Source organism: Trichosurus vulpecula, chromosome 5, assembly GCF_011100635.1.
Source record: "Trichosurus vulpecula isolate mTriVul1 chromosome 5, mTriVul1.pri, whole genome shotgun sequence".
Lineage (NCBI taxonomy): Eukaryota > Metazoa > Chordata > Mammalia > Diprotodontia > Phalangeridae > Trichosurus > Trichosurus vulpecula.
Window position 1 is genome coordinate 4,049,691 of NC_050577.1, and position 72,089 is coordinate 4,121,779.

Genomic DNA, 72,089 nt, shown 5'->3' on the forward strand with positions numbered 1-72,089 from the left:
AGGCAGAATTAGCCAAATGGAAAAGGTGGTCCAACAGACCACTGAAGAAAATACTACCTTAAAAATTAGATTGGGGCAAGTGGAAGCTAGTGACTTGATGAGAAATCAAGATATTATAAAGGAGAACCAAAGAATTGAAAAAATGGAAGACAATGTGAAATATCTCATTGGAAAAAGCACTGACCTGGAAAATAGATCCAGGAGAGATAATTTAAACATTTTTGGACTACCTGAAAGCCATGATCAAAAAAAAAAAAAGCCTAGATTTCATCTGTAAAGAAATAATCAAGGAGAACTGCCCTCATATTCTAGAGCCACAGGGCAAAATAGAAATTGAAAGAATCCATCGATCGCCTCCTCAAATAGATCCCAAAAAGAAATCTTCTAGCAATATTATTGCCAAATTCCAGAGCTCCCAGATCAACGAGAAAATACTGCAAGCATCCAGAAAGAAACAGTTTGAGTATTATGGAAATACAATCAGTATAATCCAAGATCTGGCAGCTTCTACATTAAGAGATCGAAGGACTTGGAATACAATATTCCGGAGGTCAATGGAGCTAGGATTAAAATCTAGAATCACCTACCCAACAAAACTGAGTATCATGCTCCAAGGCAAAATATGGATTTTCAATAAAATAGAGGACTTTCAAGTTTTCTCAGTGAAAAGATCCGTGTTGAATAGAAAATTTGACTTTCAAACACAAGAATCAAGAGAAGCATGAAAAGGTAATCAAGAAAGAAATTTGCAAGGGACTTATTAAAAGTTGAACTGTTTTGTTTACATTCCTACATGGAAAGAAGATGTGTCTGAATCATTAGCCCTCAGTATGAGGGTAGTTGAAGGGAATATGGATATCTATGTATCTATCTATCTACCTATATCTATATATTGTCTATATCTATATATATGTTTATGTATATATATATATATATGTGAATATGTACATATTTATATATGTATGTGTGTGTATTTATATAAATATATGTGTATATATATATATATATATATATATATATATATATATACACATACAGAGAGAGAGAGAGAGAGGAGAGAGAGAGGAGAGAGAGAGAGAGAGAGAGAGAGAGAGAGCACAGGGTGAGTTGAAGATGAACGAAAGATGCCTAAAATAAATAAAATCAAAGTAAGGGATGAGAGAGGAATATATTGAGAGAAGGAGATAGGGAGAGATAGAATGGGGTGGATTATCTCGCATAAAGGTGGCAAGAGGAAGCAGTTCTGGGGGAGGAGGGGAGAGGGCAGGTGAGGGAGGAATGAGTGAACTTTGCTCTCATCAGATTTGGCCTGAGGAAGGAATACTGTACATACTCAATTGGGTATCATACCCCACAGGAAAGAAGAGGGAAGAAGATAAAAAAAGATGGGGGATGAGAGAGGGGAGGGCAGATGGGAGTGGAGGCAATCAAATATAAACACTTTTGAAAGGGGACAGGGTCAAGGGAGAAAATTCAATAAAGGGGGATAGTTTGGGAAGGAGCAAAACATAGTGAGTCTTTCACGACATGAGTATTGTGGAAGGGTTATACATAATGATACACATGTGGCCTCTGTTGACTTGCTTGACTTCTTAGGGAGGGTGGGTGGGAAGGCAGGAGGGGGGAGAATTTAGAACTCAAAGATTTAAAAACAGATGTTCAAAAACAACAACAAAAAAGTTTTTGCATGCAACTAGAAAATAAGATACACAGGCAATGGGGCATAGAAATTTATCTTGCCCTACAAGAAAGGAAGGGAAAAGTGGATGGGAGGGGAATGGGGTGACAGGAGGGCTGGCTGGGGAACAGGGCAACCAGAATATACGCCTTCTTGGAGTGGAGGGGAGGTAGAAATGGGGAGAAAATTTGTAATTCAAACTCTTGTGAAAACCAATGCTGAAACTAAATATGTTAAATAAATTTAAAAAAATACATCAGGACACCATTTGTCATCTGATGTCAAGGTCTTGGTTTTCCGTTGGTCTTTTTGAGGTCAATGCCTCAGTAGTCACACTTCTCACTGGTCAGGTTGATTCTACATCTTTAGAGAAGTGCTATTTGGAGGCACTTTGTCAGTGTCTATGTGGTGTCCATGGGAAAAATTTAAGGGAAAAAATGTCTCCCTTCAGAGGAGTTATAGCAAGAATATGCAATACACTCTCCATGGGGCTAATTGTTAGCCTATCTCTGAAAAGGTGAAGTTTCTGGTAATGTCCACTCCTGACATGGATGTTAGACACAATGGTACAATAGTTTTGATGATAGAAAAGAACGCTTTTAAAAACCACTTCATGTAATGTACTCAAGGTTATATTAGGGAAGAATAAAATAATTACTTTCCAGCAGTGAAAGGATGGACAATATAACATTAATTGTCGAGGGCCTCATTAGCACAATTCTGTCTTTCTCCACTAGCATTCAGAGGCATGGATATATGAAGAGGTATGAAAGAGAAGAGCCAAGTAAATTAAGGGTTGGAGCTCACTTTGATGGGAGAGGTAATCATTTGAAGGGGAATAGGATTGCAAAAAAGAGGGTAGTATATTACTGAACTCTTCAACTATTGGCTCAAGACTGTGAGGAGAGGAAATTATGGCCTGGAAAGGAATGGTAGAATCAGAGGTCAAAGCAGAACAAACTTTTGTTGGAGGATGAAGAATATATTAAGGAAGACTGAAACAGAGGGGTGGGCATGGAAGGAGAGGAGGTTTCAAGAAGAGAAAAATTTAATAGATTTAGCATAATAACAGTGGGAGTCTTTTCCCCTGAAATCAGCTACCACCCCTATTAAGGGGTGATTAAAAAATTAAGATCTGGCTTATAGGAACCAAGTGGGTCATTGTACAAGAGTGTTTATGGTGCTATCAAAGAGAAGTGTTATTGATGGGAAAATACAGGGTTTTTTTTTTTTGCTTTCTGTACACTAACTACATGGTATATTTCCCACATTTTTCTGTACCCCTAAGTTTTAAGCACTTCAATTTAGTTATAACTATTTCAATGATTTTATTAAATTCTAAATGCATAAGTGACAAGGTAGTTATGAAAGAGAGGGCTGAGTCAGATTCTGAACTCCTTGAGAAAGCAGGTATAATTACATGGAGTCCAGGTGATGACTGTGGCTAGAATTTTTTCCTTGTAGTATAGACAGAAGAAAGGACAAAGGTATTCCAGAATTAACAGTGAAGAGAAATATTCTATCAATTAGAGTGATGTAAGAGCAGAACACACTCCTTCATGGAATACTCTATTACTCGTTATGTTTAAGTGATGCTAAATGATCATGAAGATGATAACAGAGCAGGTTATTTGCTTGATAGAGCTTGAGAGTTTGAGATTAGATAGGACTAAGTGTCAAATGGCTCTTTCAGCTCTGGTATTATTCATTTCTGTTATAGGTAGAGAAAGAGTGGGATAGTTAACGGGTGAAATACAAAATAAATAACCAAATACTATACGCTATGGAACACTCACATTTGGTGAATGGAAGGAATAGGAGGAGCCAGACTTGGAGAAAAGAATGATGAGAGTTGTAGGAAGACATGTAGGAATATGTGCAGTCACAAAAATGAAGAGAACAAAGGGTTGTCAGAAGGAATAGGGATGGCAGGATATCTGGGGCAAAGGTTTAATAAGGTCAGAGACAATGAGTTTTCAAAAAATATCTTTGTGATACAGGAAAAGATGGCTGATTAGGAGGAAAAAGTGAAGCCTTGACTTTCTTACCAAACTACACCAGCAAAGATCTGGAAAGAGTGCTACAGAGAACATTGAGAAATCCATGGAGAAATCAATGTCTGTTACTGTTACAGTCTAGATCACGAAATCAGCTAACAGGTAGATGATCAGAGTTATGACAATGACAACTGTAGGAGTGAAGAACAGGCTTTGGCCAACGGCTCTCTTGTTCTAAACCTGCAGAGCCTTCCAGCTAGCTGACAGGAGTTTGGCCTAACAAGAAACATGCTCCTAAAGCTTAGGCCAAGATAAATCTTGTGTTGTTTTGTCCAGGTCCAAAACAGGGTACAAAACTGGCTAAGCTCAGGCCAGAAGAGCAGTGATCGGACACAGCCATTGGTCAACCAATTTCAGGCACACAAATTCTCAATTTCCCTTGTCTAAACTTCCCCTGAAATCCTTGAAGGATATAGCACTCAGTACCTGGAGAGCTCAGTGGCAGGGTTCTCAGATAATACAAATCAGGACTATACAAGGTCACACTATTTTCTTCAGAAGTTCACAGAGCCTATCTCAAAGACAAAGTCCCAATTCAGGAAGAGAGTTTTGAAGAATAAGTAAGCAAAAAGTGATGTGGAGATGCTTTTCAAAGACTGGATCAAGTATAAGAAAAGCAGAATAAGAAAATAACTGCAAAATATGTACATAAAAAGTCCTAAATAAATACATAGCTTGGTCATAAGGTCATTAAAATCCTTGAAGGAGCTAAATGATATTTTAAAAATGCAAAAATTATATTAAATATGAAATAAGAACAGTAGAAAAAATTTGAAAAAAGGAATGATAGTCAAAAGTAAAAGTTTTTTTTTTTAAATTTAACTTATTTAATATATTTATTTTTCAGCATTGATTTTCACAAGAATTTGAATTACAAATTTTCTCCCCATTTCTACCCTCCCCCCCACTCCAAGATGGCATATATTCTGGTTGCCCCTTTCCCCAGTCAGCCATCTCATCTGCGCCCAACTCCCCTCGCGTCCCCATTTCCCTTATTCTCTTGTAGGGCAATATAAATTTCTATGCCCCATTGCCTGTGTATCTTATTTCCTAGTTGGCTGAAAAAACTTTTGTTGTTGTTGTTGTTTTTGAACGTCTGTTTTTAAAACTTTGAGTTCCAAATTCTCTCCCCTCTTCCCTCCCCACCCACCCTCCCTAAGAAGGCAAGCAATTCAACATAGGCAACATGCATATCATTATGTAAAACCCTTCCACAATACTCATGTTGTGAAAGATTAACTATGTTTTGCTCCTTCCTAACCTATCCCCTTTTATTGATTTTTCTCCCTTGAATCTGTCCTTTTTGAAAGTGTTTTTTTTTTGATTACCTCCTCCCCTTGTCTGCCCTCCTTTCTATCGTCCCCCCTTCTTAACCTCTTCCTCCTTCTTTCCTGTGGGGTAAGATACCCAATTGAGTGTGTATGGTATTCCCTCCTCAGGTCAAATGCAATGAGAGAAAGATTTACGCATTCCTCCTCACCTGCCCCCTCTTCCCTTTGTAGAGGACTGCTTTTTCTTGCCACTTTTATGTGATATAATTTACCCCATTATATCTCTCCCTTTCTCCCTCTCTCAATATACTCCTCTCTCATCCCTTAATTTGATTTTATTTTTTTTATATCATCCCTTCCTATTCAACTCACCCTGTGCCCTCTGTGTGTATATATGTGTATATATGCCTACATATATACATATATACGCACACGTATGTGTATATATATATATATATATATATATATATATGTGTGTGTATACACATATATATGCATATTCCTTTCAGCTACTATGATATTGAGGTCTCATGAATCATACACATCATCTTTCCATGTAGGAATGCAAACAAAACATTCCAACTTTAGTAAATCCCTTATGATTTCTCTTTCTTGTCTACCTTTTCATGCTTCTCTTGATTCTTGTGTTTGAAAGTCAAATTTTCTATTCAGTTCTGGTCTTTTCACTGACAAAGCTTGAAAGCCCTCTATTTTGTTGAAAATCCATATTTTGCCTTGGAGCATGATACTCAGTTTTGCTGGGTAGGTGATTCTTGGTTTTAAACCTAGCTCCATTGACCTCTGGAATATCATATTCCAAGCCCTTCAGTCCCTTAATGTGGAAGCTGCTATATCTTGGGATATTCTGATTGTGTTTCCACAATACTCAAATTGTTTCTTTCTGGTTGCTTGCAGTATTTTCTGCTTGACAAGTAAAAGATTTTAATGGAGAATTAACTTCATCGTAGAAGAGGAACAAAACTTTACCCAAGTAATAATAGAATACTAGAAGGTGCCAATCAGAAGGTAATGCATGAGATATCTTAAAAAATCAAAAGATTGGAATGAAATGGGAGACAATATATGGTATCTGTCTCTTATTAAAAAGAAGAAAATAATGTCTCTTCTAGGATCCAAGGTCAGGAATAAACTGAAAATTGTTGTAACTCTCCAATATTCACTTTCAAATGACCACAAAATAGTACAAAATAATTCCTGGAACAATAGAACCAGCAAATCGATAAGGTGAAACAATATTTGAGCCTAAGAAACTTGGAAGATCTGCAGGAAAGGTCTGTCTCACTCAAGTAAAAAGAGGGCATGGCACAATCCAAGACAGGAAGCATTGCAGCAAGCTCCATCTCAGCAAACCAGCAGTAGATCCTGAGCCTCAGTTCAAAGGAGCGGGTAAACATCAACAGCAGGACCACCCATACGCCTCATCATAGCCAAGGGAACAGGAAGACACCAATTCTGAAAACCACCACCTGCTTTCGCTTAGCTCCAGACAAACAGATAATGCCAACCCCAAAGGTTCCTTAGCAAACCGGAAGGCACCAGTGCTGGTCCCCCACCATATGTTTCAGGGTACCCCTGCAGGAAATATAGAAGTACCTCCCCAGCCTCAGCACATGCCAGACTGCAGCACTAGAACCCCAGATCAGCACCAGACCCCTACTGCCTCCAGCAGCACGAGCCACCTCCGTCACACCCCCTCAGTATAGCACTAAGCATAAGCGTCCCCTGTGGTCCTCAGAACAATATCAGAACAGCACCAAGTAAATAGCCAGGGCCTATAGCTCCTAGCACAAGAAATCTGAGACAGTGGCCCCTCCACTCCAGGGGCAGAGCTCAAATTTAAAAGAAAGGAAAAATATCAAAGAAATATAAGCAAAAAATTACAGCAACAAAAGTAATCTGACCACAGAAAGTTATTTTGGTGACAAAGAAGATCAAAACAAACTCAGAAGAGGACAACAATGTCAAAACACCTCTAGGCAAAGCCCTAAAGAGAAATGGGAAGTGGTCTCAAGACCAGAAAGAACTCATGGAAGAGCTAAAAAAAGAGATTAAAATCATATGAGAGGCAGAAGAAAAATTGGGAAAAGAAATGAGAGTGATGTAAGAGAATTATGAAAAAAAGTTAATAGCTTGGAAAAAGAAAACAACTGCTTAAAAGTAGAATTAGCCAAATGGAAAAGGAGATACAAAAATTCACTGAAGAAAACAACTCCTTAAAAAAGTACATTTGGCCAAATAGAAAAGAAAGTATAAAAGTTAAGTGAGGAAAACAACACCTTAGAAGTTAGAACTGGGCAAGTGGAAGCTAATGACTCTATGAAACATGAAGAATCAATCAAGCAAATTCAAGAGAAAGAAGAAAATAGAAGAAAAATGTAAAATATCTAATTTGGAAAACAACTGACCTGGAAAATAGATCCTGGAGAAATAATGTCAGAATCATTGGATGGTATACCTGAAAGGCATAATTGAAAGAAGGACCTATACAGGATTTTTCAAGATATTATCAAGGAAAACTGCCAGAGTATCTTGGAACCAAAGGGCAAAATAGGCATTGAAAGAATCCACTGATCACCTCAGGAAAGAGATCCCAAAATAAAAACTCCAAGGAATGCTATAGCCAAAATTTTAAACTATCAAGGCAAGGGGAAAATACTGCAAGTAGTATCTAAATAAAACCATCAGCACATTTTATCTGTAATGAGGATAAGCTAGAAGCCTTATGAATAAAATCAGGCTGAAACATGGATGTCCATTATCACTACTATTACTCAATATAGTACTAGAAGGGTTAATTATGGCAATAAGAGAAAAAAAAGAAATTAAAGGAATTAGAATAGACCAGGAGGAAATAAAACTATCACTCTTTGCAGATGATATGATGGTGAAGTTAGAGAACCCTAGAGAATCTTCTAAAAATTACTTGAAATAATTAACAACTTTAAAATGTGGCAGATTATAAAATAAACTCACATAAATCATCAGCGTTCTTTTATATGACCAACAAAACAGAACAGCAAGAGATAGAAAGAGAAATTCCATTTGAAATAACTATAAACAATATAAAATACTGGGGACTCTACCTGTGAGGACAAACCCAGGAACTATATGAGGACAATTGCAAAACACTTCTTACACAAACAAAGTAAGACTTAAACAGTTGGAAAAATATCAATTGCTTATGGAAGGCAGAGCCAATATAATAAAAATAACAATTATGCCTAAACTAATTCACTTATTCAGTGCCTTACCAATCAAACTAGCAAAAGTTATTTGATAGTTAGAAAAAAAATAACAAAATTCATCTGGAAGAGCAAAAGGTTAAGAATGTCAAGAGTTATGAGCCCTTTACATGAGGATCTGTCTATATTTCCCCCACTTTCCTGTTTTTCTTTTGATCTTAGTTACGTTTGTTTGATATGTACAAAAACTTGTTCCATGTTCTTCAAATTTTCTTGTAATATTTCTTTTAATATCTAGGTTATGTATCCATTTTGACCTCATCTTGGCAAATGCTGTAAGATATTGTTCTGTGCCCAATTACTGCCATACTGCTTGCCAGTTTTCCCAATAATTTTTTACAAAATAATGAAACCTTATTTCAAAATCTTGTTTTGACATTTGTCAAATACAAGGTTACCATATTTATTTGTTGCTATGGATTGTATGTTTACTCTATTCCATTGATCTACCTTTCTAATTCTTAGCCAGTACCAGACAGTTTTCATAATTACTACCTTATAATATAGTTTAAAATCTTGTATTGCTAAGCCTCCTTTTTACATTGTTTTATTGGATCCTTTGATATTCCTAACTTTTTATTCTTCCCAATGAATGTAATTATTTTTTAAATTCAGTATTTTTTTGTTTTGTAATTTAATTGAGATGGTATTGAATATACAAATTAGTTTAGGTAAAATCATGCTTTTTATTATATTGACCCTGCCCAACCCTGAACAATTAATATTTCTACAATTGTTTATATCTCTTTGAATTTTTATTGTATAAAATATTATTTATAAATTTTAAAAATAATTTTGTTAATATAGTTCTGGGTTTGTTTTGGCAGGTGGACTCCCAGGTATTTTATACTGTCTACAGTTATTTCAAATGGTTTATCTCTTAATATCTCTTCCTGAAGGGTTTTGTTGGTTATATGTAGCAATGCTGAGGTTTTTGTGGATTTACTTTATATCCTGCCACTTTCCTAAAATTCCTTCACCAAGTTTTTAGTTGAATCTTTGAGATTTTCCAAGTATATCATATCATCTGCTAAAAGAGTCAGTTTTATTACCTCGTTGCTCATTCTGATTCTTTCTATTTCTTTGCTCATCTTTTATTGTTATTAGTAAGATTTCCAATATGATATTGAATAATATTGGTGACAGTGGGTATCTTTGTCCATACCTGACCTTACTGGGAAGGCTTCTAGCTTTTCCCTATTAAAATAATGCTTGCTGAGGGTTTTAGATAAATGTTTTTTATCAATTTAAGGAAAAATCCATTTATACCCATACTTCAAATGTTTTTTAACATGTGTTGAACTTTATCAAAAGCTTTTTTCTGCATCTACTGATATAATCATATGACTTTTGTTACCATTATTATTAATATAATCAATTATGTCAATAATTTTCCATATGTTAAACTATCCCTGCAAAATTCAAACTTAATTAAGCAATCAGAAATGATTTTATGAGAAATATTTACATTCTAATATCTCTTACAAACTCTATCCTCAAAGGTCATAAACAGAAATAAACAAGAGAGGGTGCTCGATAGTAATGTTGTCATGTTTTGATTACATTAAAATAATAATAGAATGATAAAGAATGCTACTCACATCCTGAGAGATGGGAAATAAATTACAAATTCATAGACATATTTTAAAGGTATGTAGAATGTGGAAATTTATTTGATTATGCATATTTTACAAGGATTTTATTTCCATTTGTCACATGGTGTTTTGCACCCTTGAAAGTATCAACTAATTATAGACTGTCAAGATAAGTTATCTTTAATTACAAGGTAAGCTCTGGGCTTGGTTCTCATAAAATTGCTTTAATTCAAATTTAAGGAGTTGGTCAATGGCATAGGTAACTCATGCTGGGATGCACAAGCTGCTAATAGAATGACTCTATGTAGCCAAAGTAAAATGGATCCTAGGATCCACATATCACTGAGTCCCTGAGCCTAGGAGGCAGAAATTAAGGCTATATTAGGTTTGCCATATATTTGGGCCTAGCTGAAAGTCACAGAACATATAGAAGGATCAGAGATTATACATCTTTCCTGGGCATTGAGATTTCTGGTGCCATTTTTTCACTTTAAAAACTTTGTTTTCACGTAGAAATAAAAACACCATCAAATAATCGGCTTTGTGAGTTGTATCTACTTTTACAAATGAACTAGGGGAGCACTCCCATCTTACAGATGAAGATACTGAGGTCCCCAAAACTGAAGAAATGTGACAAACTAGTAACATTAATAAGTGGCATTTCTAGCACTAGAAATCAACTCTCCAGATTTTCAGTCTAGAATTTGACTAGAATTGACTGCAGAAGCATCTTTGCAAGCACACACACACACACACACACACACACACACACACACACACGGAGAAAATTCCATTTAAATACCCTGTTGAATGTATGAAGAGGTGTGATCATCATGGAAATAGATTGATTAACTCACTAACTGAATAACTCATAGAGAGGAAAATGCATAGATAATCACATATATCCTTTGAAGAAAATAAAGAAATAAAAATGTATACTTAGCCCCTTCTCATGATAGGCTATGAATAGAAAAGAAAAGGATCATTCTGTCCATGCCTCTGCATGGGATTAGTTTTCCTGGGCCCTTGAAAATAAACATTAAATTTTGGAATTTAAAAGGTTGAGTGTAGAAATAACTCCCTTCATCTTTTTATGGTTTCCGTAAGCTCTGCCCCCAATCTAGACAATGTATACCTTACCACGTCTCATAAGGATTTGTATGTCCTATTCTCTCCCTGAAAAGCTGCTGCCAGTGGCTCACAGAGTGTTTGCATCTTTGTTCAATATCGTGCTATTGTTTGTTTTCATGTTTTTAAAAATTGGCGTCGCAAACATTGGCAGCAAATCCATTTGTTTCTATGAAATACCAAACATATTTACACATTATTGAAAACTACCCCCATCACATTTATTAACTTCCAGAAAGAAAACCAGCTGTAAGCAGCCCCCATCTGGCACCGTGGTAGTCAAGTGAGTTTAAATAAATTGGCTCAAGTAAAAAAGAAGACGGTAATTTCTCTTCCTTGCTCAGTGAAATTCCATGTTCTCCTTGAGATTCAGGAACGTCTATTATCCCAGTGGGTAAAGCCACTCTCTGAGATGACAACTTGGCACCACCGGAGGCTATATTGCACACTTGTGATGTGTGGGGCTGCTGGAGAGTTATTCAATGAACCACTGCTTTCATTCTGCAGATGGTGCTCTGGTAGCCTAAAGAATATAAGACGCTTCCTAAGAAAGCTTACTTATTCACTGGGAGGATTTATACATGAGAAAGACTGCGGTCTAGATGTTACTAAGCTTCAATTACCTTGCACTAATTCACTTGAATTCACCATTTAGCGATTGGCAGGTAAATACAAGCTCTTTCTAGTCGGTAAAGATGGAACAACACCCTATTGCTATTCCCCTCTACTTTTAATAAAGAAGCAGCTAAAAAAAAAGAAGAAAAGAAAGGAAATACTAGAACATATATGCTGAGAATCTTATATTTAATATTATGGTCTTGAATGTGGAGTCCCAGATTCTTTCTTTATTATAATCTCTCATTGTGCTTTATGCAAGTTTAAGATGTTTGACAAATTTAAGGGATTATGCAGTGCTTACATTGCCCAGCATCATCAATAATTTCTAAGAGACTTAAATCTAACCATTATAACCAAGATCCTACCCAAGAAATGTTATCTATGTATCTTGCAAAACACCACCACCTGCCTAACCATTAAAATATGGTGAATTTATTAGAAAATGTCATAGGACCACCCTGTCTTTAGATTTTCATGTGACATTGAACTGAATTACATTTTAGATTCTAATAGCTTAAGCAATGGAATAGACATTGAAACAATGCCCGAACCAAGATAGAGACTCAATGAAAGAACAACTTGAGATTATATGCCAATTAGACTTCACCATACAAATTATAGGGTCTTAGTACACATCATGTTATGTAGGTAAATTTAGTTATTAACATGACAGTCTGATGTTAGGGAAATGGTCTATGCAGAGTGTTAATTGTGTGATTATTCATTATGATTTGCTTGGGGAAACAACTTGACAGAACTTAAAAAAAATAAGCAAAGAGGCAAGAAAGCCAAGTCCTCCTCCAGGGTTTGCCACTAACTTACTATGTGACCTAACATTCTTAATTGTGCTAATCTTAAATTTCTTCTTCTGCAGAATGAAGAGTTTGATCTACATATAAGATTCCTTTTACTTCTAACAATCTCTAATGAGATATGTCATCTTTAAAAAATGAATGAAAACTTATGTTTCATTAATAACTTCCATGAATAGCAAGTGATCTGCCCTGAGTAAGCTGCATCCAGAATGTGGTGGTCAATTATAATCTCCTTAGTTTAATGTCTTTGACAAGTAGACAATGTCATGGACAAGACAGTCCAGAGGAGGCCCAATAGGATATTGAAAGACCTTGAGACCATGTTATATGAAGACCAGTGGAAAGACCTGTGTGTTCTTGATGTGGAAAAACAATGCTTTGGGAAGGGGGAGCGTATGATAATTTTCTTCACATAATAAAAGGTTTCAAAAGCTATTGGGACAGGGTGGGATGGGTACAGGTGCAAACTAGACTTTTGATATATGGCTCCTGTGAACAGTATTAGGAGCAAGGATAGAAGCAGCAAAATGTTCAAATAGGGGTGGTAATGAGGATAATCTTCCTACAATGGTAGTTTCTTCCAAATGGAATAGGCGACCATAAGACAGAGTTTATGTCCCTAAAGTGGGATTCTAAAATAGAGTCTAAATGGCCACTTCTCAGTGAAGTTGCAGTCCATTTTAGTTATCAAGCCTTTTTTTGGACTTGGTAATCAACAAGTTTCCTTCTAACACAAATTCTTTGATTTTAGGAAACAGTAGTATTTTTATAGTATTTTTTATTTTTATTTTTATTTTTTATTTAATATATTTAGTTCCTAGGAGTTTTCTTTTTGGCATCTTTCTGAGGAGGTGATCTGTGGATTCTTTCAATTTCTATTTTGCCCTGTGGCTCTAGAATATCAGGGGAGTTCTCCTTGATAATTTCTTGAAAGATGATATCTAGGCTCTTTTTTTAATCATGGCTTTCAGGTAGTCCAATAATTTTTAAATTATCTCTACTGGATCTATTTTCCAGGTCAATGGTTTTTCCAGTCAGATATTTTACGTTGTCTTCCAATTTTTCATTCCTTTCTTTATGTTTTACAATATCTTGATTTCTCATAAAGTCACTAGCTTCCACTTGCTCCAATCTGATTTTCAAGGTAGTATTTTCTTCAGTGGTCTTTTGGACCTCCTTTTCCATTTGGCTAATTCTGCCTTTCAAGGCACTCTTCCCTTCATTGGCTTTTTGGAGCTCTTTTGCCATTTGAGTTAGTCTATTTTTTAAAGTGTTGATTTCTTCGATATTTTTTTCAGTATTTTTTTGGTTCTTGTTTAGCAAGGCATTGACTTGTTTTTTGTGGATTTCTCGCATCCTTCTCATTTCTCTTCCCAATTTTTCCTCTACTTCTCTAACTTGCTTTTCCAAATCCTGTTTGAGCTCTTTCATGGCCTGAGACCAGTTCATGTTTTTCTTGGAGGCTTTTGATGTAGGCTCTTGGACTTTGTAGACTTCTTGCTTTTTTTTTTGGTCTTCTTTGTCACCAAAGAAAGATTCCAAAGTCTGAGACTGTATCTGTGTGAGTTTTCGCTGCCTGGGCATGTTCTCAGCCAGCTTACTTGACCCTTGAGTTTTTCAGCAGGGTATGACTGCTTGCAGAGTAAAGAGTCCTTTGTTCCCAATTTAAGGGGATGTGCCATTGATTTCAGAGCTTTTTCTATACAGCAACCTCTGCCACACCAGCACTCCTCCTTCCTCAAGAACCACCAACCCAGACCTGATGAAAATCTTAAGCAGGCTTTGCACTCCTGCTCTGATCTGCAACTTAATTTCTCCCACCAGGTTGGCCTGGGGCTGGAAGCAACTGCAGCTCTAGTTCTGTAGCTACACCTCCCCCAGCTGCCCCACCCCCTGCTGCTGCCCCCGGGGCAGTGGCCAAACTGCAAGCTCTTTTCACTCTGTCGTATGCAGCTTTTCCCACTAACCTTCTCTGTTGTCTTTGGTGTTTGCGGGTTGAGAAGTCTGGTAACTGCCACAGCTCACCAATTAGGGGTGCTAGGGCTTGTTCCACCCAGCTCCTGGTCTGGTTGGTCCTGCCACCGCCGGTGCTGGGCTCCGCTCCCCTCCGCTCCCTGCATGATAGACCTCATCCAGTGACCATCCAGGCTATCCTGGGCTGGATCCTGGGTTGTGCAGTTCTAGAATTAGTTCTGAGCCATTTTTATAGGTTTTTGGAGGGACCTGGCAGGTAGCTCATGCAAGTCCCTGCTTTCCAACCACCATCTTGTCTCTGCCCCTATAGTGTTTCTTAACTAGTACAAGAACTGGATGAGGATTCACTTTGGTTGTGGTAAATTTCATTCAGTAACAGTTGTTCAATAATTTCCCCCCACTGGCATATTGGTCAAAATTGTAGAGGACAACACGAAACCTCCAGAATTTCAATTTCAACCAGTTGATTCTGTGAAGAGTTCTGCTACAAATGTGCAATATTGTTCCTTCCTTGAGAACAATTTAATTCTTTTTTTATTTTTTTAAATTTAAATTTATTTATTTAACATATTTAGTTTTCAGCATTGATTTTCACAACAGTTTGAATTACAAATTTTCTCCCCATTTCTACCCTCCCCCCCACTCCAAGATGGCATATATTCTGGTTGCCCTGTTCCCCAGTCAGCCCTCCCCTCTCATCCCCTTACCCTTGTAGGGCAAGATAAATTTCTATGCCCCATTGCCTGTGTATCTTTTTATACAATGGAATGGCTCCCCAAACCTCTTAGGAGGAACTTGAATTTTATAGTTCTTATTCACTGTTCAGGGCAAACAAGCCATTAAAATAGCCCCATTTTATGAAAGTATCAATGGATTGTTTTTAGACAGAGAGTCTAATGCAGTCATTGTTATTTCATGTAAATCTAACCAAATCAGTTGAGATCTGGAAATATAGTTTTTTTTTTTTTTATAAGCAAAAAAAAATAAAAGTTGAAGGTCTTCAGCACCTAATCAAGCATAGCATCCTTGACCCATTTCCACATAGAGCAAATTTAAGATTTTCATCATGGACTAGACAGTCAGAAGATCTGAGTTAAGGTCTCTGCTTTACCAGCTTGGAAAAGCCACATGACCACACCAGACTCCAATTTTCTGACCTGCAAAATAAGGTGCTTGGGCTGATATCAAACGTTCCTTGCAATGAATATCCGGCAATTAAATGATAACATATATATATATATACATATATATATATATATACATATATATATATATATATATACATATAAAATATATATATATATAAAATATATATATAAAATATATATATAATATATATACACACACACACATATATAAATAAAAATATGTATATGTTGTACTTATACATATATATACATATATGTATATATATGTGTGTGCATATATATGTATATATGATTCATGAGTTATAAAGCACTGCAGGTGAACTAGGTGATAGAGTATTTATTACCTTCATACAAAAGGAATCTTTTTCAGCATTTTTATCTCAAAAGTACAATCTAGTTATATTAGGAAGGCAGAATTTATGATTTCAAAGAGAATCTCATATTTGCCTAAAAGGTCCGGAATCGCAAGATACAAGGAATTCTCTAGGCAGAAGGCAGGAGAACTAAAGCATGTATTTACACTCCACAATAACAAGCCCACAAACCAGCATCCCCATTTTGATATTTTCATCAAAAGCTTTCAGGCCCAATAAGTCTGCCTTATAAGAGTAACCAGGAGGCCACAGAGAAGCGAGATGGTATAAGGCAAAATCGTATAATGCTTCCCCTCTACAGTAAGAAGATTACCCACTAGCCTCTAGTCAGCTCTGCTACCGGCAGCTCAGCTTTGGCTGTAGGTGTCTCTGGCTCCAACTGGAAAAGGAAAGGAGGATCTTCAAGCCGTCCTCTCCCCTCTTATAGAGTTTTTGACATCATCAAGCGCCGCCTGAACGACTTGGCCCTTCCCCCAGCGTAGACCACGTTAACACACTTCCCCTCAGCCAGCCCCACAACTCATCACACAGGAAGCTCTGGTCCTGCCCCGGAAGAGCAAGCCCCAGCATCCAGGGAAGCTCAACGAGGCAAGCTGAGTCATTCAAAGAAAACAAAGTCCATTCTGGCTACACTAGCTTGCTCAGTAGATGGGATGGAGGGAGAGAGGGAAAGAGAGGGAGAGAAAGAGAGGGAGAGAGAGGGAGAGAGAGAGAGAGAGAGAGAGAGAGAGAGAGAGAGAGAGAGAGAGAGAGAGAGAGAGGAGAGAACAAACACTAAATCAAGTGGGGCTAATTTGCACTAAAGTTAATGGTAATAGGAGATTGTGTGGTGTCTACACCCGACCATTCATAACGCTTTGAAGCAAAGTCCTTGGCTGGTGCCTGCATCCAGTCATTTACTAATTGCTATTGTTGGAAGAAAGGTCTCTGCAAACCATGATCCTAATGAAGCTTATCCATAGTTAATCACAAGTCATGCCTCTTGCCAACACCCAAACAGTTACTGTGCTTTGGGGAGGGGGTAATAATTGTATTTTATTATGAGAATTATTGTGCCCGCATAATTTTATACTATGGCATATGGACTCTATCCACTATGCTATATTGCCTATGAAATAGATTGTATAGACAGAAATACATGGATTCTATAGATAAGTCTGTATGTACAAAGACATGGTGATAATTTTCTTTGTCCTGAGCCATCAGATATTCCACTGAATGATGTGAAACAGTAAATAGGAGTTTCAGTATCATCTTCTAAATAGGATACTGTCTAAACAACAAGGCTGTTATTTTTCCAAGGACTTCATATCATCACGGAACCATTTGCTATCTATCCTATCTAGTTTTCTGAATGCATGCTTATTGCCACAGCATACTAGAAAAGGACAATCAATGACAGTGCATGTGCCAAACTGAGGATGCTTTCTAGAAAGCCTAGTGGCTGTTGAGTGTGTACAATTATAGGATGATGACTAAAAGGCATTTTTTTAAACCAAAGACACCTTACCTTATGGCATTGGAGATGCTATTTGCCACAAATTCCAGATGGCTCAGAAGGACCAACTGCTTGATACCCAAAAAAACTCTCATTGAGAGTACAAAATTAGATGGAAGTCAGCATGGATGTCTTTGTTTTTACCTCAGCAGGCAATCTGTTCTAAGACCACTCCAATAAGTGTGTCTTTACAATTTATACTGAGCAAATGCTGCTTCTTAGGAGACTCCTTGCTAAAGCTGGGCCTGTATACTTATGTCATCAAGTAATGCAGGTTGTCTTCCTCATGGTGGTGGTGGTGATGGTGATAAATGACTACCTAGCGCTTTAAGATATTGAAATAAATTTACACATATTATACCATTTAACTTACAGAGAAATCCTGAGAGCTAAGTAGTATATACATTTTATCACTATGTCATAGATGAACAAACATAAACCCATACTTTCTCATGATCACAGTTAGAATTACTGATTTGATTTTTTAAAAGGCCTTCCTGACTCCAGGTCCAGAACTGTATCCATTATTCCATAGTCTTTAAGCATCCTACATAGAAATCCTTTTGAGTGTTTATTACTTTATATTTGCCTCTGTATCCAGAAGGACAATAATGGTGTCCAGTGCCCTGAGCCAAAGGCAGCCATTATGAATCCCAGAGTACAGTGTGGCACTTCCACTGAAAGCCCTCCATGGCCTAGCTTTACATGTTGGTCCAATTACATGATCAACTATGTGACATGGCAGGTTGGCCTAAGCTTTGAATTAAGTGAATATGAGACAAAATTTGATGCATTTAATTTTCATGGATGAAGGTTGGAGTAGTTCAAGCCATTTCTAGGCAGTCAGGATGAAAATTTCTACTATAAGTGCTATGTTTTATAGGGGGACTCCAAAGTTGCCTAGAATAGTATGTCAACCAGAGTAAATATAATAAATTTGTAATTTTCATATAAAATCAGTTTCTATTAGCTTGATTTTTTATATAGAATCAACTATTATTGAAATATAGCACAAGTCAGGATAGTTGGCATAGCAATGGAAAGTCACACACTTTGACGTAGGAACAGATTAAGGAGAACTGGCTAGAAATGTGTATTTTTAGGATGAATCCAGATGGAAAACTTCTTATCTCTGGTGGTTTATTAGTCTATATTCAATTAAACTCAGTCCTAATAATTTACTAAATAGGAAGATGTCTCGAAACTGATTCAATTACTTCAATCTAGGTTTAATTAAGAACATATAGAAATAAAAGAGGCCATTCACGTTGTTGTAATGTCTGAATCTTCCCATGTTTAACAGGAAGGACTTAATATTTGCCTAATATGGTAATTCCTTCTTACCCTCTCACTTAATCTACTTGGGACCATAGCATTATAACTGATATTATACAGGTCCAGAAGACACATGGCTGAATATGCCCCTTCTATGTTGACCAAAAATTCAAAGTTTTCTTCTGGTAAACCTTAGTAGAATGAAAATTTCTGATAGTATCTTCTGTAGAGTCATATAGATGCAATGGGGCAACCTTAAAAATTCACCAACACCATGAGGTAAAGAAAAGAACACCTTTTCTTTTTACTAAAACTGTTAAAATTGAGTCATCTGACATTCTTTTTCCACCAGTGACTCCCTGCTTGCAAAAAATGGCTATGCCAAAAGCCGCTTTTTGTTAGATTATTCCTTTGACCTGAAGGAAGTGAATTCATTGGCCCTTGCCAGGAGATGCAGGGGCAAAATGCTGGTGCTTCTCTTTTTTTCTCCATTTCAGTTTCTGGGTTTTTTAAAATTTTTCCATATATTTTAAAGGGGCAGTTGGCCCAGATGGGGTTCTTCATCATTAAGAGATCATTGTACAGAGTTTATTTATCCCATATACACTTCTGAATTTCATATTCACCAAGAATCCAAGTCAGAGAGAGAGAGAGAGAGAGAGAGAGAGAGAGAGAGAGAGAGAGAGAGAGAGAAAGAGAGATCTGTCATTCACCAGCTCAATTTATCTGTCAAACCTTAAGCTAAGTCTCCAAAACAAATTCTGTAAACACTATGTTTAATTTGGCTTTTTTCATTCACTCTGTTAACCTTTTCTACTATATGAGTGAGTTCTGTTTCTCATTCATAGTAATCATAGTTTATGTCCCTCTTTCTGTTCCTTTGTACATTTTTCTTGTCCATGCTTCTTTCTTACTTCTTCATAATTTCATGTTCCTTTAACCTTTTCTTCATTTTCCTCTCTTCAAGCTTAGTACTTTTTGTTTAAAACTAATCGACTCCTCTTTTCTTTTTCCTATCCACATGCTTGCTGAATTGGATGTATTCTCACATAAAATTTTACATGTATGAATGTGTGCTTGTTCTGCCCCCTTTTGACAATGTAAATGAAAATGAGGTCCAGTGATGCCCTCTACCCTTTCCTACATTTGTATCTGCACATCTTGATTATATGTGGTAGCAAGGACTCCCAACCTTGCTTCTCTTTTCCCTGATATATCCCTCCCTCTCCTTTCTAATTTCTTGCACCATCATCAAAACCTATCAAAACCATTAACAAGTTTTCTGTTTCAATTGATTATCACTATGGAAGTTAATAATGTTAGAATTTTGAAAGGATCCTTTAATACTTCTCAATTAGAATATAAACAGTTCATTCTTAAAAATTACCTTTTAATTAATTGCTTAATTTTGCCTTATTGTATATATTTTCCTTTGACTTCTATGTTTGTACTTAGAATTTCTTTATCAGCTCTGTTTTAGTTTTCCAGGCAGGAATGTTTGGAAGTTCTCTATTTCACTGAAAATGTGTTTTTTTTTCCCATGTGGGATTATACATATGTGTTCTGGGTAAGCTATTCTTGATTGAAGACTTAATATTTTCCTTTTAGAAAAATCATTACATATTTTCTGTTTCTTTATACTGAGAAGTCTCACACAGTCCTGGTTGTGGTCCTTTTATATTGATATTCTTTCTATATAGTTGCTTAAAGTATTTTTATCTGTTATCTGTAAGCTCTGTATTTGGGAAATGACTCCATTACTGGGGATTTTCATCTTGACTTCATATTTCTTACCAATAATTTGTTTATCTTTCCATTTTTTTCCAATGGGGCAGAGAATAGAAGAAGGGAAAAATGATTTATGTTAATTAAATAAAACTTTAAAAATAGAGAGATTGTGGCACTATTACCATGGAATTTTGCAGGCACTTTCAGAAGAGGTTATTATATTCTTGTTTTGTGTAACTTTTATTTCATTACAACAAAGTTCTAACAGAGCATTGGTAATGTGGAAATGTTTGTAATTGTAAAACAAAACAATCAAACTTTAAATAAAACACACCAGAACTGTTTTTGTTCCCTACTGTTTTTTTTTTTCTGGGGTCCTCAGATATTGGGGCCTTGAATTAGGCTGAATCATTATGGCCAGTAAGTAACAAAAAGTGGTAATGCAAATATCAATTGGGTTAAGCTGATTAGTTTTAATTAAGTTAAGATCTCTAGGTTTGTTGTCACCACAAATTATTGAGTGAGGTTCAGATCACAGGAAACAATATTATGATCTAACAATTCACAGACCTTAAGCATTGAGACACATGGGACTTGAATGACTTAACTTGAATTCATGAGAGTTGAGTTGTAAACACTGCTCTTCTACTTTTTTTATGAATGGAACTTTGGGAAAATCACTTAAGCACTCAGATCTTGTGTCCATATTGCAAACAGAGAGAGTTAGACTAAATTCTTCCTAAAGCCCTTCCAGATATATAGGCATGATATTATGATTTTGTCATCCAATGTGTTTTACAGACAATGCAGGTTCTAGAAAGAGAGTTTGTTGATCCGGATGAAAAGGAACCCATCAAGAGTAAGGTAAGTGTGTGCAGCTGGACAACGGCATTTAGACACCACATATTAGTCCACATAAAATTACTGAGCCAGCTGGGTTTTACAGGACAACACGATGTGAGCTGTATTTTTTTCTTCATTATAGACTAAGCCGTTAAACCAGGAACCCTCTAGTTCTAGATCAAGAATGGGTTTACTCTGAATATGGCAGAGTAGAAAAAACACTTAGATGAGCTTCTGCAACACTCCCCTAAAAACAACTTTAAAATAACACTTCAAATTGAATTCTGGAACGGCACAGGCAATAAAAGTCCACTGTGACTAATTCTTTTAAAAAATAATATTTTCTTTTCCAAAGTTACATGTAAAAACACTTTTTAGCATTCACTTTAAAAAAAACTGAGTTAAAAATTTCTATCTCCATCCCTCACTTCCCCTCTCCATGAAACAATAAGCAATTTATTATAGGTGGTACATGTTCAATAATGCAAAACATATTAGCATATCAGGTATGTTTGAAATGAGAAAAAAAACCACAGGGGGGAAACATAAAAAAACAGAAAGTAAAATATAGAGCGCTTCCATCTGCATTCAGACTCCATCAGACCTTTCTCTGGAGGTGGATGGCATTTTCCATCATGAGTCCATCAAAATTGTCTTGCATCATTGAATTTCTGAGAAAAGCTAAGTCATTCACAGCTGATCATCATATCCTATTTACTGTCATTGTGCACAACATTCTTCTGTTTCTTCTGTCTCCATTTTGTATCAGTTCATGTAAGTCTTTCCAAGTATTTTTCTTGAAGTCAGCTTTTTCATCATTTCCTATACCCTAACAGTTTTCCTTTACAATCATACACCACAACTTGCTCAGCCATTCTCCAGTTGATGGGCATCTCCTCAATTTTCAATTCTTAACCACCTCAAAGAAGGGCTATGAATATTTTTGTACATTTGAGTCCTTTTCCCTTTTCTTTGATCTCTTTGTGATACAGATCTAGTACTGCTGACTCAAAGGTTATGCAGTTCTGTAGCCCTTTGTGCTATAAACTGTTCACCAGTTCAGTTTACAACTCCACCAACAGTGCATTAGTGCCCCAATTATCCCACATACCCTCCAACATTTGTAATTTTCCTTTTCTGCCATATTAGCTAGTCTGATAGGTGTGAGGGCATACCTCAGAGTTGTTCTACTTGGCATTTCTATAATCAATAGTGATTTAGACTACTTTTTATATGACTATAGATAACTTTGAATTCTTTGTCTGAAAACAACCTGTTCATATCATTTAACCATTTACCAGTGGGGTAATGACTTGTGTGTTTTTTTTACAAATTTGAATCAATTCTCTATGTATTTGAGAAAGGAAGATTTGTCAAACATATTTCCTATAAAATTGTCGCCCAGATTTCTGCTTCCCTTCCAATCTTACTAGCATTGGTTTTCTTTGTGCAAAATGTTTGAATTTGTAACTAATGAGACCTTTCTCAGTGTTAGGTAGATGAAAGGAATATACATATATACAGACAGAGGGCACAGGGTGAGTTTAATATGAAGAGATGATAACTAAAACATAAAATAAATTTAAGGTGTGAGAGAGGACTATATTGGGAGAAAGGAGAAAGAGAGAGGTAGAATTGGATAAATTATCTCACATAAAATTGGCTTGAAAAATCAATTCTAATGTTAGGGAAGAGGGGGCAGGCAAAAGGGAATGAGTGAATCTTGCTCTCAAGAGATTTGACTTAAGGAGGGAATAACACACTCACACTCAATTGGGTGTCTTACCCTACAGGAAAGTAGGGGGAGGGGAAGGGAATAAGAGAGGTGGGAAGAGTGAAAGGAGGGCAGATTGGGGGAGGAGGTAATCAAAAGAAAACACTTTTGCACAGTATTGGGGTTAAGGGAGAAAATTGAATGAAGGGGGAGAGGATAGGTTGGAGGGACATATAGTTAGTCTTTCACAACATGACTATTATGGAAGTGTTTCACATAATGATATGTGTGTGGCCCATGTTGAATTGCTTGCCTTCTCAGGGAGGGAGAGTAGGGAGGGAAGAAGGGAGATAATTTGGAACTCTAAATTCTAAATGTTAAAAATGTTGTTTTTACATGCAACTGGGAAATAAGATATACAGCTAATGGGGTATAGAAATCTATCTTATGGGGCTGCTAAGTGGCACAGTGAGTAGAGCACTGGCCCTGGAGTCAGAAAGACCTGAGTTCAAATCCGGCCTCAGACACTTGACACATGCACTAGCTGTGTGACCTTGAGCAAGTCACTTAACCCCAAATGCCCTGCCAAATAACCAATAAACAAACAAATAAAAAGACTCAAAGAAAAATTTATAAAAAAAATAAAATTAAAAAAAAAAGAAATCCATCTTGTCCTACAAGAAAGTAAGGGGGAAAGGGATCAGGCAGGCAGTGGGGTGACTGAAGGGAGGCCAGACTGGGGAAAGGGGAAATCAGAATACATGCCATCTTGGGGTGAGGGAGGATAGAAATGGAGAGAAAATCTGTAACTCAAAATCTTATGGAAATCAATGTTGAAAACTAAACATATTAAATAAAAAAAAGAATTGATGGACCCTGAATGTAGATCAAAGCATATTTTTTTCATTTATTTTGTTGTTTTTTCTTTTGATGTGTTTCTTCTTTTATAACTGTGACTAACATGGAAATTTGTTTTACATGATATCACATGTATGACGTATCTCAAATTCCCTACCATTTTCAGAAGAGAGGAGGGGAAGGATGAGGGAGGGGAGGACAAAAATCTGGAAGTCAAAATCTTGAAAACTGAATGCTAAAAATTGTCTTGACATGTAATTGTGAAAAATAATATTAAAAAATAAAATGAAGTATTTAAAAAATAAATGAGAGTAAAGGAAGAAAATGCAAAAAAGACAATTAACAGCTTGATAAAAAAAGGCATGAAAATACTGAAGAAAATAATATCATAAAAAGCAGAATTGGTCCAAAGGAAAAAGAGATAGAAACATTAACTCATGAAAACAAGTCCTTAAAAAAGCAGCATTGGCTGAATAAGAAAAGAGATAAAAAGCCTACTGAAGAAAATAATTCCTTAAAAATTTGAATTGGGGAAATAAAGGCTGATGACTTCATGAGAAATCAAGGAACAATAAAACAAAGTCAAAAAGTGAAAGACAAAAGATAATGTCAAATATCTCACTGGGGAAACAATCGGCATGGAAAATAGATCTAGGAGAGATAATTTAAAAATGATTGGACTAGACCTCTGGGAGCCAAGATGGCAAAGTGAGCAGTAACTATTGTCACTCTCCCATACTCACCTCCAAACAATCATAAAATAGTGCCCCAGAACAAATCCTGGAACAGTGAAACCAACAGAAAAATGGGGTTGAGCATCCTTTTATCCCAGGAAACTTATTTTCTCAATAGATGCAGAAAAAAGCCTTGACAAAATACAGTACCCATTCCTATTAAGAACACTAGAGCATATAGGATTAAATGGAGTTTTCTTTAAAATGGTAAGTAACATCTATCTAAAATCACCAGCAAGCATTATTATCCAATGGGGATAAGCTAGAAATATCCCCAGTAAGATCAAGGATGAAACCAAGATGTCCATTACCACCACTGTTATTTAATATCGTACTAGAAATGTTAGCTTTAGGAAGGAGAGAAGAAAAAGAAATTGAAGGGATTAAAAAGGCAATAAGGAAACAGAGCTATGATTCTTTACAGATGATATGATGGTGTACTCAGAGAATCCTAGAGAATCAACATAAAAAAACACTTGAAGTAATTAGCGACTTTAGCAAAGTTGCAGGATAGAAAATAAATCCACATAAATCATTTAAGAATAGTAGGCCTCGTGAAAGGAGGGAACTACTGCATCTCTCTCACAAATTCTGTCAGATACATCTAAAAAAGTGAATCTGAGCAGATCCGAGAGAGTTAGAAGCCACTAGTAGATGGAGAGGGGCAAGATCACTGGGCATGCAAAACAGCACCAGACCGCACCAACTGAGTAAAGCACAGGAACCCATCCAGCATGCCAGTCTGGGAGTGCACTGGGGTAGTGAAACGCTGGAACAGGAGCAGTCTCAGGGCAGAAGTACTGGCTACAGCAGCAGCCAAGCCCCAGGGCTCTCAGCCCAGGATGGGAGTCTGTCAGAGTTACGGGAGACACCAGTACAGAGCCTGTGGCCATGGAAGCAGCTCCCCTGGAGGCCTCCGGCCCAAGGTCTAAAGGTGTGAAAATCGCCTACTTGAACATACTGGAGCCATGATGGCCAGGTAAATCGGTTCTCCCTCTATTATCCCTCACCCAGAAACTACTGCCTTGGGAGAAAGAGCAGAGCCAGAAGTGGGGCTTCAGCAGCTGTTTAGTAAGAGAAATTGGGAAGAGCGCCCTTATTGTGATGGCAATAGGAGACTAGTACAGGAAGAGAGGTCTTCCAGTAGGCCCCACCTCAGCAGAACAATGAGAGTTACTGAGCCCCAGGGGGGAGAAGATAGCAAACATCAACACCAGAACCACAGATGTGACTTTGCACAGCCAGAGGAAGTGGCAGACACCAGCACAGAGAACAGCTGAGATCAGCCGTGCTGTAGAGCAGTCTAGGGGAAGAGGAGATTTCCAGCAGCCAGACCACCCTTCCCCCACAACTCGTGAAACCAAAAGCCATAGCACAAAAAAGCAGTGAGTACACCCACAGATCCTAACACAAGGAGCTTGGGGAGAGCCCCTTGAGCCCCAGAAGCACGGAACCAATTTAGAAAGCAGGAGAAAAAAACACAATGAAAAGGCACATTAATAACCCAAAGACCACTGATTCCTGTTATGGAGACAGGGAAGATCAAAATACAAACTCAAAAGAGGACAGCATGGACACTATACCCACATCTGAAACCTCAAAAGAAAATGTGAACTGGTCTCAAGCCCCAAAAACATTCCTGGAAGAATGTAAGGAGGACTTTAAAAACCAAATTAGGGAGGTAGAAGAAAAAAATGGAAAAAATGGGTAAAAATTCACTAATGAAAACAAATTTTTTAAAAGTAAAATTGGCAAAATGGTTAAGGAGATTCAGAATATAGATAGAGAAAATGTCTCATTGAAAAGTAAAATCAAGCAAATGGAAAAGGAGATAGGGGAGATAAAGGAAGAAAACAATACATTAAAAATTGGATTTGGGCAAGTAGAAGCTAATGACTCTATGAGACAAAATCAGTCAAACAAAATCTAAAGCATGAAAAACTAGAAGAAAATGTGAAATATGTGAATGGAAAAGCAACTCATCTGGAAACTATATCCAGGAGAGAAAATTTAAGAATTATTGGTCTTCCTGAAAGCCATGATGAGAAAAAGATCCTGGACAGTATCGTCTAAGAACCTAGAACCAGAAGGTAAAATACTCATCGAAAGAATCCACCATCACCCTTTGAAAGAGATCCCAAATGGAAAATTCCAAGAAATATTACAGTCAAATTCCAGAATTATCTGGTCAAGGAAAAAATACTGCAAGCAGCTAGAAGGAAACAATTCGAATATCATGGAACTATACTCAGGATCAGGCAGGATCATTCAACTTCTACATTAAATGACAGGAGAAGTTGGAATATGATATCCTAAAAGGCAAAGGATCTTGGACTGCAAAGAAGGATGAACTACCCAACAAAATTGAGCATAATTTTCCAGGCAAGGAGATGGACACCCAATGAAATAAGTGAATCCCACACCTTCCTGATGAAGAGACCAGAGCTCAGCAGAAAATATGATCTTCAAATACAAAACTCAAGAGATATATAAAAAGGCAAATGGGGGGAAAAAACTCTTGTTAATCAAAAAGGCAAATTATTTACATGCTTATATAGGATTATGTTTTTTTATAAATGTTTATATATATATATATATATATATATATATATATGCATATATATGTGTACATATATGTCAATCTTCAAAACAGTACAGTTATTATGACAATTGAAAGGGATACACATAGACTGTGGGTGTCTGTATAAAATAACTGATATAATGATAAAAACATAATTAAGAGATATAAAGGGATCATTCTGGGAGAAGAGGTAATGAGTTAGTAGAAAAGGGTAAATTACACCACATGAAAAGGCACAAAAACATATTATACTAAAGGGAAAGAAGGGAGTGAGAAGAGCAGTATTTGAGATTCACTCTCATTGGATTTGGTGGAAGAAGGGAATAACATGCTCTGATAAGTATAGAAATCAAACTTGTCCTATAGGCAGTAGGAGGAGAAAAGGGAAAGAAAAAGGAGGGGGGTGGTCAGAAGGGAGGGAAGAAGTAGCAAGGGGAAAAAGGTAAGATAAGGGAGGGGATTCAAGAGGGAGGGTAAGCTGAGGAAGGTGGTGGTCAAAAGTAAAACTCTCTTGGGGAGTGGAAGGGAGAAGGAGGAAACAAAAGCATAAACAGGTGGTAAATAGGATGGAGAAAAAGACACTGATAGTAATCATAGCTGTGAATGTGAATGAGATGAACCCTCCCATAAAATGGAAGTTGATACCAGAATGGATTAAAAACCATAATCCTACAAAATGTTGCTTACAAGAAACATATTTTAAACAGGGGGATATATACAGCATGAAGGTAAAAGGTTGGAGTAGTATATATTGTGCATCACCTAAAGTAAAAAAGCAGGGGTAGCAAACCTAATCTCAGACAAAGCAAAAGCAAAGATAGATCTAATTAAAAGAGATAATCAAGGACACTATATCCTGCTAAAAGGTGCCATAGACAATGAAACAATATTATTATTTAACATATATGCACCAAGTGGTACAGCAGGCAAATTCTTAGAGGAGAAGTGAAGGGAGTTACAGGAAGAAACAGAGACCAAAATTGTACTAGTGGGGGACCTCAACTTTCCCCTCTCTGAACTTGATAAATCTAACCTCAAAATAAATAAGAAAGAAGTTAAGGAGGTAAACAGAATTTAAAAAAGTCAGATATGATAGACCTCTGGAGAAAACTGAATGAGGATAAAAAGGAATATACTTTCTTCTCAGCGGTACATGGCACATACTCAAAAATTGACCATGTACTAGGGCATAAAAACCTCTCAATCCAGTGCAGAAAGGCAGAAGTACTCAAAGCATACTTTTCAGATCATAATGTAATAAGAATTAATTGTAACAAAGAGCCATGGAAAAAGAAGCTAAAAATTAATTGGAAACTAAATAATATAATTCAAAAGAATCAGTGGGTCAAAGAATAAATCAGAGAAACAATAACTTCATTCAAGAGAATGACAATAATGAAACAAAATACCAAAACTTATGTGATGCAGCAAAAGCAGTTCTTAGGGGAAGTTTTATATCCCTTAATGCTTACATGAATAAAATAGGGAAAGAGGAGATCAATGATCTGGGCATACAGCTGAAAAAGCTAGAAAAAAGAACAAATAGAATATCTCCAAGTAAATACCAAATTAGAAATACTGAAAATCAAAGGAGAGCTTAATAAAACTGAAACCAAGAAAATTATTGAATTAAAAAAAAAACAAACAGCTGGTTTTATGAAAAAAAAATACAATTGATAAACCTTTGCTCAATTTCATTAAAAAATAAGAAAGAAGAAAATCACATTACGAGTATCAAAAATGAAAAGCGTGAGTTCACCTCTAACGAAGAGGAAATAAAAAGAATAATTAGGAACTATTTTACCCAATTGTATGCCCACAAATTTGACTGCCTTAGAGATATGGATGAATATCTACAAAAACATAAATTGCCCAGGTTAACAGAGAAGGAAGTAAAATTTCTAAATAACCCCATCTCAGAAAAAGAAATTGAGCAAGCCATCAATGAACTCCTGAGGAAAAAATCTCCAGGTCCAGATAGTAATACATGTGAATTCTATCAAACATTTAAAGAACAATTAATTCTTTGCAGACTATTTGGGAAAATAGGTGAAGAAGAAGTCCTACCAAATTCGTTTTATGACACAAATATGGTACTAATACCCAAACCAGGTAGAGTTAAAACAGAGAAAGAAAATTATAGACCAATTTCCCTAATGAATATTGATGCAAAACTTTTAAATAAAATATTAGCAAAAAGATTGCAGCAACTTATCAGGAGAATGATACACAAGGACCAGGTAGGGTTTATTCCCGGAATTCAAGACTGCTTCAATGTTAAGAAAACTATTAGTATTATTGACCATATCAACGACAAAACTACCAAAACCACATGATCATCTCAATACATGCTGAAAAAGTCTTTGACAAAATAAAACACCCATTCCTTTTAAAAATGCTAGAAAGCACAGGAATAAATGGAACCTTCCTTAAAATTACAAATAGCATCTACCTAAAGCCATCAACAGGTATTATTTGTAATAATAAAGCTAAATGCATTCCCAATAAGATCTGGGGTGAAACAAGGATGTCCTCTATCGCGCCTACTATTCAATTTGATACTAGAAATGTTAGCTGTAGCAATAAGAGAAGAAAAAGAAATTGAAGGAATTAGAATAGGAAAAGAAGAAACCAAATTATCACTTTTTGCAGATGATATGATGATTTAATTAGAGAATCCTAGAAAATCAAGAAAAAACTACTGGAATTAATAAACAACTTAAGCAAAGTTGCAGGATATAAAATAAACCCACATAACAGCAAGAGATAGAAAGAGAAATTCCATTCAAAGTTACTGTAGACACTGCAAAATATTTGGGAGTTTATCTGCCAAGACAAACCCAGGGCTTATATGAACATAGTTATGAAACACTTTTCATGCGAATAAAGTCAGATCTAAATAAATGAAGAAATATCAGTTGCTCATGGTTAGGCTGAGCTAATATAATAAAAATGACAATTTTATCTAAATTAATCTATCTATTCAGTGCCATACCAATTGAACTACCAAAAAATTATTTTACATAGCTGGATAAAATAATAACAAAATTCATCTGGAAGAACAAGAGTTCTAAAATATCTAGGGTATTAATGAAAAGAAATGCTAGAGAAGGTGGCCTAGACATACCAGATATTAAACTCTACTATAGAGCAGCAGTCATCAAAAGTACCTGGTACTGGCTAAGAAACAGAGTTGTGGATCAGTGGAATAGGATAGGTGCACAAGATGGAGAAGTCAACGACTATAGCAATTACTCTTTGGTAAAGACAAAGAGTCCAGCTTCTGAGCTAAGAATTAAGTATTTCACAAAAAGTTCTGGGAAAATTAGAAAATGGTAGGGCAGAAACTGGGCATAGACCAATGTCTTACACCATATATGAAAATGAAGTCAAAATGAGTTCCTGATTTTGGAATAAAGGCTGATACTATAAGTAATTTGGGAGAGCAAGGAATAGTTTACTTATCAGATTTATGGAAAAGAAAAGAATTCATGACCCAACAAGAGACAGAGAGCATTACAAAATGTGCAATAGATAATTTTAATTATGTTAAATTGAAATGTTTTTGTACAAATAAAGCCAATGCAACAAAGATTAGTAGGGAAGCAGAAAATTGGGAGAAAATCTTGACTACCAGTGTCACTGATAAAGGCTTCATTTCTAAAATATACAGGAAACTGAGCCAAATATATAGGAATACAAGTCATTCCCCAATTGAGAAATGGTCAAAGGATATAAATAGGCAGTTATCAGAGATAAAAATTAAAGATTTCTATAGGCATATGAAAAAATGCTCAAAATCACTACTGATTAGAGAAATGCAAATCAAAACAACTCTTAGGTACCACATCTCTCCTGTTAGATTGGCTAAAATGATAAAACAGGAAAATGATAAATACTGGAGAGGATGTGGGAAAATTGGAACATTGTTACATTGCTGTTGGAGTTGTGAGCTGATCCAGCCATTTTGAAGAGCACTTTGGAACTATGTCCAAAGGGCTATAAGAATGTTCATACCTTTTCACCTAGCAATACCACTTCTAGGGTTGTATTCCAAAGAAATCACAAAAGTGGGAAAAGGACCCATATGTACAAAAATATTTATAGCGGCTCTTTTTGTGGTAGCTAAGAATTGGAAATCAAAGGGATGCCCTTCAATTGGGGAATGGCTGAACAAGCTGTGGTATATGAAGGTAATGGAATACTATTGTGCCATAAGAAATGGGGATGATACGGATTTCATAACAACCTGGAAAAACCTGCATGACATAATGCTGACTGAGGGGAGCAGAGCCAGGAGAAGATTATACACAACCACAGATATATGGATTCCATGAGGACCAACCCTGATAGATTTCACTCTGCTCAGAAACACAAGGCACAAAGACAACTCCAAAGGACTCACAATGGAGAATGCTATCTACATCCAGGGAAAGAACTATGAAGTATGAATGCATTTTGAGGCACATTTCCTGGTAGTCTTCCCTCCTTTTTTTTTTTCCTTTTCCCATTTTTGTTCTTGTTTTTGGGTTGTTTTTTTTTTTTCTTTTTGTCCTGTTTCTTCTTTCACATGATTTGTTTCATTGATCACACTACTTCTCCATAACTTGACTAGTGTGTAAATTTATTCTATTCAAAGTTATACAGGGAAGCTAAATGGGATTCCATGCCATGTTGGGGAGGGAGGGGTGGGGAGGGAGGGAAGAAAATCTGGAGCTCAAAATTATGTAGAACCAAATGCTGTAACCTAAAAATTAAATAAATAAATGAATGAATGAATGAATAAATAAATAAGCTGAGGAAAAAAAAAGAAAGTCCATATTTTGCCTTGGAGCATGATACTCAGTTTTGCTGCATAGGTGATTCTTGGTTTTAATCCTAGCTCCATTGACCTCCAGAATATCGTATTCCAAGCGCTTCGATCTCTTAATGTAGAAACTGCTAGATCTTGGATTATTCTGATTGTGTTTCCACAGTACTCAAATTGTTTCTTTCTGGCTATTTGCAATATTTTCTCCTTGATCTCAGAGCTCTGGAATTTGGCAACAATATTCCTAGGAGATTTCTTTTTGGGATGTATCTGAGGAGGCACTCCGTGGACTCTTTCAATGTCCATTTTGCCCTGTGGCTCTAGGATATCAGGGCAGTTCTCCTCGATAATTTCTTGAAAGATGATATCCAGGCTCTTTTTTTGATCATGGCTTTCAGGTAGTCCAATAATTTTTAAATTATCTCTCCTGGATCTATTTTCCAATGAGATATTTCACATTGTCTTCCATTTTTTTCATTCCTTTGGTTCTGTTTTAAAATATCTTGATTTCTCATAAAGTCACTAGCTTCCAGTTGCTCCAATCTAATTTTTAAGGTAGTATTTTCTTCAGTGGTCTTTCGGATCTCCTTTTCCATTTGGCTAATTCTGTCTTTCAAGGCATTCTTCTCCTCATTTGCTTTTTGGAGTTCTTTTGCCATTTGAGTTAGTCTATTTTTTAAGGTGTTGTTTTCTTCAGTATTTTTTGGGTCTCCTTTAGCAAGTCATTGACTTGTTTTTCATGGTTTCTCACATCCTTCTCATTTCTCTTCCCAATTTTTCCACTACTTCTCTAACTTGCTTTTCCAAATCTTTTTTGAGCTTTTCCATGGCTGAGACCAGTTCATGTTTTTCTTGCAGGCTTTTGTTGTAGGCTCTTTGACTTTGTTGACTTCTTCTGGTTGTATGTTTTGATCTTCTTTGTCACCAAAGAAGGATTCCAAAGTCTGAGACTGAATCTGGGTGTGTTTTTGCTGCCTGGCCAAATTCCCAGCCAACTAACTTGAACCTTGAGTTTTTTTCAGCAGGGTATGACTGCTTGTAGAGTTAAGAGAACTATGTTCCAAGCTTGGGGGGAAGCGCCAGCTGTACCACACCAGCACTTTTTCTTCCCCAAGAACGCCCCACACGGACTGGACTTAGATCTTCAGCAGGCTCTTCACTCCTGCTCTGATCTGCCACTTAATTCCTCCCACCAGGTTGGCCTGGGGCCGTAAGCAACTGCAGTTGTAGTCCTGTAGCTGCCCCACCTCCACTGCCCCAGGAGCAGTGGCCGAGGCCAAACCAGGAACTCCTTTTTTTTTTTCACTTTGTCCCCCACAGCTTTTCCCACTAACCTTCTCTGTTGTCTTTGGTGTTTGTGGTTTGAGAAGTCTGGTAACTACTGCAGCTCACTGATTCAGGGCACTAGGGCATGTTACACCCAGGTCCTGATCTGGTTGGTCCATGCCACCCATTCTGGGCTCTGCTCCACTCCTCTCCACTCTGCTCCCAGCTCTGTGTGGGATAGACCTCACCCAGAAACTATCTAGGCTGTCCTGGGCTGGAGCCCTGCTTCCCTCTGCTATTTTGTGGGTTCTGCAGTTCTAGAATTGGTTCAGAGCCATTTTTACAGGTTTTTGGAGGTACTCGGAAGGGAGCTCACATTAGTCCCTGCTTTCCAGTTGCCATCTTGGCTCCACCCCCCTAAAAATACAAAATCTTAATAAAGAAATTAAAGGATTGTTGGACTACCTAAAAGTCATGATTAAAAAAAGAGCCTAGATGTCATCTTTCAAAAATTATCAAGGAAATTTGTTTACATATTCTAGAACTACATGGTAAAATAGAAGTTGAAAGAATCTGTGATCACCTCAGGAAAGAGATCCCAAAATGAAAAGTCCCAGGAACAGTATAGCCAAATTCCAGTTTTCCAAGATAAAAAAGAAATACTTCAAGCAGCCAAAAAGTAGCAATTCAAATATCATGGACCCACAATAGAATAACAGAAGGTTTATCACTTTCTACATTAAAGGATTGAAGGGAATTGAATATGATATTCCAGAGGTAAAAGAGCTAGGATTACAATCAAGAATAACCTACCCATAGAAAGTGAGTATAATCATTCTGGGGAAGAATTTGGATATTTGATGAAAGAGAGGACTTTCAAGAGTTACTGATGAAAAGACCAGGTCTGAATAGAAAATTTGACTTTCGAACACAAGATGAAAAATAAGCATAAAAATGTAAACAGGAAATAGAAATCATAAGGGATTCAATAAGGATAAGTACCTTGTATTCCTACTTGGGAAAATGACACATAACTACTAAAAAAATTTCTCATCATTAAGACAATTATAAGGCATATACATAGAAAGGAGAGGTGTGAGTTGAATGTGATGGCATGATTAATAAAAAAATAAATTAAGGCATTAGAAAGAAGAATGTGCTGAGAGGAGGGGAAAGGGATGTGTAGAATAGGACGAATCATCTGACATAAAAGAGGTCTGAAAGAAATTTTACAGTATAAGCGAAAATGGGGGAAATGTGAAAGGGAGTACACGAAACTTACTCTCATCGAAATTGGTTTATAAAGAGGGAATAATATACAAACTCTGTTGGGTGTAGAAATCTCTCTTAACATACAGGAAAGTCAGAAGACAAGGATATAAGAGAAAAGGGGATCTGACAAAAGGGAGGGCATCTTGGAGGAGGTAAAAGTCAGAAGCAAAACATGTTTGGGAATTGACAAAGTAATAAAAAAGAGAGAGTATGATAAATGGGGAAATAGGTTGGAGGGAAACACATAACTAGCAATCATTACTGTGAAAATAATATGATGGGTTTCTCAGATAAAGACTTCTTTTCTCAAACACATAGAAAACTGAATCAAATTTGTAGAAATAATATCCATTCTTCATTTGATAAGTGGTCGAAGGACATGAACAGGCAATTTTCTTCTTTTTAACTAATTTATTTAATATTTTAAGTTTTCAGCATTGATTTTCTCAAGAGTTTGAGTTACAAATTTTCTCCCCATTTCTGCCCTCCACTACTCCAAGATTGCATATATTCTGATTGTCCTGTTCCCCAGTCAGCCCTCCTTTCTGTTACCCCACTCCCTCCCATCCCTTTTTCCCTTACTTTCTTGTAGAACAGGCAGTTTTCAGAGAAGGTAATCAAAGCCATCGATACTCATATGAAAATGCTCTAAATCTTTGTTGATGAGAGAAAAGCAAATTAAAACAACTCTGAGCTACTACCTCACACCCATCACATTAGAAAGTGAGAAATGTTGAAGTGGATGTGGGAAAATTAAAACATTGGTAAAGTTGTATGCTGATTAAATGGAGAGCAATTTGGAACTATGACCATTGGCCTATAAAACCATGCATATGTTTTGATCCAGCAATAACACTACTAGGTCTGTATCACAAAAAGATGAAAAAATAAAAAGGACCTATGTTTACAAAAATATTTATGTTGTCTCTTTTAGTGGTGCCAAAAAAATTGTAAATTGAAGGGATGTCCATCGATTGTGGAATTGCTGAACAAGTTGTTGTATATAATCATGAGAGAATACAATTGTGCATTGAGAAATGATGAACAGAATGCTTTAAAAACATAAAAGAAAACATGAACTGAGGAAAAGTTAAATGAGCAGAATGAGGAGAACATTGTACGCAGTGACAGCAATACTGTATGATCATCTACTATGAATGACTTAGCTGTTCTCAGCAGTACAATGATTCAAGGCAATTCTGTAGGTCTTATGATGACAGGTACTGTCTATCACCAGAGAAAGAACTGGTAGAGCCTAATTGCAGATCAAAGATACTTTTTCTTTATTTCATTTTTCTTGGTCTGTGTTTTTTTTCACAGAACGACTTACATAGAAATGTGTATTGGATGACTACAGATGCATAATCTATGTCAAATTGCTTTCCTTCACAATTAGGAAGGGAGGGGAGATACAGAATTCAGAACTGAAAATTCTGAAAAAAAGAATGTTAAATAGTTTTTTTTTTTTACATATAATTAGGGGAAAATAAAATATTAAATAAGATTTTTAAAAAATAAAAATAAATTGAAAATGCCATAAATGAACTCCCTAAGAAAAAATACCCAGGACAAGATGGATTTAGAAGTGGATTGTACAAAACATTAATGGAATAATTTATTCTAATTTTATGTAAGCTATGTGGGAAAATAGATAAAGAAGGAGTAATATCAAATTCCTCTTATGACGCAAATATCATTTTGGTTACTAAAGCAAGAAGAGCAAAAACAGACAGAAAACTTCACAACACTTTCTTCAGTGAATATAAGTGAATATAACATCAAATTAAATACTAAGAAGGAGATTATAGCAATATAGCACAAGGATCAGACACTATGGCCAAGTACAATTTATGGTAGGTATGTAGGTCTGGTCCAATATTAGGAAAACCATTAGCATAATTGACCATATCAATAACAAAAAAAAACAACAAAATCACATGATTGTCTCAATTGATGCAGAACAAGCCTTCAACAAGATACCACCCTCATTCCATTAAAAACACTACAACGTATAGGTAGAAAGGTAGTCTTTCTTAAAATGATACATAGTGCCGGTCTAAAACCAAGGGCAAGCACGGTCTCCAGAGGGCATAAACTTGATGCCTTGCCAATAAAATCAGGGGTGAATCAAGTCTATCCCTTGTCTTGACTTTTATTCATTGTTGTACAAAATTACTAGGTGTAGGGATAAAAAAAAAAGAAATTACAAATAAAAGTAAGCAATGAGAAAAAAATAAGTAATAAACTTTTTGTTCAGTCATTTTTCAGTCATGTCTGACTCTTTATGACCTTATTTGGGATTTTCATGGCAAAGATACTGAAGGGATTTGCCATTTGCTTCTCTTGCTCATCTTACAAAAGAGGAAACTGAGTCAAACAGGGTTAAGTGACTTTTCCATGGTCATAGAACTAGTAAGTACCTGACGCCAGATTTGAACTCACAAATATTACCCGTGCTTACTCCAGGTCTAACAATCTGTCCATTATGCCACGTACCTTCTCTAGCTAATAAATTAGTTGAAACAATTAACAATTTCGGCAATGCTGCAGGTTATCTAATAAACCCTACATGAATCATTAGCATTTCTATATACTACCAGAAAACCCATCGAGAAGAAATAGAAAGAGAAAGTTCATTTAAAATAATCGAAGTTAATATAAAATTCTTGGGACTCTATCTCCCAAGACGAACCCAGGGATTAAAGTATAATTACAAAACACTTTATATAGAATAAAAAACAGACATCAACAACTGGATAAATATTAATTGCTCATGGGCAGATTGAGCCAATATAATAAAAATTATAATTCCACCTAAATTAATTTACTTATTCAATCCCACGCCAATAAAACTACCAAAGAATGTTTTTTTTTTTTTATAAGCCAAGGAAAAATAACAAAAAATCATCTGAAAGAACACATAATACAAAAGACTATTTTTTTTAAATGATAAGGAAGAAAATTTAGCAGTTTCGGATTTCAAACTATATGACAAAGTGTAAATCATCAAAAAATCTGGTACTGGATAAGAAATAGAATGGTGAATCAGTATAATATTGTAGGTACACAATAGACAATAGTAAATTCCAACAGCAATCTAGTGTTTGATGAACCTAAAGATCCCTGCTTTTGAGTTTGGGACTCAGTATTGGACAAAAATTGCTTGGAAAGCTGGAAAGCAGTTTAACAGAAACTCAGCATAGACAATTATCTCACATGATAATCCAAGATAAGGTCAAAATGAAGAGATATTTTATATATAAGTAAATTAGGGGAGCATTTGAAAATGTACCTCTCAGATCTATAAATAAGCAGAGTTTATGACCAAACATGAGACAGACAGGATCATAGTAAGTAAAATAGATAATTTTGAATACATGAAACTAAAAGGAATTGGCATAAATGAAACTCATTTAGGCAAAATTAGAAATCAGAAAATTGGGGGAAAAAGTTTGAAGCAAATTTCTCTTATAAAGGTATCATTTCAAGATGGTGGCTGGAAAGCAGAGAATTGCATGAGCTCCCTCCATGTCCCTCCAAAAACCTATAAAGAAATGGGTCTGAACAATTTCTAGAACAGCAGATCCCACAAAATAGCAGAGGGAAGCAGGGCTCCAGCCCAGGACAGCCTGGATGGTCACTGGATAATGTCTATCAGGCATGGAGCTGGGAGCAGAGATGAGCACAGCCCAGCATGGGGGGCACACGGACCAACCAGACTGGGAGCCGGGCCAAACAGGCCCTGGTGCCCTGAATCAGTGAGCTGTGGCAGTTACCAGACTTCTCAACCCACAAACATCAAAGACAACACAAAAGATTAGTGGGAAAAGCTGCAGGGTATAGAGTGAAGGGGTTTGCAGTTCGGCCACCACCCCGCAGGCAGCAGAGACGGTGCAGCTACAGAACTGCAGCTGCAGTTGCTTCCACCAGTCCTACCTTGTTGGAGGAATTAAGTGGCAGATCACAGTTGGATTGCAGAGCCTGCTTAAGATCTGAGTCCAGTTCGGGTTGGCAGTTATCGGGGGAGGAGGAGTGCTGGTGTAGCAGAGCTGACTGTATAGAAATAGCTCTGAAAACAACAGTTCATCCCCTCAAGCTTAGAACAAAGTACTCTCTACTCTACAAGCAGTCACACACAGATGAAAAACTCAAGGGTCAAGTACTTGGCTGTGAACATGGCCAGGCAGCGAAAACGGACTCAGATTCAGACTCAGACTTTGGAATCTTTCTTTGGTGACAAAGAAGACCAAAACATACAACCAGAAGAAGTCAACAAATAAAGAGCCTACATCAAAAGCCTCCAAGAAAAATAAGAAGTGGTCTCAGTCCATAGAAGAACTCAAAAAGGATTTGGAAAAGCAAGTTAGAGAAGTAGAGGAAAAATTGGGAAGAAAAATGAGAGTGATGTGAGAAAACCATGAAAAAAGTCAATGACTTGTTAAAGGAAACCCAAAAAAATACTGAAGAAAACAACACCTTAAAAATAGACCAACTTAAATGGCAAAGGAGCTCCAAAAAGCCAATGAGGAGAAGAATGCCTTGAAAGGCAGAATTACCCAAATGGAAAAGGAGATCCAAAGGACCACTGAAGACAATGCTACCTTAAAATTAGATTGGAGCAAGGGGGCGGAGCCAAGATGGCGGCTGGTAAGCACGGACTAGAGTGAGCTCCGTACCCAAGTCCCTCCAAAAACCTATAAAAATGGCTCTGAACCAATTCTAGAACGGCAGAACCCACAGAACAGCAGAGGGAAGCAGGGCTCCAGCCCAGGACAGCCCGGATGGTCTCTGGGTGAGCTCTATTCCACACGGAGCTGGGAGCTGGGAGCTGGGAGCTGGGAACGGAGTGGAGCAGAGCCCAGCCTGAGCGGCGTGGACGATCCAGACCAGAAGCCTGGCGGAGGGGGCCCTAGCGCCCTGAATATGTGAGCTGCGGCAGTTACCAGACCCCTCGACCCACAAACACCAAAGACTGCGGAGAAGGTTAGTGGGAAAAGCTGCGGGAGTGGAAGGAGTTCGCGGTTCGGCTTCCAGCCCCGGGGGCAGCGGAGGTGGGGCAGCTACAGCTGTTGTTACTTCCGGCTCCAGGCCCACCTGGTGGGAGGAATTAAGTGGCAGATCACAGCAGGGGTGCACAGCCTGCCGAAGATCTGAGCCCAGTCTGGACTGGGGGTCCTTGGGGAAGGAGGAGTGAGGCTCTGATAGAGCTGGCACCTCCCCCCCAAACGTAGAACATAGAACTCTGTAATCTACAAGCAGTCATACCCCACTGAAAAACTCAAGGGTCAAGTTAGTTGGTTGGGAATATGGCCAGGACGCGAAAACGCGCCCAGATTCAGTCTCAGACTTTGGATTCTTTCTTTGGTGACAAAGAAGACCAAAACATACAGCCTAAAGAAGACAACAAAGTCATAGAGCCTACAACCAAAGCCTCCAAGAAAAACATGAACTGGCCCCAGACCATAGAAGAACTCAAAAAGGATTTGGAAAAGCAAGTTAGAGAAGTAGAGGAAAAATTGGGAAGAGAAATAAGAAGGATGCGAGAAAACCATGAAAAACAAGTCAATGACTTGCTAAAGGAGACCCAAAAAAATACTGAAAAATACACTGAAGAAAACAACACCTTAAAAATAGACTAACTCAAATGGCAAAAGAGCTCCAAAAAGCCAATGAGGAGAAGAATGCCTTGAAAGGCAGAATTAGCCAAATGGAAAAGGAGGTCCAAAAGACCACTGAAGAAAATACTACTTTAAAAATTAGATTGGAGCAAGTGGAAGCTAGTGACTTTATGAGAAATCAGGATATTATAAAACAGAACCAGAGGAATGAAAAAATGGAAGACAATGTGAAATATCTCATTGGAAAAACCACTGACCTGGAAAATAGATCCAGGAGAAATAATTTAAAAATTATTGGACTACCTGAAAGCCATGATCAAAAAAAGAGCCTAGATACCATCTTTCAGGAAATTATCAAGGAGAACTGCCCTGATATTCCAGAGCCACAGGGCAAAATAGAAATTGAAAGAATCCATCGATCGCCTCCGCAAATAGATCCCAAAAAGAAATCTCCTAGGAATATTGTTGCCAAATTCCAGAGCTCCCAGATCAAGGAGAAAATACTGCAAGCAGCCAGAAAGAAACAATTTGAGTATTGTGGAAACCCAATCAGAATAACCCAAGATCTGGCAGCTTCTACATTAAGAGATCGAAGGGCTTGGAATGCGATATTCCGGAGGTCAATGGAGCTAGGATTAAAACCTAGAATCACCTACCCAGCAAAACTGAGTATCATGTTCCAAGGCAAAATATGGACTTTCAATAAAATAGAGGACTTTCAAGCTTTCTCAGTGAAAAGACCAGAACTGAATAGAAAATTTGACTTTCAAACACAAGAATCAAGAGAAGCATGAAAAGGTAATCAAGAAACGGAAATTGCAAGGGACTTACTAAAGTTGAACTGTTTTGTTTACATTCCTACATGGAAAGATGATGAGTATGATTCATGAGACCTCAGTATTAGGGTAGTTGAAGGGAATATGCATATATATATATATATATATATATATGCATATATATATATATATGTTTAAGTATATATATAAGTGAATGTGAATGTATGTATGTATCTATGTGTATATGTATGTATGTGTATATATATATATGTAAAAGAAAGAGAGCAGACACAGGGTGAGTTGAGGATGAAGAGAAGATATCTAAAAGAAATAAAATGAAATTAAGGGATGAGAGAGTAACATACTGAGAGAGGGAGATAGGGAGAGATAGAATGGGGTGGATTATCTCCCATAAAGGTGGCAAGAGGAAGCAGTTCTATGGGAGGAGGGGAGAGGGCAGGTGAGGGGGGAATGAGTGAACCTTGCTCTCATCAGATTTGGCCTGAGGGGGAATACCATACATACTCAGTTGGGTATCTTACCCCGCAGGAAAGAAGAGGGAGGAAGATAAAAAAAAATAAAAAAATAAAAGGCGGGGGGATGATGGAGGGGAGGGCAGATGGGGGTGGAGGTAATCAAAACAAACACTTTGGAAAGGGGACAGGGTCAAGGGAGAAAATTCAATAAAGCGGGATGGGTTGGGAAGGAGCAAAATGTAGTTAGCCTTTCACAACATGAGTATTGTGGAAGGGTTATACATAATAATACATGTGTGGCCTAGGTTGAATTGCTCAACTTCTTAGGGAGGGTGGGTGGGAAGGGAAGAGGGAAGGGAATTTGGAACTCAAAGTTTTAAAATCAGATGTTCAAAAACAAAAAAACTTTTTGTATGCAACTAAAAAATAAGATACACAGGCAATGGGGCGTAGAAATTTATCTTGCCCTACAAGAAAGGAAAGGAAAAGGGGATGAGAGGGGAGGGGGGTGATAGAGGGGAGGGCTGACTGGGGAACAGGGCAACCAGAATATACGCCATCTTGGAGTGGGGGGGAGGGCAGAAATGGGGAGAAAATTTGTAATTCAAACTGTTGTGAAAATCAATGATGAAAACCAAATATGTTAAATAAATAAATTGCATTTAAAAAAAAAATTAGATTGGAGCAAGTGGAGGCTAGTGACTTTATGAGAAATGAAGATATTGTCAAACAGAAACAAAGGAATGAAAAAGTGGAAGACGATGTGAAATATCTCATTGGAAAAATCACTGACCTGGAAAATAGATCCAGGAGAGATAATTTAAAAATTATTTGAATACCTGAAAGTCATGATCAAAAAAGTAGCCAAGATATCATCTTTCAAGAAATTATCAAGGAGAACTGCTGTGATATTCTGGAGCTAGAGGATAAAATAGAAACTGAAAAAATCCACCGATTGCCTCCTCAAAGTGATCCCAGAAAGAAAACTCCTAGGAATATTGTCGTCAAAATCCAAGCTCCCAAATCACAGAGAAAATACTGCAAGCAGCCAGAAGGAAACAATTTGAGTATTGTGGAAAGAAAATCAGAAAAACACAAGATCTAGCATCTTCTACATTAAGGGATCGAAGGGCTTGGAATACAATATTCTGGAGGTCAATGGAGATAGGATTAAAACCAAGAATCACCTATGCAGCAAAACTGAGTATCATGCTCCAAGGCAAAATATGGATTTTCAATAAAATACAGGACTTTCAAGCTTTTTCAATGAAAAGACCAGAGCTTAATAGAAAATTTGACTTTCAAACATAAGACTCAAGAGAAGCATGAGAACATAAATAGGAAACAGAAATAACAAGGGACTTACTAAAGTTGAACTGTGTTTTTTACATTCCTACATGGAAAGATGATGTGTGTGATTCATGCGACCTCAGTAATACGGTAGCTGAAGGGAATATACATATATGTGTATGTGTGTGTATAAATATACATATACAGATATATCTATATCTGTCTATATCTACATCTATCTATGTATCTAACTATATACATACACACATACAGAGGGCACAGGGTGAGTTGAATATGAAGGGATGATATCTAAAAAAATCAAATTAAGGGATGAGAGAGGAATATATTGAGAGAAGGAAAAAGGGAGAGATAGAAGGTGATAAATTATTTTGCATAAAAGTGGCAAAAAAGCAGTTATGTAGGAAGGGAAGAGGGGGCAGGTGGGGGGGGGATGAGTGAATCTTGCTCTCATCAGATTTGACCTGAGGAGGGAATAACATACACACTCAATTTCGTATGTGACTCCCACAGGAAAGAAGAAGGAAGAAGATAAAAAAGGGGAACGATAGAAGGGAGGGCAGATAGGGAGAGGAGGTTATCAAAAACAAACACATTCGAAAAGGAACAGGGTCAAGGGAGAAAATTCAATAAACGGGGAAAGGTTAGGAAGGAGCAAAATATAGTCTTTCAGAACATGAGTATTGTGGAAGGGTTTTACATAATGATACGCATGTGGCCTATGTTGAATTGCTTCCTTCTTAGGGAGGGTGGGTGGGAAGGGAAGAGGGGAGAGAATTTGGAACTCAAAGTTTTAAAAACAGATGTTCAAAAAAAAAAGTTTTTGCATGCAACTAGAAAATAAGATACACAGGCAATGGGGCATAGAAATTTATCTAACCCTACAAGAAAGTAAGGGAAAGGGGGATGGTAAGGAAGTGGGGTGACAGAAGGGAGGGCTGATGGGGGAATGGGGCAAACACAATATATGCCATCTTGGACAGGGCAGGAGGGTAGAAATGGGGAGAAAATTCATAATTCAAACTCTTGTGAAAATCAATACTGAAATCTTAATATATTAAATAAATTTAAAAAGGCATCATATCTAAAATATATAGGTAACTGAGACAAATTTATGAAAATGAGTCATTCTCCAGCTTGATAAATTGGTTTTTTTGTTTGTTTGTTTCAATTATTAATTTATTTAATATATTTAGTTTTCAGCACTGATTTTCACAAGAGTTTGAATTACAAATTTTCTCCCCATTTCTAAACTCCCCTCACTCCAAGTTAGCATATATTCTGGTTGTCCTGTTCCCCAGTCAGCCCTCCCTTCTGTCACCCCACTCCCCTCCCATCCCCTTTTCCGTTCCTTTCTTGTGGGGCGAGATAAATTTCTATGCCCCATTGCCTGTGTATCTTATTTTCTAGTTGCATGCAAAAACTCTTTTTTTTGTTTTTGAACATCTGTTTTTAAAACTTTGAGTTCCAAATCTCTCCACTCTTCACTTCCCACCCACCCTTCCTAAGAAGTCAAGCAATTCAACATAGGCCACATTGGTATCATTATGTATAACACCTACACAATACTCATGTTGTGAAAGACTAACTATATTTAGCTCCTTCCCAACCCATCTGCCTTTATTGAATTTTCCCACTTGACCCTGTCCCCTTTCGAAAGCTTTTAGGGAACATCATCAGCGAGGAGATGATGCTAGCAGGACTACTCTGTTGGCATTAGCTGCTGTGGGATGCAATAAGAGATATACTAATGATTCTATGTGGCCCACTGAGCACAGACCCTGGTGTTCACTTAAAGATTGTATCATGAGACTAAAGGAGGAGGTAATGAAGACTGCTATTATGACAGGAACTGCAGACAAATATTACAATGATCCCATAGGAATCCCTCATAGGAATTTAATAATTAGGACAGCTCACCCTGCTTATAAACAACTAATTTTGAATCTGTTACTTGGGAAAGTAGGGAGCCATCTTACAGAGGTGATAAATAAGATTTTACAGTTACATGACTTAGGAAACTGGGGAAGGGACAAATCTCCTCGAGAGAGAAGGGTGAATAGCCAGCAAACTTGGCGTCAAAATGGAGTGACAAGAAAAGAAATGTTCACTGCTCTATTGAGAGCAGGGGTAGGTTTTGAAATGATAGATGGCATTCCAACCAATGAACTGTACAGAATGTACCGAGATAAAGGACTCGATAACAGGAGAGATAGGGAAATAAGAACTGCCCCTGCAAATGCTACAGATGTTGAACCTTCATACCCAAGTGAATCACATGCTAGGGAATACTAGGAAACAGGCCAGGCCCCAGCCCAAATTAAGGAAATACATAAGCTGGATTGCAGACCTCACATTAACTTGACCATATATTGGAAAAATGGGTCAAGTACAGTAACTAGGGCATTGATAGACACTGGGGCCAAGGCCACCCTTATCTATGGGAATCCAGACAAATTCAGCCATGGAACTCCTATTACCATCACAGGACTAGGAGGGATTGAAATATCAGCCAGACAAGTTAAATTGATGATGAAAATTGAACAGTTGCCCAAGAAAGAAAATAATGTGGTTATTGTGCCTATTCTTGAATACATCATTGGAATAGACATTTTGAAGAGTATGACCTTAAATTTACCTGAAGGGAAATACCAATTTGCTGTGAGGAAAATTGGCATTAATGCAGTCTTAGTGGGGAAAATCAAGATGGATCCAATCACTTTGCCCGAACCTTCTGAAGTAATTACTTTGAGGCAATATCGTGTGTCAGGTGGGCAAGATGAAATTGCCAACACCGTAAGAGAATGTGTTGAGGCAGGAGTGTTAGTCCCTACAACTACTCAATGGAACAACCCTGTCTGGCCAGTCCGAAAGTCAGATGGGACATGGAGGATGACAGTAGATTATAGACAGCTGAACAAAGTGACTCCTCCCTTGTATGCTGCTGTTCCAGACATGGTTACTTTAATAGAGAGAATACAAAAACATGAAGGGACTTGGTATGCAGTTATTGATTTGGCCAATGCCTTCTTTACGATCCCAATAGACCCCAAGCAATGGAACCAGTTTGCTTTTACTTGGCAAGGCCGACAGTATACATTTACACACCTGCCACAAGGATATATTCATAGCCCAACTATTTGCCACAGGATTGTAGCTGAGCATTTGGATGAATTAAAGCTACCTGGTGTACAGCTTACACATTACATAGATGACATCATGATACAGAGAAAGAATATAAAAGAAGTGGAGGAGAGTTTAGCATTATTAATTGACCATATGAAAAGCAAAGGATGGGAAATCAACCACGCAAAGGTTCAGGGGCCAGCTCAAACTGTAAATTTCTTGGGGATACAGTGGAATAGAGGACTGCGAGAAATTATCCCACAAGCTCGACAAAAAATTCAGGATTTTCCCACCCCTACTAATAAGAAAGAGGCCCAAAAGTTCATAGGGCTATTTGGTTATTGGAGACACCACATCCCACATTTGGGACAGATTTTAAAACCCTTGTATAAAGTCACCAGAAAGAAATATGAATTCGATTGGGACCTTGAACAAAGTAGAGCTTTTGAGGAAGCAAAGGCTGCTATACAATTAGCTCTGGACTTATGGCCTATGCAAAATGGGCCAGTGGAGTTACAAGTGACTGTACAAGATGACCATGCAAATTGGAGTCTGTGGCAAAAACAACAGAGCCGAAGTGTATCTTTAGGCTTTTGGTCAAGGAAACTGCTCTCATCTGGAGTGCAGTATACACCTTTTGAGAAGCAGCTATTAGCTGCATATTGAGCTTTAGTAGAAACTGAGCAACTAACCCTGGGTCATGAAGTGATATTAAGGCCTGGAATTCCAATTATGACTTGGGTAATGAGTACCCCAGCTTCTCACAGAATTGGACATGCACAAGAGGCAAGCATAATCAAATGGAAGTGGTATATTCAGAATAGGTCCAGAGCAGGCAAAAGTGGAGTTTCTGCTTTACATGAATCGGTGGCAAACATTGGCACTGAGAGAAATGAAAAACCCCTTGAATCTAAGCAACAGATGGTGCCATCCTTAGTGAAATGGAATAATGGGTATGATGGACTAAGTGTAGAACAGAAGAAACACGCTTGGTTTACTGACGGGACAGCAAAATATTTAGGAAAGAAGAGACATTGGAAAGCAGGAGCCTATAACCCCTGTACTAGGCGAACTCTGGAAAGTTCTGGGATAGTGGGAAGTAGCCAATATGCTGAACTGATGGCAGTACATCAGGCCATCAGAATGGAGAAGGGAGGACAGTGTCATATATTTACTGATTCATGGGCAGTAGCTAATGGATTAGCTACTTGGATGCCTATATGGAGGAATCAGAATTGGGAGATTCATGGCAAACAAGTTTGGGGTAAAGAGTTATGGGAAAATATATGGGACATGTCTTTGGTTACGGATTTGTCAGTTTTTCATGTTGATGCTCACGCGACCCTGACCACAGCAGAGCGTGAGTACAATGCACACGCGGATCGACTAGCAAAGATTGGCACTGGAAGTATTGTCCCTACTCCAACTCCAACTGATGACTCAGCCTTAGTAAGATGGGTCCACCAGACCGCTGGCCATTTAGGGGTCCAGGCCACCCACCGATGGGCACAGGATCGAGGTATCAGTATCTCTCATGCGTTGTTAAAACAAATAACAGAGGGGTGTTGTATATGTCAATTAGAAAAAGAACGATCTCTTCCTAGAATAGTAACTGGAGAAATAGCAAGGGGAAAAGTTCCAGCCCAAATTTGGCAGATGGATTATATTGGCCCACTACCCCAGGATAAAGGATGTAAATATGTATGTACGTGTGTTGACACCTATTCAGGTGTACTAGTGGCTTGTCCTTATAAGGACGCAACTCAGAAAAACACCTGTAAAACCCTAGATATTGTAAGTTTATACTATGGAACCCAAATGCAGATTCAAAGTGACAATGGGTCATATTTCAAGGGCAAAGAAGTGAAAAGATATTGTGTGTTGAATAATATAGAATGGATATATCATATTCCATATTACCCACAAGCATCTGGGCTGATTGAAAGAATGAGTGGATTGTTGAAAGAACAGCTGAGAAAATTAAGCTCTAATAGTTCCTATCGACATTGGAAGGATAATTTGTCTATTGCCTTACGTAATTTGAATAATAGACCCTTAGGGCGGAGTACACCTCTCTAGCCAGAATGATGACCCCAAATTTGCAGATTAGAGAACAGCAAACACGTGAGATCCAAAATATTGAATTTTGGACTGTGAGGGAATATGTCCCCCTACCATGTCCAGGAACACCTGGTTCAGCAGGATATGATTTACATTGTATAGAGAATTTTAGGTTGAATAGGAAAGAGATAAGAAAAACCCCTACTGGAGTATGTATGAGAGTCCCCAAGAATCATTTTGGACAGATATTACCTAAACCAGGATTAGCAGCTCAAGAGTACATGTATTGGCTGGAGTGATAGATTCGAATTATGAAAAAGAAATTGTTGTGACACTCCAGAATTTGGGTGAAAAACCTGTACAATTTGGTAGGAATGATAGGATAGTTCAAGTGATTATTATCCCCTGTGAAAAAATACCCTTTGTGAAAACTGACCCTCCTCCCAAAATAACTACTAGAGGGGCAAAAGGGGCTTGCTCCATTGATAGAATAAAGTTGGAAGCTAGGGTATGGGTAAAATGGAAGCCAGATGATATTCCAAAGGCTGCAGAAGTCATAGCCCATGGGAAGAACAACACTGTAACTGTTGTCTATTCATGGGAAGATAATTACCAAATCGTGCCCCTGAACCATATATTTCACCATGAATAGGGCTATAATATTAGATTCATGGATCCCACAGGTATGGCTGATGCTGGTAATTGATACAAGCCACTCAGAGGGAAGGTGACTTTGTGTGATTAATGGATGAAAGCTTGTACATCTGGGGAAAGGCTGGGAGGACAATCCTAGTCTATCTAGGATGGGATCCTCCTGGTTTCCCTTGTACATCTAGGGAAAGGCTGGGAGGACAATCCTGGTCTCCATCTAGGGTGGGATCTTCTTGGCTTAGTTTCCTCATTGTGTTCCATTTAAAAAGAAACATTTCCCATCTGAGTTTGGCACTGATATTGGATCTCTGCATAATTGAAATTTCAACTAAACTGGAGATGATTTTATTTGAAGGAGAATAGCCCATACTTGCCTACTCTTTTTGTTCTCTCTTTTAGTTAACCTTGTCGCTAGTTCTGTCTCCTGCAGGTTTAAGCACCCTGCAGTTTCCGGTGACTGCCTAAGCATGTAGCATTCTTGGAATTCCGGCCAGCTCGCTAAAGAAATGAACTCTGGAATGGGAATTTTTGGGGCAGGGACACCTCTACATCCAATTTCAACAAGAAGAAGCTATGGAAAATGAGACCTTCACCCATTACCCCAAGATTTTGAGCCCCAATTGTTTGAGGGGGGGAATGATGATAGTGTTCTGTGTACTTATTTTGTGTTATCCTTGTTATATTGTTTTATTGTTATGATATTATTGATCATATGTAATGGATACGAAGATCTAGGGGTGGACATTTGAATTATTAATAATTATTTTGGTATGATTGATTGAAGAGATTATCTGGCTGTGATCTAGGGGTGGATCACATTTGAATCGTAAACCAATATTTGGGAATGTCACTGAATGATATGTTTTGCTTTATTGTGAATGATATGTTTTAGTTTCCTGCATAATTGGATCACAATGTTCTAGGATATATAATTTAATTTGAATGATGATTGGATTTGCATCCTAGAACATTGTGAGGGGTGGAGTGTAGCCAGAATGGACTTTCTTTTCTTTGAATGACTCAGCTTGCCTCGTTGAGCTTCCCTGGACGCTGGGGCTTGCTCTTCCGGGGCAGGACCAGAGCTTCCTGTGTGATGAGTCATGGCGCTGGCTGAGGGGAGGTGTGTTAACATGGTCTACGCTAGGGGGAGGGGCCAAGTCAAGAACCAATCGGCCCTGGTCATTCAGGTGGCGCTTGATGATGTCAAAAACTCTATAAGAGGGGAGAGGACAGCTTGAAGATCCTCCTTTCCTTTTCCGGTTGGAGCCAGAGACGCCTACAGCCGAAGCTGAGCTGCCGGTAGCAGAGCTGACTAGAGGCTAGTGGGTTATCTTCTTACCATAGAGGGGAAGCATGTATACGATTTTCCCTTATGCCATCTTGCTTCTCTGTGGCCTCCTGGTTACCCTTGTAAGGTGGACTTATTGGGCCTGGAAGCTTTTGATGAAAATATCAAAATGGGGATGCTGGTTTGTGGGCTTGTTATTGTGGAGTGTATATACATGCTTTAGTTCTCCTGCCTTCTGCCTAGAGAATTCCTTATATCTTGTGGTTCCGGACCTTTTAGGCACATATGAGATGCTCTTTGAAATCATAAATTCTGCCTTCCTAATATACTCTCTCATCCGTTAATTTGATTTTATTTCTTTTAGATATCTTCCCTTCATCTTCAACTCACCCTGTGCCCGGTCTCTCTCTCTCTCTCTCTCTCTCTCTCTCTCTCTCTCTCTCTCTCTCTCTCTCTCCCTCCATATATCTATATCTATATCTATATATATATACATATATATAGATATAGATATATAATAGATATATATATATATAGATATATAGATAGAGATATAGATATATAGATATAGATATACAGATATATAGATATATATATATAGATTTCGATGTATGTGGATAGAGATAGAGATAGATAGAGATAAAGATAGAGATAGAGATATACCCATGCATAAATATATACATACACATTCACGTGTACACACACACACACACACACACACACACACACACATGCATATTCCCTTCAGCTACCCTAATACTGAGGTCTCATGAATCATACACATCATCTTTTCATGTAGGAATGTAAACCAAACAGTTCACTTTTAGTAAGTCCCTTGCAATTTCTTTTTCTTGTTCTTTTTCTTGATTACCTTTTCATGCTTGTCTTGATTCTTGTGTTTGAAAGTCAAATTTTCTATTCAGTTCTGGTCTTTTCACTGACAAAGCTTGAAAGCCCTCTATTTTATTGAAAATCCATATTTTGCCTTGGAGCATGATACTCAGTTTTGCTGGGTAGGGGATTCTTGGTTTTAATCCTAGCTCCATTGATCTCAAGAATATCATATTCCTAGCCCTTTGATCTCTTAATGTAGAAGCTGCTAGATCTTGGGTTATTCTGATTGTGTTTCCACAATACTCAAATTGTTTCTTTATGGCTGCTTGCAGTATTTTCTCCTTGATCTGGGAGCTCTGCAATTTAGCAACAATATTCCTAGGATATTTCTTTCTTGAATCTATTTCAGGAGACGATCGATGGATTCTTTATATTTCTACTTTGCCCTGTGGCTCTAGAATATCAGGGCAGTTCTCCATGATAATTTCTTGAAAGATGATATCTAGGTTCTTTTTTGATCATGGCTTTCAGGTAGTCCAATAATCTTTAAATTATCTCTCCTGGATCTATTTTCTAGGTCAGTGGTTTTTCCAATGAGATATTTCACATTGTCTTCAACTTTTTCATTTCTTTGGTTCTTTTTTATAATATCTTGATTTCTCATAAAGTCACTGGCTTCCACTTTCTCCAATCTAATTTTTAAGGTAGTGTTTTCTTCAGTGGTCTTTTGGACCTCCTTTTCCATTTGGTTAATTCTGCCTTTCAAGGCATTGTTCTCCTCATTTGCTTTTTGGAGCTGTTTTCCATTTGAGTTACTCTATTTTTTTAGGTGTTGTTTTCTTCAGTATTTTTTTGGTTCTCCTTTAGGAAGTCATTGTCTTGTTTTTCATGGTTTTCTAGCATCCTTCTCATTTTTCTTCCCAATTTTTCCTCTACTTCTCTAACTTGCTTTTCCAAATCCTTTTTGAGCTCTTCCATGGCCTGAGACCAGTTCATGTTTTTCTTGGAGGCTTTTGTTGTAGGCTCTTTGACTTTGTTAACTTCTCCTGTCTGTGTGTTTAGGTCTTCTTTGTCACCAAAGAAAGAATCCACTTTCTGAGACTGAATCTGGGTGCGTTTTTACTGCCTGGCCATATTCCCAGCCAACTAACTTGACCCTTGAGTTTTTCAGTGAAGTATGACGGCTTGTAGAGTTTAGAGAAGTATGTTCCGCGCCTGGGGGGATGCACCAGCTGTGTCACCCCAGCACTCCTCCTTCCCCAAGAACCCCCAACCTGGACTAGACTTAGATCTTCAGCAGGCTCTTCACTCCTCCTCTGATCTGCCACTTAATACCTCCCACCAGGTGGGCCTAGGGCCGGAAGCAACAGCAGCTGAACTTCTGTAGCTGCCCCACCTCTGCTGCCCCAGGGGCAGTGGCTGAACCGCGAACTCCTTCCACTCCCGCAGTTTTTCTCATTAAACTTCTCCGCCGTTTTTGGTGTTTGTGGGTTGAGAAGTCTGGTAACTGCCGCAGCTCACTCATTCAGGGCACTAGAGCACACTGTTCCTGGCACCTGGTCTGGGCTCTGCTCTGCTCTGCTTCACTCCCAGATCCCAGCCCCGTGTGGGATAGACCTCACCCAGAGACCATACAGGCTGTTCTGGGCTGGAGCCCTGCTTCCCTCTGCCCTTTTGTGGCTTCTGCAGTTCTAGAATTGGTTCAGAGCCATTTTTTGTAGGTTTTTGGAGGGACTCGGAGGGGAGCTCATGCTAATCCCTGCTTTCCAGCTGCCATCCTGGCTCCCAATTCCCAAAAAAGACTCTGATAAATTTTTAAAGACATGAATAGGCAGTTTTCAGAAGAAGAAATTAAAGCTATTGTTAGTCACATAAAAAAGCTTAAAGTTATCTACTCATTAGAGGAATACAAGTTAAAACAATTCTGAAATGCCACTTCATACCTATCATATTGCCTGGTATGACAGAAAAGAAAAATTGCAAGTGTTGGAAAGGATATGGACAAATTTGACACTAATGCACTGTTTTTTGGAGTTGTAAACACATTTCACTATTATGAGGAACAATTTGAAACTATGCCCAAAGAGCCGTAAAATTTTGTATATTCTTTGCCAGAACCACACCACTAGGTTTGTACCCTAAAGAGATGAAAGAAAAAAGGACCAATTTGTTTAAAAACTATAAATAGCAGCTCATTTTTGTGGTGGCAAAGCATTAGAAATTGAGGGGATGCCTAACAATTACAGAATGGCTTATCAAGTTGTGGTATACAGTTGTGATGGAATACCATTGTGGTATAAGAAGTGATGAGCAGAATTGCTTCAGATAAACCTAGGAAGACTTATGTGAGCTCATGCAGAGTGAAGTGAATACAACCAAGAGAATACTGTACACAGTAACAGCAATATTACAAGGATGGATAACCATAAGTGACTTAGCTACTCTGATCAAACTATGGTGCAAGATAATTTCAAAGGAGTCATGATGAAAAATGTAATCCACCTCCATAGAGAGAGCTGATGAACTCTTAATGTAGAGTGAAGCTTACTTTTTAACAACTTTTTAAAATTTTCTTTTATTATTTGTCTTTTCTTTTACAACATAGCTAATATGTTTTACATGAATTCACATGTATAATGGATATGATGTTTCTTGCTTTCTCAAGGTGGGGAGAGGAGAAGGATAAAGGGAATTTGGAAATCAAAATTTCATATTTTCGTTAATTTTTACATATAATTGGGAAAGATATAAGGAAATAAACATTAACAATAAAAGAATGGGTCCACTTTAATATAGCTCTGACCCCAATCCAATGCTTCACAATGGTATTAACTAGGAAGTTCTATATGGAGGTATGATACATACCTCCAGCATATTTTTGTATTACTTTTCCTGTTAAATGATTTTTTTTTAATTTTGAAGTGGTCAAGACACATTCCTTTAGAAAGGGAATGGAGATGAAGCTTTTTGAAGGTTAGATCCTGGTTGAATGTTATCTCATCCCCTCATTTTGAGTAAAACAAGGCTGTGTACTTGCTCCCATGCTCTTTAAAATGATGCTTTAAGCCATTCTGTCAAATGTTTTCTATGAGGACAAACACAGCATCAAGGTCATGTACCACACTGATGGTAAATTCTTCAACTTGAAAAGGTTACAAGTCAAGACCAAAGTAGAGGGAGTTTTGGTGCATGATTTTCTGTTTGCAGATGATTGTACACTGAATGCAGACTCTGAAGCTGAGATGCAGCAATGTATGGATCACTTCTCTGATGCTTGTGCTAATTTTGGCCTAACAACACCAAGAAAACACAGGTGCTCCATCAGCCACCACCACAGCATTCATATATGGAACCATCAGTTACAGCCAACTGAGAAGTTTTGAATACTGTAGTTAAGTTCACTTACATTGATAGTGTACGTTCCAGGGATATACACATTGATAACGAGGTTGACACACTCATTTCCAGAGCTAGCTCAGTGTTTGGAGGACTCCAAAGGAAAGTATGGGAGAGAAGAGATATTAGACTGATTACCAAACTGAAAGTCTACAGAGTCATTGTGCTCACTTCACTGTTGTAAGACTGTGAAACCTGGACATTCTACCAGTGCAATGTCAGAAAACTGAATCTCTTCCAACAGAATTGTCTTAGGAAGATGCTGAAGATCACCTTTTAGGATAAGGTACCTGACACCAAGGTCCTTACTCGAACCAAACTGCCAAGCATTCAAGCTCTGCTTCAGAGAACACAACTCTGATGGGCTGGCCACATTGTTCGAATGCAAAATGTATGATTGCCCAAAGACTATTTTATAGAGAACTCACACAGGGCAAGTGTTCACATGGTTGACAGAAGAAGTGATACAAGCATATTCTCATGGTCTCTCTCAAGAACTTTGAAATTAATTGTGTGACATGGGAGATGTAGGCACAGGACCATTCAGCATGGTGTTCCCATATCAGAGAAGGTGCTGTGTTCTATGAGCAAAGCAGAATTGAAACAGCTCAAAAAAATGCAGGATGTACAAATTTAGAATATCCACCCCAAATAGTCATGTGGACTATTTATGCCCAACCTGTGGTAGAGCATTCCAAGCTTGTATTTGTCTGATCGGCCACAGTCAGACACATTGAAATGACTCTAGCAGAGTGGTGTCATCCTGGTTCTCATTGAGAATGGACAACAACCAATCCAGACATTCAAAAAGGAAGGGATAAACAAAGGAATAAAGTAGCATTTTCTTTGAAAATGATACAGTTCTAATATGATGAAGGCCCCTTATTGTTTCTGAAATTAATCTAGACATTGTAGCTATAGTCATCCATTTATTCATTCAGTCCTTCATCAAGCAAGCATTTATGAGCAGGAAGTTATGTGCCTTGCTTCAGAAATATGTACACATAGACACATACACAAATACACACACAGGCACACACACACACACACACACACACACACACACACACACGCACGCACACACAAACAAACACATGACCTTCCCTCAAGGACCTAGCATTTTCTTGGAGAAAATAGCACATGCACAGATATAGTTGATATCTCACTGTCCTGGCTGTGCCTTTGACTCTATGGACTTTTCCATCATGATTTTACTGGCTTCTTGACCTTGTTGCAACAATCTGGCTAGCAGCTGTTGTGGGGGTGAAAGACCAACACAAGCCCAACAACAAGAATGCTACCAGAACACTGCAAAAGCCCAGGGTCTTTTGATCTGCTTTACTAAGGAAATCAACGTTAAGGAGTTGACAAGCTTACTTTCATTCAGCACACAAATACCATTCACTTAGTTCGGGGGAAAAAGCCAGCACCCTGAACTTCGGGACAAATACAAACAAATTAAGAATATCGACAGACAGACTAAATATAATTCATAGTTACCAACATCTAGGTTCAGCCCGGGAGCTCATAACAAGGGCTGGCCCAGAGTCATGTGCACCACCACTGCTGTGGGTAAGAGCTCTGAAAAAGAGAATGCCAACCCCTGGTTTTGTATCTTTTTAAGGGTCAAGGGTGAGTCATGCACGCGACTCACCCACGTAAACTAGAATCATCACAAAGAGGCGACTTAAACCCATGTGATCTAAAAGCCTCTAGTGTCCCAAACATGTCACTCAAACTCACGCGCAAACTAGGCCTTCCCCTTAGGCAAGGACATCACCAAGGACTGCCAAATCGAATCAAGGAAACAAAGTCCAAACTCTTCAAGGGCACTTGTTTGAACTGAGTGCTAAGAGCCCATTTTGTTTACCAACACTGACCTGAAAGTTTTCTTTCAACTGAAGCCTTCTCCCCCTAGAATATCTCTCTACAATACTAGCCCCCTTTGCCAATTTCTTAAATTTCCTTCTCTGGCCTCCAGTCTGGGCCCAAGCCAGTGATTCTTCATTCCCCTCCTGGATGGATGTACTTCTGATTTTAGAAGCTTCACTGTCATGCCCTAAAGGAGATCTCATCACATCCCTACCTTTCAGCTCCTTTTTATGCGTGGCCACTAAGTAGAAATAAGCTCCTTACAGGCAAGAGCCAAATTTATTTTTGTTTGCATTTATATGCTTAGTAGTACCAATTTTGTAAATGAATATAACTATATTCAATGAATATTTGCAGTAGGGAGACTAGCGCCTGAGATGGCAGGAGGGAGATAATGTCACATTATTGTCCGGTGTTTGGATGATGAAATAAATGCCTATACATATACATAAGCAAATAAATAAATACCAACGAGCATTGCTATAGTGTTATCATGTTTACAAAGTAGTCTTCCTATATTGTTTCCTAGATCCTCACAACAGCCCTACTATTACTCATGATACAGATACATAATATATGATATATTATCAAATTTGGAAGACAGGGACATTTTCTAATTTGGGCAAAGGCTTGTGTAACTGTAAGCAAGTGAAAATCTCCTTGACGTTATAGATTAAGAAACTAATGCTCAGGGAGATTTTCACTTGCATGTAGGTATGCAAGCCTTTGTCTGAATTAGAAAACTGGCTCTGTCTTCTGAACTCGAAGGTCAGTATTTCACACATTATGAAGGAATTGCTTTCAATGAATCCATGTGTTATCAAAGTGAATATTTATCTGCAACATATCTTGTGAAAAAGCATTTTCCAGAGGAATCTCAGAACTAGTCCTCTCCCCAAAGAGATAAGCATATACATTTAGTATGCAATAGTCCCTAATTTAAATCAAGTCTGTGTTTGTCTAGTGATTAAATGTTATTACTTTATTAATAATTATATTAGTAATTATTAAAAATTTGCACTGTTGATTAGAGGCTACTACAAATAATAATTCATAATTGACCATAAGATTAATAGAAACAAGATTAATATAAGGCTCAGATTATTTTTTTAAGGAGCTGTGTTCCAAATGAATAATAATCTTTGCTAGAAACATGAGAGCAACATGTAAAGGTAGGTGGAATGTTAGGCACATTGAATAGTTGGGCAATTGTGGAAGACATAACTTTTATTCAATTTAATTTTTTCTCCCCATTCCCTTCCACCTTCCCCAGTAAAGATCAATGTTTTATGAAACAACTACATAACTTTGATGTAACAGATATTTTTTTTCTTTCCTGCAGAGAGTATGCTTGTCTAAAAACTATTTCTCAGCTCAGATATTTACCTTCAACTCTTGGATATTCAACTGTTCACAGAAATTTTTCATAAGAGTGATGACCAGTTCTTAGCCCAGAGGATGTCTGACTGAACTGTACCTTTGCTAAGTCCTGACTGTAGTTCTAGTAATCTTGGTTATTTAATCATTCTTTTACCATTCTAAGATCTTCTTGAACACAAGAATTACCTAATTTTCCCTGATGTCTTGTCAATACTCTGCACCTGAACCATAGGATATAGGGTTCTGCTCTATTTTGATCATGATTTCCCTTCTATCCTCAGACACAAATGCCCAGATAGGTACCTTGCTCTTCCTTTCTTATTTCATTTTTGCCCAATGGGACACCATCTTGTTTGTTTCCTCTCCTCCTTTGCCCTTGGAGGTTCCATTGATTTTCCCCCTACAATTTCAGTTTACCCACATGTTAAAAATGTCAAATGTCCGCAGCTTCAGTTGGCAAAATATGACTTCTAGGTCTAGCAATGTTCCTCAAGTGTTCATTGTGCCCCAAATTCCATGGCTTTTTATTTTCCACTGTAGTTCTTCTTTTCTATTTTAATAACATCCTAAGTAACCGCCAGGTACTTAGTGACTTAGCTGGTACGACGGTGTCAGATAACAGACATCAGGCCTCTCTTTAGTCACTGATCAAACCATGGTAATGCAAGAAGATTGTGCTGTCAGAAATAGTAATTCTGATGACTAAAAGAGGTGGATCTAATGATTCATATGAGCTGATGTGAACGGAAGTGAGCAAAACCAGACCGATCTGCAAAAATGGAAATGAAAAGCAATAAACAAACAAACAAAATGTTGGGGAAACAGAATGTTGGCACCTAGGTGGTACAATGAATAGAGCACCGACCCTGGAACCAAGAAAGGCCTGAGATTAAATCCAGCCCCAGATACTAACTTGTTGTGCAATAAATGCTAGTTATTACCTAGCTATTAATTACAATAATTGAGTTTGTCCAGAAGATAGGCAAAAACATACCTTCTTCCCTCCTTTGCAGAGGTGAGGATGATCAATAAGGAACACTGAATTTTGTTTGGTTTGTTAGTTGGTATCCTTCATACTCTAAGAGGACCAAAATGACATCACTATATTGGAATTAATTTACAGTATGTTTGACTATGGCTGATCAGATCCATCCAAGCTAAGAGCACTCTAGTACAGCTTGGACACAAATAGTCCATGTGAACATTTGGATTGGATTCTCTACTTTTATGTATGTCATGTTTATTTTGAACTAGTTCAATTCTACTTTGCTCATAGAGCATAGTACCTTCTCTGATGAGGGCACGCCATGCTGGGTGGTCCTGTGCCAGCATCTCCCAGGTCATGCAATCAATCCCAAAGTTCTTCAGAGAGACCTTAAGAGTGTCCTTGTATGGCTTTTTCTGACCACTGTGTAATTGTTTGCATTGTGTGAGTTCTACATAAAATAGTCCAAATGCATGTTTCCCTGAACACTAAGTGTATTATCAGATATGATTGATATATTGGAGAATTTTGCAGAAGTGTTCTCCCATGAAAATTCAGTGATGGCTCACAGGCCTAAGGGATAGAAACATACAAAGTCAAAACTGATAAAAGTCATTCAGTTTATAAAGTATTTCATATATTTTATTTCGTATAATTCACCCAATAATGTTTTGTGGTAAATACTATTATCATCATCATTTCATAGCTAAGGAACTAGGAAAGAACAAATATTTCATAAGCACCTGCTGTATGCCAGTCCTTATATGTAGCACTTTACAAATATTTCATTGGGTTCTCATAATAACCATGAAAATTAGGTGCTAATTACATCCCCTTGTTGCATTTGAGAAAACTGAGGCAGACAGAGAATAAGTAACTTTCCCAGGTTACACAAAGAACGAAGTTTAATTTGACCTTGGGTTTCCCTGTCTCCAGACCCAGAGCTCTACCCACTGCATGACTTATCTACCTTGGATATTGAGGCAAAGAGAGATTAGATTACTTTCTTTTCATGATCCTGACTATAAGTATGTTAGTTGATAAGTGCCAGGCATTTTGATAAATGCAAGCAATACAAAAAAGGCAAAAGACATTGCTTTCCCTCAAGAAGTTCATGATTTAATGGGGTAGAAAATGTGCGGACAGCTATATACACCAAGTGATATACAGGATAAATGGAAAATAATGAACAAAGGAAAAAGATTAGAACAAAGAGAGATTAGGGGTGGATTACTGTAGAAGGTGAATTTTTATGTGTCTGTAAAAACCAAAAAAAAAAAAAAAACAGGAAGCCAGGAGGTTTAGATGAAGAAGGAGAGCACTCATTGCAATGGAGGGTAGCAAATGAATATTTTTTAAAGTGATAAGAAGTTCATTGAGTTTTTTTTTTTTATTTTGGGGGGGGATCAGACTCCTACCCCCAACTTGTGCTTTAGGAAAATCTTTTTGCAACTGAATGGAAAATGGTCAAGAGTGGAGAAAGATGAATGAGATAGACCCACAAGAAGGCTATTGCAATAGCCCAGATGTGGGGAGAGGGAGAAGAGGATAAGCAGCAGAGTGGTGGCAATATCAGAGGAGAGAAGGGGAAGTAGTTGATAGATGTCATAAAGATTAAATTGACAGACTTTGGCAACACATTGGATAAAGGTTGTGAGAGATAGTCTAGGATTTTATCCACTCTGCCACCTAACTAATTTTAAGAACAAAAGAGAGAAACACTTTTTATTCAAGTAAAGATACTTATGAGCCTGATTCTCTGATTGTCAGAAAGAATGAGTTTCTGTCTTTGGATGGCATCCATCTTCTATTTTCAAATGCTTCGATAGAAGGTTCAAATGGGGCACAATGGAGTTCTACCACCAATGACTACTCAAACAAAGAGAATTACATTATGCTTAAATGAATTACCACCAAAGAAATTATAGTAATCTTATATACTCCAAATGAAATAGCATCAAATTAATGAGGGGAAAATGAATGAATAAAAAGATATTTAAGGTCTATTTCAAAATACTTGTAGGAAATGTTTATATTCCTCTCTCAAAGTTGGACAAAACTAAAAGAAATAGAAACAAAACTGAAAATAAAGGACTGAACAAACTCCTTGGAGACTTAGTTCTCTAACAATTGATGGCTTCTCCTGAAGGGAACTCACATGGATTATTGTCCATACCATATAATAATTTTACAAGTGGAGACCATGTATTACAGAACAGATAAATGGCAAACAAATTTTAAAATGAAATCAATGCCAGAAAGAATAAACACATCTTTTACAGAACATGGTGAACTGAAACTAATAATCGAGTCTGAGAGTGGAAACAAAAGGCACAGATCTAAATGGAGACCATAATAAAATCCTAAATGTTCAGTATATTAATTTTAAAAATCACAAACAACTATGTAAAAGAAAAAGATAAAAAATGAAGTAATATGCAAAATTCTTGTGGTGAAGCTACAAAGTTCATAAAAATTAAATCCCTCAAAACAAACATTTACAAAAAGAAAAATGGATTAGAGTACTAAAGACACAATTAAAATTAAAATGATAAAATAAATTTTAAATAACCATAAAAAGAGAAAATGTTGGAAAGTACCTGAGGAACAGATTATTGAAAATATTTTTAAATCATAAATAAAACAAAAACTTCTTTTTAAAAAAGACCAATAAAACCGGTAAGTCAACCTGTTTAAAAAGAAGGGAGTGAATCACATTAAATAAAAAGAAAACATGATTAAATTACAATTATTTCAGAAAATAATTACAAATTGTTTGGGCATCTTCTATACTACTACATGCCCCCCCAATTAAAAAAAAACTAACAAAATGAGAAAACTAGAAGAATATCTTTAAGATATATTTAAACAAATGGAACAACAAACAGAGGTCTTAAATAATGCATTCTCACAAAAGGAAAAAAATATATAGCTTTAAAGGAACTAGGAAAGACAGAGCAGGTTTTATGTTGGAACAACAAAAAATAACATCTTCATCAAATGAATTTTCAGGGAAATTCTATCAAATTAAAAAAAAAAACAATTCATAACTCTTCTCCCCAAATTTTTCTCTAAAAATTATAGTACTGTACCGTGTTCATTTTTTAAACAAATATGGTTTTACATCCAAACTAGGAAAGGATAAAGCAAAGAAAGAGAACCAAATAATAACATCATTAGTGAATATTGATTCAAACTTTTAAATAAAATATGTTTAAAAATAATATCTCAATTTATCAACTATGAAATAAGTACTATGATACAGGTTGGGAAGGAGAGGAGAGAAATGATGCTAACTACTTCTCTAACCAATGACCAGCTAACTTCCTACAAATAATTCAAGGCTTGCAGATACAGTTCAATTTGATTTGAGAAACATTTCATGTGTATTTCCAATGTTCTAAGGTGATAAAAATAGAATCACCCTCCCAAACAAAAGCACCTCCTGTCCTCAAATATCTTACTTCTTTGTTGTTTGTTTCCATGTGCATGTTGTCCTGTTTAAGGGTGAAGTAGAGCTATGTAACAAGCATTTATTAACAACCCACCATGTTCTAGGAATTCTACTTATGAAATTACTTACTTTTCCTTATTATTGTTCAGTCATTTTCAGATGTGTTTGACTCCATAACATCATCTGGGGTTTCCTTGGCAAAGATACTGGGGTTGTTTGCCATTTCATTCTCCAGCTCCCTTAGTAGATGAGGAAACAAAGGCAAACAGTATTAAGTGACTTGCCCAGGATTAAACAACTACTAAGTGTCTGAAACCAGATTTGAACTCAGTTAGGTGAGTCTCCCTGACTCTAGGCTCAGCACTCTACCCACTGGGCCACCTAGCTGCCCTGCTTTTCTTAGGAACAGGTAAAAAACACATAATGTTCAAAAATACTTTGAGGTTTATAGATTATGCATTCTCCAAAGGTGAGTAGGGTTCTTATGTTTTAATGCAAGGGAGCCATTAGAATTTGTCATATATTCAAATATGGACCTGCCAAGAGGGTGAATGTCAAGCTTACATAACCCAAATGAAGAGTAAGTGTAGGAAGATTACATCTACTTTCTCACAATTTCTATCTTGCAATTTTCATTTTGAATGACTTATAATGTCCTTTAACACGGCTTGCCATGGGTTCTATCACTTCTTGGATACAGACCCCCGGAAGATAGTCCACTGCTCTACTGTTATTGTCAAAGGCGTATGAAGTGTTGAGGAGGACTAGTACTTCTGGTGTGAGGGCTTGCTAAGCTCTTTTCATGGCTGCTCAGCCACCTTTGGTTTTTGTCTGATTCTCTGTGGCTTTAAGGAGCTCAGCATGTCCAGTGGCCACAACCCAGCAAATCATCTCAGCAGAAAGGCTGAACCAGGTTAAGGGTAACTAAGAGTTCTCAAAGTTGTCAGTTAGGATGCGAGGACTCCCCAGTGGAATGGGTGTATAAGAACAATTTGTTCCAATGGCCATGATGGCAGCAGAAACAGGTACTGTTGAGCACTTAGAGCTTGGTCAGGCATTGAAGATGCCAAGGTCATCCACTGTATCCCAGGTCATCGGCAGTCATCTTGACTTTAGTCCTGCCACTAGACTTCAATGACCATAGAAATGAATGTGCAGCTGATGCCTTTGCGCAATTCTGCCTCACTTAAATGCAGTTCATGTCCAAGTCAATACATCAGCCATGATGTCATTGGTCCTCATCAAAAATGAAGGACAAATAACAACAGCACAAGATCAACTCATTGTATCCTCAGTCCCCTGCAGCACTGAGCTGGTCACTAAGCCCACTGGCTTTATCCTTTATGTTCACTCAACTTCCCTTTTTCTTAACAACTTCTTACTTTTTCTTACCACCTTGGCTTATCTTTCATCATCAGTGTTTTGTTATCAAATGCATTGACATTTTGTTATCTTGCGCCTTCTCCCTCACATGATTCTTTTTGAGACCTTCTAAATCAGGCCTCAACTTCTCTTTTTGCTCTACCTTGAGGTGGTCTGTTTTAGCTATTATGCCCTTCTTGTTGAAAGAATACTTTTCCTTCAACTCAATTCCTTCTCTTACTATAACTTCAAAATTTCTCAAGTTTGACCAACACCTTGACCTCAGTACATACTTCTATACTTATTTACTTAAATTGAATGGAACTCCTCCAATCAACTATACCCCCTAAGAGTAACCCTTCTCCCCAATTCCAAAATTCTCTGAATCATATTCACATTACTTTTTTCTTCTTTTGCTCTGCCTTATATGGCCTTCTCACTTAGAAGTGAGAAATCTCATTTAACATGAAACATGCCCTAGAATTAGTTAAGTGCTTTTCAGTTTCATATTATAGCATTTTAAGAAAATATAAGAGCAAGAGGGAAACCATCACCCCAGTTATGGAAACAAATTACTTGAGAAACTAAGACCTAAAACAGTATAATGTTTATTTTGGGCCACACAACAACAATTATATTCTGGACATATCTCTTTATGCAGGAAATAGAAAACTAAGCAAAAACATAATCCTGTACTATAAAGGTAAAAACATAAGGGAATGAAGGAGATTATTTACACTCTAAGGAGCTATCTGGACAAAGAGCAATGGCCTGAAAATTACATCTTAGTGAAAAGCTCTAAACAATAAGAACAAATGGTGAATGAAATGGAATCATGGAGCAGGGGATGAGCTGCCGTGATGAAGGTAGAGGTCAAGAAATGAAAGGTCATCAGTTACACAAAGAAATAAGTGTTCCTGAAGGAAAATACACAAGTGCATCTTAAAGAACAGAAGACTAAAATACAAAGGCAGACTGGGTCTATTGGTGCATTTTGAATTTAGATTTACTCCTCAGATAAAAGAAAGGAGTCTATTGTACCCTAAGTAAAAATTTAAGAAGATGGTTTTATTCTGAGATAAACATAGCCTTGGACAGATCCTGGCACTAACCTTTAAAAAATGATTCTTCCAGTTTGTTGGTTATTTTCATTTATTTTTCATCCATTCTTTTGGAGGTGCCCCCAGACTGACTAGGCTATTATGTGAAGTGTTGACATTTCACCATCTTGGTTATCTCTGTTGTATAGAGACATGTTGCAGAAAATACATAACAACCTTCATTAAACAGACTTCTTGAGGGGTATGTTATACAATCATCATTCAGGAAAAATAGTATTGCAATGCATTATTTTTAATGTTTCAGTAAATATCCTCAATGAATTGGCCCAGGATGCCTACCTTCATAATTATTTGAAACAATTCTATAGGGAATGCAGTATTGGCAAAAACCCCACTATACTGACTTTTTCATTGTCCTGTAATTTATGTTAAATTCCATCTGTCATTTTCCAATTTCTAATAGATGATACAGTGGGGGGAAAAGCAAATACTTATTATGACCAACAATAACATTAGTTTAATAAGTTGTTACCCAATAATTAACAGAGACAATCATCGAAAGTCTTCAATCTTGTTGAAAAAAATGCTTCTCAGCCTCTAGCCATCAAAAACCTAATGCACCTGTAATTTACTAGTTAGTTGATGCCTTCAAATATCTGTGGCTTGACCTTCCATACTCTTCATTTCTTAGACCTGAGTTTATCTTTTGTATTGAAAGTCAGTGTATTTTCCTTTGAGATTCTAAGATCCTTCCATTTAGGATCAACTTTGGCTCCAGTGGAACACTGCCTGAATTGATAGCTGTCCTATTATAGGTTTGTCTTGAATTCAATGTGTATCAACTCTTCAGTTAACAAACAACAATGTATCAAGGAGACCATGACTCATAACTAGTTCTCCCCGGTATCTGTTTTGGATACCTGTAAGAGTTTTGTTGTTCGATGTTTGGAACCAGAAATTATTTGCAAATATGAAGCCCACACAGTTTTCTTTTTCCCCTTTGGTACAATTGTTTATTTGTAAATTAGAATCTCTGAGACTTTTAAATCATCTAGTAATTAGGTCAGAGAGGAATTCCACTAAGTGCTTTCCTCTTACCCTTTCTCTTGCCAGCACATGCCAAAAATTGGTTGGCAGGTCTTATTTAGTAAACCAAAAAATAGAGTGGAGTCTCCCAGATCATACAAATAAATGCTGGGGCATCAGCTTCTCAAAGATACTTTTCCCAGTTCCTCAATTGGATTCATAAGAAATCTTTTTACCTACAATTTTCTTAACATTGGAAACCAAATGAGACAATATTTTTGGGTTTTTTTTTTTATTTTTTATTTAATGTATTTGATATATTTAGTTTTCATCATTGATTTTCACAACAGTTTGAATTAGAAATTTTCTCCCCATTTCTACCCTCCAGCCCACTCCAAGATGGCATATATTCTGGTTGCCCCGTTCTCTAGTCAGCCCTCCCATCTTTCACCCCACTCCCCTCCCATCCCTCTTTCCCATCTTCTCTTGTAAGGCAAGATAAATTTCTATGGCCCATTGCCTGTCTATCTTATTTCCTATTGCATGCAAAAACTTTTTTTTGTTGTGGTTTTTGAACATCTGTTTTTAAAACTTTGAGTTCCAAATTCTCTCCCCACTTCCCTCCCCGCCCACCCTCGCTAAGAAGGCAGGCAATTCAAAATAGGCCACATGCATATCATTATGTATAACCCTTCCACAATACTCATGTTGTGAAAGATTAACTATGTTTTGCTCATTCTTAACCTATCCCCCTTTATTGAATTTTCTCCCTTGACCCTGTCCCCTTTATAAAGTGTTTGTTTTTGATTACTTCCACCCCCATCTGCCCTCCCTTCTATCATCCCCCCCCCTTTTTATCATCTTCTTCCTCCTTTTTTCCTGTGGGGTAAGTTACCCAATTGAGTATGTATGGTATTCCCTCTTCAGGTCAAATCTGATGAGAGCAAGATTCACTCATTCCCCTTCACCTAACTTCTATTCTCTTCCTACAGAACTGCTTTTTCTTGCCACTTTTATGAGAGATAACATACCCTGTTTTATCTCTCCCAATCTCCCTTTCTCAATATATTCCTCTCTCATCCCTTAATTTTATTTTATTTCCTTTGGATATCTTCCCTTCATCTTCACCTCACCTTGTACCTTCTCTCTCTCTCTCTCTCTCTCTCTCTCTCTCTCTCTCTCTCTCTCTCTCTCTCTCTTTATATATATAGATATAGATATAGATATGAATATTCCCTTCAGCTATCCAAGTAGTGAGGTCTCATGAATCATACACATCATCTTTCCATGTAGGAATGTAAACAAAACAGTTCAACTTTAGTAAGTCCCTTGCAATTTCTTTTTCTTGATTACCTTTTCATGCTTCTCTTGATTCTTTTGTTTGAAAGTCAAATTTTCTATTCAGCTCTGGTCTTTTCACTGAGAAAGCTTGAAAGTCCTCTATTTTATTGAAAATCCATATTTTGCCTTGGAGCATGATGCTCAGTTTTGTTGGGTAGGTGATTCTTTGTTTTAATCCTAGCTCCATTGACCTCTGGAATATCATATTCCAAGACCTTCAATCTCTTAATGTAGAAGATGCTATATCTTGGGATATTCTGATTGTGTTTCCACAATACTCAAATTGTTTCTTTCTGGCTGCTTGCAGTATTTTCTCCTTGATCTGGGAGCTCTGGAACTTGGCAACAATATTCCTAGGAGATTTCTTTTGGGGATCTATTTGAGGAGGCGATCGATGGATTCTTTCAATTTCTATTTTGCCCTGTGGCTCTAGAATATCAGGGTAGTTCTCCTTGATAATTTCTTGAAAGATAGTATCTAGGCTCTTTTTTTTAATCATGGCTTTCAGGTAGTCCAAAAATTTTCAAATTATCTCTCCTGGATCTATTTTTCAGGTCAGTGGTTTTTCCAATGAGATATTTCAGATTGTCTTCCATTTTTTCATTCCTTTGGTTCTGTTTTATAATATCTTGATTTCTCATAAAGTCACTAGCTTCCACTTGCTCCAATTTAATTTTTATGGCAGTATTTTCTTCAGTGGTCTTTTGGACCTCCTTTTCCATTTGGCTAATTCTGCCTTTCAAGGCATTCTTCTCCTCATCGGCTTTTTGGAGCTCTTTTGCCATTTGAGTTAGTCTATTTTTTAAGGTGTTGATTTCTTCAGTGTATTTTTCAGCATTTTTTGGGGTCTCCTTTAGCAAGTCATTGACGTGTTTTTCATGGTTTTCTCACATCATTCCCATTTCTCTTCCCAATTTTTCCTCTACTTCTCTAACTTGCTTTTCCAAATCCTTTTTGAGCTCTTTCATGGCCTGAGACCAGTTTATGTTTTTCTTGGAGGCTTTTGTTTTAGGCTCTATGACTTTGTTGACTTTTTCTGGCTCTATGTTTTGGTCTTCTTTGTTATCAAAGAAGGATTCCAGAGTCTGAGACTGAATCTGTGTGTGTTTTCGCTGCCTGGCCATATTCCCATCCAACTTACTTGACCCTGGAGTTTTTCAGCGGGTTATGACTGCTTGTAGAGTTTAGAGAACTATGTTCCACGCATGGAGGGATGCACCAGCTGTGTCACCCCAGCATTCCTCCTTCCCCAAGAACCGCCAACCTGGACTTGACTTAGATCTTCAGCAGGCTCTTCACTCCTGCTCTGATCTGCCACTTAATTCCTCCCACCAGGTGGGCCTGGGGCCTGAAGCAACTGTAGATGTACTTCTGTAGCTGCCTCACCTCCGCTGCCCCTGGGGTGGTAGAGGAACCGCGAACTCCTTCCCCTCCAGAAGCTTTTCCCACTAATCTTCTCTGTTGTCTGTGGTGTTTGTGGGTTGAGAAGTCTGGTAACTGCCACAGCTCACTCATTCAGGGCACTAGGGCCCGCTCTGCCCGGCTCCTGGTCTGGTTGGTCCATGCCGCCCACGCTGGGCTCTGCTCCGCTCCACTCTACTCTTCTTCCGTCTCCGTGAAGGATAGACCTCACCCAGAGACGATCCAGGCTGTCCTGGGGGGGAGCCCTTCTTCCCTCTGCTCTTTTGTGGCTTCTGCAGTTCTAGAATTGGTTCAGAGCCATTTCTTATGGGTTTTTGGAGGGAGTCAGCAGGGAGCTCATGCTAGTCCCTGGTTTTCAGCCACCATCTTGGCTCTGCCCCCCAGATAATATTTTTCAAAAGTGCTTAGCATTGTTTCTGCACATAGTAGATGCTGTATGAATGCTTATTTCCTTACCTTTTTCCCTTCACACAAAGGTGCTTCAAATTGTAGGTGTTGGCAGTCTCATCAACATGAGAATTATGTTTACAATGAACTTAGTCAAAATTACTTGTGGGATCTATGTAAAAGGAAGAGTTCATGACCAAACAAGAAATGGAGAGAATCACCAGAGGCAAAATAGTGTTTTTGATTATATTAAATTAAAAAAGTTTTGCACGAAGAAAACCAATGTGGCCAAAATTATAAGAAAAAAAGAGAAAAAAGTGTGTGGCAGAAATTAGAAAGTTTATCTGATTAAGATCTCATTTATGAACTATATAAGGAAGTGAAACCAATATATAAAAATAAGGGGCATCGTCCAGTTGATAAATGGTCCAAAGATATTAACAAGTACCTTTCAGAAGAAGCAATCAAAAGAATTGATAGATGAAAAATTTCCCTACATCAATAAAAAAAATAGGGAAGTTAAAATAAAAAACAGCTCTGAGATTTCACGTCACACTTTTCAGATTTGATACAATGACAGAAAGGGAAAATGACAAATGCTGAAAATGGTTAAATACAATTGCACTGTTCATGGACTTGTGAACTGGTTCAAGCATTCTTGAGAACAATTTGAAACTATGTCCAAAGGTCTATAAAACTGTGCATATTCTTTGAACAAGCAATAAAAAAGGACCTATGTGCAAATTAATACATACGTCTATGCATGCATACATACATACATCAGCTCTTTTTGTAGTGGCAAAGAATTGGAGGTTGAGGGGATGCCAATAAATTGAGAAAAGCTGAACAATTTGAAGTATATTATTGTGATGGGTGCTACGAGAAATGATGAAAGGGGATGGAGCCAAGATGGCAGAGTAGAGGAAGCAACTGAGTTCTCCTGACATTTTCATCCAAGTAGCTCTTGAACCTCAAATCCTATCCTGGAGTGGCAGAGCCAACCAAAGGTTGGGATAAGACATTCTTCAAGACTAAGGAAAGTTAAGAGTTTGAAAGGAGAGGTTTATGACACTGCGACAGGGGGCTGGTCTGGAGCTCATATGGCAGCAGCAAAAGTGGTGGACCTTGGAAGTGGCAATAGTAGCAGCAGCCTTAGGAGCTCACAAACCACTGATGGTAAGAGGATTGGACACCTGATCAAAAAGGCACTTCAGGAGTTCTGCGCATGAGCACTGGGAACATGACAAGGTGCTGTTTGGTAACCCCTTTGCATATCGTTGTTTCTGGGGCACAACTTGCTATCTCGAGGGAGCAGGGACCCTAAGGAACAGTATTATAAGTAATTCAAAGTTGACAATATTCACACATATCCCCATATTACACAACTTGGAAACACTAAAATTTTCTAAGTCTCAGAACTAGCTCTGAAAACATTAGTGCAAAAAAGGCTGAAGCTTGAAACAGTACACCACCACCACCACCCCGGGAATAGAAGCCAACTTTAACATAAATTTCAAAAGAAAAAATGGCTGGAAAATTGAGCAAAAAAAAAAGAATCCAAACATAAAAATCTACTATCTTGATAGGGAAGATCAACACACAAACTCAGAAGAAAGCAATGATATTAAAACAGTCATAAGCAAAGCCTCAAAGAAAAGAATGCCGATTGGACACCAGCCCAACAAGAATTCTTAGAAGAACTAAAATTATTTTCAAAATCAAACAAATGCTAGAGTTAAAATTGAAAAAAAAACCTGAATGAGAATAATGCAAGAAAATTATGGAAATATAATTAACAGATTAGTAAAAGAAGCAAAAAATGTATATATATTTTAATTTGGAGGGGTTGAAGGCAGGGCAATTGGGGTTAAGTGACTTGCCCAAGGTCACACAGATAGTAAGTGGGTCAAGTGTCTGAGGCTAGATTTGCACCCAGGTCCTCGACTCCAGGGCCAGTGCTCTACTCACTGCATCACCTAGCTGCCCCAAGAAGCACAAAATATTTAAGAAAATAACACCTTAAAAACAGAATTGACAAAATGGAAAATGAGGTAGAAAATCTCACTGAACAAAATAATTCCTTAAAAATTAGACTAAATCGAGACTTGAAATGATAAGTAATATCTATCTAAATATCAAGAGCAGGCAATATCTGTACTGGGAAAACACAAAACCAAAGCCCCCTTCCAGTAAGATTGTGGGTGAGGCAATGACGTTCTTTATCAGCACTATTATTCAGTAGTGTAGTCGGCATTCATAAAGGACGAGCAGCTCTAGTGAGAGGGCTTGCAAAGACCTTTTCAGGGCAGCTCATCCACTCTTTGTGTACACCTTCAAACAATTCTCACCTGTGGTAATAAAAAGCTGTAGCATGCCCAGTGGCAACTCCCTGGTAAACTATCTCAGTAGACAGGCTAAACCAGGTTGAAGAAAACTGACAGACCTCAAACCCAACAGTGAGTTAGGGGATGTCTAACCCAAGGACATGAAGACTTTCCTCAGGACAATGAGAAGATAAGAAAATGCCCCCTCCCAATGGCCAAAAAGGCAGCTGAAGCAGGCATTGGCGAGGCTTAGAGCAAGGTCTGGCGTCGAAGATGCTAATGTCATCTATTGCATCCCAGGCCATCACCAGTCATCTTGACTTTTTTATTGACACTGGACTTAGGTCACTCAGGAAGAGAAAATGAAGCTGATAACTTTTATGTAGCTCTGCTACATGTGAATCCAATTCATACATGTGGCAAGACATGACCCTGAAATAGCATTGGTACTCTTTGAAAATGAGGGATGAAAAAACAGCAGCATTAGATTAAAAATTCTAGATATACCAATAGAACAAGCAAAAGAAATTAAAAGAATAAAAATAGGCAATGAGAAAACAAAATTATCAGTTTTGCTGATGATGCAATGGTATACTTAGAGAACCTGAGAGAATCAACTAAAATATTACTTGAAACAAGTAATGACATCCTGAAATATTGTGGGATATAAAATAAAGTCATATCAATCATTAGCATTTCTACATGCTACCAGCCAAACCCAGCAGGAAGAGATAGAAAGGGAAATACCATTTAAAATAAGTACAAACAATGTTGTTTTTTTAGCCCTTCACTTTCATAGAGGACCAATAAATTCATAGGATGATATCTTGACTTATATGTGAATTGGATTTAATTGAAGCAGAGTTGCAAAAGTCATCAACCTCACTCTCTATGATACATTGAAGTCCAATGGCAAGACAAAAGTCAAGATGACTGGTAAAAGCCTGGGATACAATGGATGACCTCGCATTTTTCAATGTCTGACCAAGCTCTAAGCATTCTACTGTACCGGCTTCAGCTATTTTCATGGCTCTCGAAACAACCTGTCATCATCCACTGCAGTAAGCCTTCATTGCTTATGGCAGACATCTCCCTAACTCACTGATTGGTTTGAGGCCTATTGGTTACCTTCAAACTGGTTTAGCCCATCTGCTGAGATGGTTTACTGAGGTGTGGTCAATGCACACCTCATCCCTCCCCAAGATGGCAAGCAATCTAATATAGATTACACATGTGCACTCATTTAAAACATATTTCTACATTATTCATGCTATAAAAGAAGAAACAGAATAAAATGAAAAAACACACACAAAAAAACAAAGAAAGTGAAATCAGTATGCTTTGATCCACATTCAGACTTTCTATGGATGTGGATGGAATTTTCCATCACTAGTCTTTTTGAATTGTCTTGGATGTTTGTATTGCTGACAAGCTAGATCAA